Below are 72,089 nucleotides of genomic sequence, written 5' to 3'. Positions count from 1 at the left end.
GACGTGTGCCACAGCTTCACGCACTCGGCTGTTTTCAGATTAAAACAATGGCATTTTTCCTCACATCGTGAAAACACAGTCGATTGTAGGCTTTCGTGAAATCAGCAGCAGGGCCCATAATCCACCGTGATAACACTCAAATATTTGACAACTCAAAAAGCTTTCACCAGGATGAAATGAGAAAAAACGGGGCCTTGATATTCAACTACTGCAATGGAAACTAGGAGAGTGCATTCAGTCGAGTGCGGCTCTCCTCCAGGTGTGTCGGGGGGCATGTGGGTGGCAGTTGCTGATCACTTGTAGCCCCCAGCGCTCAGCACAAAGCAGCCAGCAGTCAATAAAAGAGGTTTTTCAGAAATTGTGGATCACGATAACCACAAGAGCTCCTTCAGCATCCAGTCATAAATGTGCAGGAAAAGTATTAGGGTGATGTGTTAGCTCTGGACGGATGCACATGCAACCACACTGCATGATCGATAATAATGGAACTAGAATACACATGAAGGATGGTGTTTTTCCTTTGGCAAATCATTCTGCAGTCAAATTCAAGTCAATCAGTGCAAAGAAGCACATCTCTTCAAACCACACATATAGCTAGCTTTGGATACTGTATCCAAACATGCTCGTACATTCATTCCCAGGACACCTGCTCGCCCAGGTCATCACCTCTGACGTCCCTGCCTGTTACACATGCAGGTCATTGTCTCCTCTGGTCAATGGGCCTAATGGTTCAAGCTGTCAAAGTCTGTTACATATTAATTTTACGTCTGTTTCTTCTGTCATGGATGTGTTTAGGTCACGTGACCTGCACTTCCAGGTTTTGGCCTTTGACAGAAATCATCAAACCCCTCTCTGAAGGCCTGCTTTAAACTCACTGACCCTCTTACTTTCTTAATATTGCTCTGCCCCTGTGGGACACAAGGCCACAACAAGCTGGATCCTATCCTTGGCAGCACGCTGAGCCTCGTCCCAACGCAGGTTTAACTTGGATAACTCACCTGTCGTTGCTGTGTAACAGGTCGTTTTCGGTCTTTCAGGCTGCCACATGCCTCCGTTCAGAACGCACGGCCCACCCATCGCAGTCGCAAAAGTGATCCTCACTTTACAGCTATTATTTTAGTCACAGGCTAATTCTTCTTACAACACATGCGTAATGTGTTTGCTGACAAATATTTTTAGGGAAGCCAGACTCATCTTTTTAAAGCTTTCTCTCCCTTTTTGTAACTAAATTTATTCCAACTACACAGAAACGTTATACTACAGCCTGGCTTGACTGTGAGAGACAGCCAAGTGACTTAAATAGGTAGATAACACTTAATTAACACAAATAATAACTTATTTTTCTACAGATGTTTGCAATAGCTGTTTACCCAAATAAAAATTCTCATTGCAGGGGCGCCCTAGTGTATTCTCCAGTCAGTTAGAGCCAACATTGGGCAAGTGCTGCATGCAAAACTAGATATCACACTGTATACATCCAGGATACACACACAGATCAGTTTCCTGGCAAAAATGCAGAAAATACACAATGCATGATTGATCCGCGTAATTCGTTGCAGTACATGTTGATGCACAACGTCTAAGAGGAGACAAGAAACCACATGAAGCTTTCCATCCTCTCTGTTTTGTGTGCATTATGAATGGGCAGGAACTATTTCAAAAACTCATCTGAAACCATTCTATACACAGAGGTCTTAGGATGGTTTATACATTCAAGAATAACCCAGAATGTGCTTTACTTCCCTGCAAGTAAACATGTTTGGGAGGGAGCGCAGTGGTCAGACTGTTGATATCTCATTTTGGAAAGCGAGCCGTCATTTCTATACAACCTAATTTTACACTCCCGCGTCCAACTGGTCCTCAAGCGACAGCACGAATAGCTCCTCTCAGGTCAATTCCCACACCTTCGTCTTTCTGAAAACCAGACAAGGAAATATATCTTCCCTCTGGCTCACCATCAAGCTGCCAGCGCTGCTTTCGATTCCGGCGAGATTTAACACGACCGCTCGCTGTAATCAACGAGGAAAACTCAAGCTGGGGAAGAGCGGGCAAAAATCCTCTCCTGATGAATACAATCATGAAGTGAAAGTAGATGTGTTAACTACAGTGGACGCGGCGGTGTTCGGCCGAGGGAGGTGTAAATGATGAGAGAGGGTTTCCTGAGATCAGATACCCCACAGAGTGATAAATTGAGGGGGAGAGGTGACCAGCTGTCTCTCCTGTCTCCTCCCGGACTCGTTTTAAACCTTCCTAACTTTCATTCTTCCGCCGGGCGTCCGGGGGGAAGAGGGAAGGCAGGAGTTGCCATCTGGGAGTCGGTCATCTCTCTTTCTCTGTCTCAGCTCGATCTCTTTCCTTCTCCTGGCTGCTTTTCTTCTCTTACTCTTCTCACATTTTTTCAGCTTTTACTCCTTTTTTTACCTTCCTCTTTCTTATTCTTTGTCCTCCACCTTTCTTTCCTGCTCAATGTCCTCATCCCTTTCTCTTATTTTCCTTCCTTTCTCATCTTGTCTGGTTTTCTCTTCCTTCTACTCTTCTCTTGTCATGTCCTTTTTTCCCCTTCTCTAACATCGTGACTCATTTTCTTGCCCGTCTTTCTGTCACTGTCCCATCTTCCTTTTCATTTTTTGTCTCTTCCTCCTCCTTCCTGCTCTTTTTTCCTCCTTTTCCTTCATTCTCCTTGATTTTTTTCTTCTTTTCTTTTTTCTCCCATCTTATTTTTTATTTTCTTGCACCATCCCTGCACACCGCTTGTACTTTATACTTGAGTTTTAAGGATTTTCCACTTTCAGCATTTATCACACTAACTGGTCTGTAATTGGTCCTGGTGTGAAACTCTCCGCTGTAAGATTTTATAAGTGAACACTCTCCCCTGATCGGCAGCCAAGAGAAATATTTCCAGAGTAGATTTTAATGCAGCTCCAGTTCCCGGATATAGGATCTAAGGCTTTGTTCAGAGTGTCACTCCTCATGAAATGAAGTAGGAGAACATTTATCACTGCTTTGGACTGAGACACTGTCCAGACCTGCAACAGGACTCCAGGAGCAAAGGTAGAAAACCGAGTACTCTATCTGTTCCTGTGAAGACTGAGGCTGGCACTGTATTCCATAACTAAAGCTGGACAGTTTTGCAAGCAAAAAGTCAGTGAGGTGTGTCTGCCACACCAAATTTTTCCTTTGTTTCTCATGTTTGTCTGTTTATTTCTGTAAAAAATAACTTAGCTGCCTGCATGATTTGTGGGAATCAACATGCTGAAGTGTGACTTTCAATTATTCTGTGAGAATCAAGCTCTCCTTTTGGAATAAACCTGCAAAACTGTGCAGCACAGATGAGTTCGTGACACAGAATCAAGTCAAGCTGTGGGTGCTGTCACTCTGCATTGCATTAATTTCAATTACCTTGTCATATGATTGAAGATATTTACTGAGACAGACGCTTAATGTTTATTGGCTCCTCCCAGCAGCTTTAAATTAAAACACACCAGTAAGCCGGGCTCATTAGAAACCTTCAGGAATGTTCCTCATTGTTTCCTAAGTGATCGAGAGTAGACCCGGCGCCGTCCTTGAGTTTAATCTGCTCACTAGCATTCAAAGAGCACTCCTTTATCAGCAATTAAGCCATCAGATAAACGAGGCATGAAAACCCCAGTCTTCATCATGATTCACTGCTAAATGGTCTGATACCGTCTAGAAAACATGCTCATGCATTCTTCCTAAAACTTCTCGGATGAAGCAGTTTTCCGCTGTGATCCACTGCCCCTGATTGGCAGAGGTATTGATTAGCAATACTGTCAGCCTGAAGAGGGATTGAAGTGAATTCTTACCATGGTCGTTTCTTGGATGGAGCCAAAACTGTTGATGAAAATGTTCACTCTGTCCTCCACAGGAATGCCTGGATATAGAGAGAGGAAGGACGAGATTGCAGCGTTGAGTCCACTGTGTTTAAGAGCCGCTTTGGAACTAGAATGATTGTAAAACCCTGCAAGGCTTCATTTATACATATTGTACCTGCTGATTGAATCGATTGTGTTACTGATCAGGATTTGTGAAAGACTTCATCAACACTGCAAAGTCATAAAAGTGCCCTCTTATCCCCTCTGCTAAGCTAACGCAGTAGAGACACATACTGGTAACTCTCTCCACTCAGCCGTTTGCATAAACTAATAAAATCCTTGATGAATGCCGCCTGCTCACTCTGCCTTGAATAAATGATTTCCTTTGAGGTGTTTACCGGAGGCTCAGGACTTTTACAGGATAAACTCTATCAAGCAATTCACAAAATTAATGTGCATACTATGGAGGTGGCGTATAGCTCACGCCATCATGCGTTAATGCAACCATGCAAACTAATTAATATTCATGAATCATTTCTGGTGTTGGCTTAAAATTCCCTATATGGCCTATAAAAGCAGCTCGTCCTTTTACAGGCCCGGGCAAAGTCTCGCATAAGGCACAGTTCAGGATGTTATTTGGGAGATTATGACATGGATGTTAATGGACGCTGATCTTTCAGCCCACCCTGAAATCAAGAGCAGATGTTTGGCCGTCGGACCAGTCGGAGAGAGAGCTGATTCTGCTCGCAACACATCAAACATCGAGTCCCGGATACAGGTCCAGCCGCCAAGTGCCAGAGGATGGAAACTAACTGAGGATCTACCTGAAGACCGGTAAGCCCATCAGTCACACGCAGAGGTCGCCAGTCACTGCTTTGTTATTTTTATGGCTTTTTCTGTGAGACTGAAGCCTGGTTCTCCCTACACTGACATTTGCACTTACTGTGAACACTAAAAAGATGGGTTGGTGGTGGCAGATTTTAGAGGCAGAGATTTACTTGTTTCTGCAGAATTGAATGGTTCTAATTAATATCAAGTATTAGGTTAACAGGATGTGAAATAACAGTGAACAGTTTCACCAAAAACTCATATATAGTACACAAGCTCACACTATATGTTGCTTCATTAAGATTTGACACTGTCTTTCATTCCCATAACAGCTCCTGTGTGTGTAATCATTAAAGTCAACCCCGGAGCGTCATCTTATTGTTATAGAACATGTTACACATGCAAGTATATGCATAACAGGAAATTCACTGTCATTAATGTCTCAAGGCCCATTTATGCAGAGGCCTGTTCCTGCACCACGTTTATTGAAGAAATGTGGAGGTGCATATTCATAGTGTGCTCGTTTCTTTAATTAGCATGACAGCACTTCAGCAAAAATGTAAATTAAAAATAGACAGAGACAGATGAAGAGGAATGGAGACTTGCCTTTGAAGTTGGGCCTTATTCTGGGATCGTAGCTGATCAGTAACCTGTTCAAGATGTTACTGGTTGAATTTGCAGGGACTCTGGCCAGATCCTCAGATGACAGCTGTCTGCAAACAAAGGAGACAAAGAGGGAACTGTAGGCACGATTACATTAGCAGGTCGAATTCCTGGCAGATGAATCGCTCAGATGCACAGCGCACCCACTTCTACTCTGTATACTCTCCACCAGTTATGGATTAAACTAGCATTTTAACATTTGGAATAAACGGGGCGAAGCTGACATGCTAACATGCTATCACTGACAGTGCTAGCATTCTGATATTTACTGTTTTCCATCTCACGCTAGCGTTTGCTAATTGGCACTAAATGCAGTACAGCTGGCGCCACACTTTGTCAGGATATCTGAAGATACCGGCGTCCAACGCTTGATACGACACAGATCAGTTTGTTCAGACAAGCTCACTGCAAAGCACAGCAAACAACTAAAAATGATTTTACCCCATTTTTCTAGATTTATTTTTAGCTGCTGTGAGAAAAGTCCCGTAAAGAACTGAGTCAATGAATCTGCCATGTGGATGTCAAAGAGTATAAATGACTTTTCGAGACAACAGTACATTTTTTGCAGGATACATCCACTTTTTATGGAGCCCAAAGTGAAAATTTCCCCTTGAACCATCCCGCAAAATAGCAAAAAAACATCTGTCTACTGAAAATTACCACTATAACGTAACGTGGGGACTTTCAAAGACGTTCAGCCAAACATCATTTGTTTTCTGAGGTTGACTGATGAAAAAACAATGGGACAAAGAGAGGGGAAGGGGAGAACGGGATCTGGCAGGAGAGGAAGGAGAAAAAGAAAGTCTCCTTGTGGGTGGCAATGAATTCTCCTGCCAAAGAGTTTCCCCTTCTCAAAGCACTTTACATATCATTATGTAAACCTTATCATGCACTGAGGATGAGTTAAAGTGCTCCGCAGGAATGCTGCGCAGTGTGTGTACGTTCTGCGGTTCCTCTGATCAAAGTGAAACACATAATTCCTATCCACTAAACCTCTTTTTTTTCCCCCTCTCTTTTAACAGACCCCTCTGACAACCTCAAGCACAACAGCTAAACTGGAACCAAGTGGTTCCCTTGATCCGCGAAGGCATCCGCAGCACTAAACACGAAATATGTCATACAGCTTACACTTGCCAATACTGGGACTACATCAAACGCTTTCCCCCTCCTTTCAGGAAGTTTCATTGTCGAGCCATTTGTTACCATTTAAGGAAGTGGAGGGTGCAGCTCTCCACTGCACAGAGGCAACGGACAGTCCAAAGGCACATTAATACAGATTGATGTTCATTCCCTGGTGAGACACACAGCATGCAGAATTCACCTTTTTAGTCTATCCATGACCTGACAACTTCTCCACTTATTTAAAGCTCCCTTACGCGGTTGCACATTTGCAGACAGCTGGCAAACTTGTGCAAGAAGCTGTGACATTTTTAAACATGTCACATTGCAAGTGGTCAGTTTATTTATCACCACATGCTTTTGGTGGATTTGGTGTTGATGTCCATTGTTCCTAACTGACTGTGTTGCTGAGATTTGGCCAAACATGATGGATAAAGCCTTGAAAGCAAGATCCACTGGGTGTAAAGTAGTTATGCTTTAACCGAATGCTTAACTGCCAACACTGGGGCACCTTGAAGGACGCTAAAGGGGAACTCCGCCGATTTCACACAAACATGTCAGTTTACTGCCACTGACTCAGCCAGTGAACAACAGAAAGTCTGCGTCACGAATCGGGGTCATGGAGTTTCAAAGTCATCGGTTCCAGCAAGGCGATTCTCATGAAAAGGCTTGAAATGTTGTCAGATCTGCTGCACAGATTTGCACTATGTTTTTTTAATCTGTTATGTGAGTTCCCAAACTTTACACAAGTGCAACACTAAATCCCTGAGCTGCCCTCATAAACAAGTTCAGTCATGCAATATTATGCAATTTTGAGAAATCTTCATATATATGTCAATGATTTAGAAATTCTTGTGAGCAGATAGTCACCTTGAAACTGCCTTATCATGCTGTCGTAACTGCTCTAAGCATTTGCCATAAAAGCAGCATGAAGTCCATATGTTATGTTGACTTTTGCACCATAAGACAGCACAAAGTGTTGCTGATTCCATACTCACGATGGACAGTAAACCTGCTTCCCTTTCTTCTTCCCCTTCTTTGTTCCTTTTTCTTTGGCCGATCCTCCCTCGAGACAAAGAGAGAGGACCAGGAGAAAGATAGCGAGCTTCTTAACACCCATTCTGGTGGCAGTTGAGCCTGCGGAGGACGAAAAAAAAACACAACGTTAAAATTAGTCAAGCTTAAAGGCATGAGAAGGACTTTTTGTGAAAATCGAGGTATACGCTCGTGAAAAAATAACACCTCTCAATAGTCACTTATGACCCGCTACTAGTGTGTGGCCGTGGCTGAGTCTGCAGAGACCGTCACACCTTTTTGCAGTGGGTGTGTAACCAACAAATCCTGCTCATTCTGCTTTGAGTGATGCACAATTCCATAACCCAAACTGAATTTTTCACATTCAAATCTCAGCGTTCATTAACACACGAGCACAGTAGCTACCGAAGCCCCTCCCTCAGTGGGCGTACGAAGCTTCAGAGTATTTCGTCTAGTTCTTGAACACTGTGACGTTGAACCTTGCTTTCCTGACATGATGCATCCCATTCACTCTGGATGCACGTCACATACAGTAAATGTCTAAAATGTAAATTAGTCAATCTGACATGGTTTAATCAAGTAGCGCAAGCTCAAGCATGAATCCAATCAGGAGAGTGAAGCTCCTGAATACCGATGGTCATTCAGGACACGTCAGGTGAACGTGACCTCTACAGGATGGCTGAAATAAATACTACCTGAAAGTCTCCTGCTTCAGTCGAGAATCTGCAGAAAAAAACGGTATTTTTTCTGCATGCAGCTGCAGATTATCTTTGTTATCGCCACAGTTGTTTATCTTATCTCTGTAAACTACATAATTTGGTTTGATCTATGATAGCTGTGGTGTTGCAGTTTAATCCTCTCTCACACCACAAATGCTAAAATGGATGAGATAATCAGGTGCGGTGTGTTTTCCATAAATCTATTTGTTAGAAAATCCAAAGCCAGGCCTCACGGTAACACAACTATACATATACAAATGTACACTTCTACGCAAAAAGCAGCGCGTTTCTGCATTTCCTGATAGCGGCCATTAATCAGCTAGCCGCCATAGTACCTGTATGATTCATTTCACATCTAGGGAAGCGGTGCCCTTTCATTGCACAGGGACACTGAGACTAACAGCAAAGCCAACAGTCTCATCCCCCCGCCCTGCCAGCAAGACTGTATATTAACTGAAGCAGTTTATTGTCTAGACAGAGACAGTCTCTCTCTTTCTCACTGCCTTGGCCCAGTAACTCCCTGACTGCTCCTCGCCTGCACATTGATCATCATCTTCTCCGCTGCAAATCGTTTCCAGCGCTCCGCTCACCGCCTTTTCGTCGCCATGCAAACACCTCGCCTCGCCCCAGAGCTAAGTCAACATTGTTTTATCAGTTTGGAAGATTCCTGCAAAACGGGAGGTTCAGTGTGGTGGAGAAAATGTCCGACATGCATCAGCGCTGACCCCCGCGTATCGGATGGCAGCAGCTGGAGTGATGTTTAACTTGGCAACAAAGCACTTTTCTTAGAAACCGTTTCTTGCGTGACCTCCAGTTCCTACAGTACATCCCATCGTCCTACTGGCATTTCTCTACATGTCATCTCCCACTGCTGACCATCCACTGCAGCCAGGAGGGTGAAAGAGCACAGGGCAGATATATAACTAGCATGAATGAGTTCTATTACAAAAAAAGACAAAATCTTAATTTTGCCATCCATAATATGACCTCTGGCATGAACACACAGCACATTATGGAAGCTTTTAATAGCTTTGTCAAAGGCCTCGTGTGTCTTTAACATGTGAGCGGATTAACCAAGGAAAACTTAAATAGTTTTAGTACTAAAGAGGTGAAACTCTTCCGTATTTCATGAGAAAAAAGTACTTAAAAAGTGACAAAAAACCCCAGTTTTGAGTAGACTGCCTTGGCTTGAAAATACTTTTAAAATCATCTCACAACTCTTAAAATTTGTCTTGTGATGCACGTTGTGCACGTTGTGTTTTTGGATTTTTCCATTTCAAGAGTTTCTTTGAGTCCTGAAGAGGTGAAAGTCAGTATTTCATGAGAAGAAAAATTATAGAAACGTCATAAAAATAAAGATAGTTTTGTGCAGCAGAAACGTGTCATGGGCTTGGTGCAGTTATGATAATATAAAAAACTGATTTTCCTTAAAAAAATATGAAAAGCTGGGTTCATATGACTTTAACACGAGGTGCATAACTCTCTCACAGCTCTGCTCCAATGCACGAGGCTTTATTACCCAAACTTTAAGATTGAATCAGTTATCAGAGGCTGCTTGCTGTTTTACGGGTGACATGTGCAGGGGTATACTGGAGCAGACGTGAATGACTTTTTAACTTTCTTGATCTTGAATTGACGCTCACACTCGTCCTCAGCTTGTCCTGTGTACATTCTCCAAATGACAGACCACCAGGACATTATGCACACCCATGCTACGATGATCCCCGCGCAGAGAAATGCGGGTTCAGCTGAGAACGAGCCCATAAACTGACCTTGGCGCCGCCTGAGTCAACTCTGTGCCACGCTGTAGAACGCTGCCCTTGCTGTGTTTTACTGCTGGCTATGTAAAAACTGCAGAGGCTTTGTCATACAGTGGCTGACAGTGACTCAAGAGGCCTTACATGGTCTGCCCCATGGGTCCAAGGTCAATAAGCAATTCTGCTCTGCACAGATAACTTCCTCAGCGGTGCATATTTTTGGATTCAGGACCGTGAAAATGCTGTTTAATGAAAAATAATTGCCATAAGAAGGTGAGAATATTTAGATAAATGAGTGATGTGTTAATGGTTAACACAATAAATCTGTGCAATTTGGTGTTAGGCCTAAATATATATGTAAAATTCAATATTTTGCTTTAATGCTAGGCTTAAGTGGAGCATCTGGGGTTCTTATCTAACTGCAAGATGCTTGAACCCACTAGGAAAGGCCTGTGCTATGCTTATCAAAATACTGAAATGCAACCAAAGCAAAACAACCAGCCGACCGGGGCACTCACAACCTGTGGCTGCACGTCGCATCGGTTCTGAAAAGTAAGTAACAGTGGCTGACACTTGCCCGAAGCCTGAGCATGAGAGGAGCAGAGGGGCTGGAGTGGGAACAACACAGCAAGCAGCGACCACCATGACGAGGTGGGGTGGGGGGGCGGGGGGCGGTGCAGGAGGAAGATGCCAGTACATATGGATCATGCGATTTCCCTTAACATGAGCGCGCGTTACGAACACAAATAACACCAAAGTCGTTCATCAGCAAACACGCCGCGCATTCCCACTTACCGTTCGGCTTTGGCACCTGTCAATTCCTTAGAAAACCTGACCCAGTGAAGCTGACTGTGCAAGTAGTCGTTAACAGAGGCTCCCAGACCACTCGCTGTCTTTCTTTTCCATTCTGCTCTCCGCTCTCCTCACTGAAGCAATTTGTTGAATGGGTTTCGGGGAAAAAAAAAAAGTTACATCTCGGCAAATTGCCAATTTTTTCTATTTCCGCGCCCGGTTTGTTGTTATTTTGGAGCCAGTGTGTATATGGCTGCTGCCCTTTCGCCTCAGCTCGGGATGCCCAAGATGGAGGCTTGCGTGTACCTGTCATGCAACATGCGCAGTAGCGGCTGCACGGAGCCGGAGAGCATCATCAGTCCTCCCATCAGCACCACGGACAGCCGCTCCCCGCCTCCACATGCACGGCCGCTGCTAAACGCTGGGACGTGACGTGACGTGACGGCTCGGAAAAGAAGCGCTCTGGTTCACGTGATGGGCGCGAACGTCTCACTGTTTGTGGCGGAGCGTCTGTGGTGTTCAGCGGCAGATGGTCGTGAACAGTGCGGCTGGAGTATAATAGACCATAAAACAGAGATTAAATCATGGATGCAATACAGTTCAGGCTCAGGGCGTCCATTGAATTTATTGTTGTGAATTGTGTAGTATTCAAACACCAGACTACGCTTTACACTCTCATTTCTATTAAATCTGATGGGCTTCGTTGTTTATGTCTAAATAATAATAATAATAAAAAAATAAAGGACCAATTTGTCATTTTTTGACCACATATTAAGATATATTTGCATGTATGATCATAACTGAAATTATACACGTTTTACTGACGTGTGTACAAACATCACTGATCTAAACACACTTTTACACATTTAATACCTAAAAAAATAATAATTTTCTATATATATATATATATACGTATATATACGTATATATATATATACAGTATATAAGTTATAGTTATATATACTTTCTTTTTATACACACACACACATACTTAATAATAAGAAACACTTGAATATTATATCAGCACAAGGTCCATTGATTTGCTTCTACAGGAGCTGTCGTGTTCTTCCACCAAGTTCTTCCAAGTTCTTCCACCACTCAGAAAGTAAAATCAGAGTTGTCAATCTACAATCCCATGACAGCTGGGCAGTGTGATGAAGACAATGTGATGTGACTGAAAGCTCCAGGACAGCTAACACTAAATGGACCTTCATGTTTTTGTCAGAGACTGTTTTCTCAGCCGCTGCTTTCAAGGCCACTCGCTCGGATTTAGCCGTTAGCTCTGCATGTTAAAATACATTTGCCTCAGTTAGGCCGGAATGTGTTTTTCATCATGCAGGTGGGGGATCCCTTTTGTTTACATGACTGACAAACAGATAACTGATGACGTGAGCGATGAATGCTTGAATATTAGCAGCCTGAAAAAATGTTTGGGATCAAACAGTTAGAAACCCATTGAATAGTATCACTTAATATGGTCACAACATTAATTTTACTTCCAGTCTATGAGTTAAAGGACTTTTATGCGGCACGTGATTGACGTTCCTCTTAAATACAAAGTTTTGTGCATGGAGCTGAGCAACATGTCAAGCCGTCTTCCTGCTCTAGAAATGTGAGGCTGACTAACACAAACAGCAGAACACTGCTCATCCCTGTCTCACAACATGTGTGTGTGCAGGAATGAGGGTGCATCAGGCTTAGATATAAGCTTAGACATAATGTCGTCAAATGCGATGCGAGGGAGTTTCCTGTCTGAGAACAGCCACATGCTGTAGTTGAAATCTTTAAAAAATGGTTTCGGTGGATTATCTTGCCCGCTACCGCGCCTAAAGGAATTAAATGTTCCACACAGAGGCTGTGTCGCAACATGATATAACAAAATTTAGGGGAATCAAATTATAAAGGAGAAGTACTGAAAACAATGAAAAGACTGTTATGAGCAGCTCCTTACTATCAGTATTTGTATTACTTGAAGCGTAGCTTTTCAGTTTTAACATGAACCAAATGGCTCATGTATAAATGTTATACTATAATAAAATCTGAGTCAGTCTTTCAACATTGGTCCCAAATGGAATTGATCATCTCGGTGATGATAGAAATTACTTTTAACGTCCTCTGCTTCACAAATGTAATTCCCTGAACAGATTTGGCGTCCATTACAACAAAGCCACCACAGTCGCCTGGATTCGGTTGCGGTTTGGGCTTTTCTGAAAACGTCAGGACTGTTTGTGTCATTTTTCATTCGCGTCCTGAGCTAAATTGAGACACATTAAAAGAGCTGAGCAGGAAGCCTGACCTTTTGTTCTTGCAGTGAAAATAAAAGCCATCGCAGGACGCCACCGGGCTGAGTTTTTCCCACAGTTCTGATCCATATCTCATTCATCACCTCGTGTCAAACAACTTGGGAGGCCTTTCCACATCGATCCCCGTGGTATAATTTTGACTGACAAGGCATTCCATTTGCATACACAAATTAATCAGCACCATATGCACGGAGATTAATGATTTATGTCACCGGGCATGGTTCTGGTGTTACAATCAAGAGGCTTGCAATCGAGCACAAGGATCCTTTTGTGTTTTCTGCAGAAATGTTCTCCGGCTGGTTGCGAGCCATATGTCTGATGGACAACCGTGTGCCACTCCAGGACTACGTCAGGCTGGACTGAACCAACTGAATCGACTGTGGTTGCACCTGGCATGCAGACCACGCTTCCACCACTACTAGCACAGAGGGGTTAAACGTGCTGTCACAGGCTGAGTCAATCGAAAATACAGATTTTGAGGGGAAAGTCGCACAACTGTCGCTGCTAACCGTGTTTTTCACGTTGTGCTGCTAAGTAACATGTTTGTTCTTCATTCAGAAGTGATGGGAGGTTCTTTAACTAAACCCAGAGAAGCTTCCCGGACGTGACTTTACTTCAGTGACAAGATAAGTAGCCTGGAAGAGGAAGAGGAGCCTGTCATATGAGCTGTCACAGTCAATGAGCCTTCATGAAGGATGACGGTAAAACAAAGGCCAACAGGAGTGATATTTTCAGCTTGCTTTTTAAGGGATTTTGGAGACTTTTTTCTTTTTTAGTAAACCTTAATTTAACCCGAGAAGTCCCCTTGAGATCACAAAATCTCTTTTTCAAGAGAGCCCCGGCCGAGACAGCAGCGCTACAGTGAATGGTAACATTATGCATTGTTGTGGGTAAAGAACTACAAATGAAAAACTAAATGGTGGGGGTGTGGGGCTGTATGATTGTTATTTGTGAATCGTACTGTAAACACTGTTCATGGGATCTACTCTTCGAGGGAAGTTACACAATAAACTTCTCGTCCTTGCCAGCACATCTGTTATGATAATTACAGATTTGTTTTTGTTTTGTTTTTTTCATGTTAATCTCTTAAGAAGCAACTTTTTTAGTGCATGTCTGAAAATGACAAACCAAAATAAAATGGTTGCTGTTCTCCAACTTTTTTGCTACAGTTCTGATTCTGGTCTCTTTCACGTTTGCTGCATTTACATCTTCAACTTTTCTTTTTAATTTACAATTTTTGCTTTGTTTTAACTCCTGTTACAAAATTAGAACTGTTCCAAGTTTCATGGGGGTAAAATGGTTTGCCCTGATACAGTTTGTGCTTTTATATGATGTATAATTTATCAGAATTGAGAGAGGATTGGATGACATCCAAACTACGGGGACAAACCCCTCTGCCAGCCAATATTTGGGCCACAGCTTGTTCAGAAATTTTGCTGTGATTCTTCTCTTTTTTTCTATTTTTAAAATGTGCAAATAAATGAAAAATAATTGGTGGGAAAGTCCTTTATTTTCTGCACCGTATGCTCTCATTACAGCACTATAGTAAACAGGTTTCACAGAACACTGACATGTTCAGGTATCGGCATCTTCCTGGTTGCTGAGTTGTCCTTTTAGTTATTGATCAAGGTCTCTCTGCTCTGCGTGAGGCTTCCTCTGTGTGACCTGTAAACAAAACATGTATGAACCTTTACATGCTAGAACTCAAGGACTTTAACACAAGACAGATTTGCAACATTATTCACCACATTGGCCAGTACATACTGTCCAAATTACGCATATTCAGCATGCATACCTGATAAATTCAATAAGAAAAGCAGACATATGCACAGATTTGCAGGCTTGCAGATGCTCAGTCTCATACCATTCATCACCGCACAGCGCTGGGCTCCAGTACAATACTGTATTGATGAAGTGTGGCAGCGCTGTGGATTTGACCCCTGGATGATCAAATAAGCAGATTGCCATAATGGAAACTGACTCTTCCCCGTCAGCAGACGTTTCGTGAGTGCAACACTAACGAAGATTATGATGGCGGCACCGAGCCAGAAAGCTGTTCAGCAGGAGAACTCCTTCCCAGTAATTCTGGACGTGAAGCATTACTCAGGCGTAAAGAGGGAAATCCTCAAGGAGCAGGAGGTTCTTTCCAAGATGAGATATCCAACATTTGTTAAATGTTCCGCTGAAAACCTCGCAGGTTTTTGTTGAAAGTTATCGTAAACTAACAGCGGTTTGCATGCAACACAATAGCTCCTCTGTTTATGTGATCAGATGGATTCCTGAGAAATGAACACCACTTGAGATTAAGTTTCCTTTCTTCGGTATTTATATAATTCCAATAATAAGGAAAAGCTCATGAGCTCGAACGAGGAATCTTGTATTCACGCCAGCTTGTACCATCACACCGCACACTGTTTCATCTTGAGAGCATCCAGAAGCAACAACAAATAGAACCAGACAGTCAATATCACAAAAGGAACAAGTGAATTTAAATTGAATTCACTTCAGGTTCTGCTGTGAAACACCGGCTGCAGACGGATGTAATGGATAAAAGCATCGGACAAGGATATCAGCGTTTGGTGCAATTATAGTAATGGGAAAACACAACACCGACATGCTGATCTGGGGCCAGATAGTGAATTGTTTCACAGTACCTGAGCTTTGTTAACAGCAAAGCGCCCAAAGTGCTTTTGCTGACAGACTCTACCACATGACACGTGTCTTATCTTTTATATAAATTATCTTACTTGTGAGAATAACTTTAATTGTATATTACAATGTAATATCATTGTAATTCCATACATTGCAGTAAATGATTCAAGTGACTTATTAAATAAACCATCTTAATTATCTGAACTGTACAGGGTGTGGACACAAGAAATTACTTCACATTTTAGACTGCTTTATGCTTCTATTCCAACGCATTTTCAGAGAAATGCTGTACATTCTGCTCCACTCTATTCATTTGACAGCTATATTTACTTTGCAGATTATGATTTTACATGCAAAACAAACGATCAGCTGAGAAAATATGATGCAATACCCTTGATTAAATATCCCAACAGTATATAAAGTACTTGCAATTGGCACCAGCTCAACCAGCTAAAACATAAAATGAATGCTTATATATTAATATATATGAAGAATGTACTTTTAATGCTGGCAATGTGCACATTGGACACTTTTACTTCTGCTGATAATGCCTTTTCTGTGAAAGCAGGCATTTTACTGAGTGTTTTTATATTGTGGCATCGCTGCTGTTATTTAAAAATGACGTGTTAATACTTTGTCCACCCAAGCAGGAAGAGTTGAATCATCAGAGTTGACCGCGAATGAAGACTCAGGTTTTCTTGCAAAACAGAGCCACTTACAGCTGAGTGCAACGATCTGAATTTCCAGCCAATAAGAAACACTTTAGGATAATCTTCTTAATGCAGATGAAGCCCTTGGTCTCCAGCCCCATTGGAGAAGCAGCAGGTTCTCATCATGGTGATCGTTTGGGGTTTCTGAGTCATCCAGTGTTTTTCTATGAAGGGAAGCTGCAAACCAGGCACTGAAAACAACGGTTTAACCTTCTCTCCTGCGCTAATGAAGGGTGTTTTAAGAGGTGGAAATCAAATATGCGTGAAAATGAAGGCTCCAGCCCCCCAGTGACCCTGAACAGGATAAGAAGATTAGAAAATATGTGGATGGATGATTCCATTAGAAGACAGCAGGCTAATGTCTTTCCCTAGAATATAAATGATTCGCATGATTCAAGACAGTCAAAACAAGTGCTGTTTTGTCCAGAACTGAGAAAATATTCACAACACTGACAGAGGTATCAACAAGTGTTCAAGGGGCAAAGACCTGACTGTAGCCCTGAGGGGCACCACTAGGGGGCTCTGGTTTCAAAGCCAAGTGCAGCCTGCAGGGGCAATTAATCACCCTGATGCCAAACTTTTCACATCTCAGACTTAAGCAGAAGACTTTAATATCCATTCAAGTTAAGGATCTCACTGATATGTAAAAGTATGTGCATATATTTAAGGACGGTGCACCCTTAGAGCAAGTATTATTACAACCTTGTATCAGTGTTTCCAAGGTAAGAACTCATCAGGTAGTATAGACAGGTAGTGTAGAGACTGTCGAGTCCTTTCTTTCTAAATTCCTCTGCTGGCACGTTTCCCACTCGCAGCGAAAACCACAGATGAGTCCTGGCCGGACCACACAGCAAAAGCTCCTGCGGCTGCTACGGGGGGGTTTTACCATACAAATGAAGTCATCTCACAGGCCTTTTGCCTTCAAGGTGCAATAATGAGCCACGATCTGGATTTAGCAAACATGTCCGCTCACTCGTGTTTCACTTCATTTCACCTGGAACAAAACTGGTGTTCCGCCGACAGTGTGACAGATGCGTTGTGTAATACAGACTGATTGGGAGAGGGCATTTGTTTGTTTGACAGAATGTGTCCCGAAAAGGCAAGCAAGTCTAATGGGATTTAGCCGGGAGCCGCCGACTGTGAATTCTCTCTTGTATACATTTCCATCTCCAGCCTGCTCGGCGGACACAAAGCCCTCCTTGCTGGCGTGTCTCTGTATGTTAGCCGTGACCCAAAAGCTCTGCCTTGTTTCTAATTTCCTCTGTTTATTATATTTCTTTGTATCAAAGCCTCCACGTTTCACAAGACCACCGTGGAAGCGGCAATCAAATGTGGACAACGAGACAAAATACCCAGCTTTTACAGACAAAACCTCAAGGGGTGAATGAGTGTGCATGTGTGTGTGTGTGTGTGTGTGTGTGTGCAAAAGAGAGAGGGATTCCACAATGTTGGAGTGCTGACATCTGCTGCAGGCCCTTGCAGGGCTGGAATGTGATACTCTCCTTTACACAAAGGGCCTTGGCCCTTGCAGCAGGCACAAGAAGACCTCTATATGCCCCTCTCCACGGGGGCAACACACGTATGAAATGACTGTATCAATGCCCCATGCCTTCCTTTCCCAGCCATTAACTTTGATTAAAACCACAAAACCTTCCTTCATACCTTGGTGCTGGCGAGATGGCTGCTCTGCGCTCTCTTTGAGGTGGTAGTTTCTGAGCTATGTGAGACTGGGGGTAAATTGCTTCAGCATTGCATCATGTGTCTGGCCCAATGGGTTCAATATGTCTCGAGCTCGGCTTTGATTGTTGTGTCTGTGCTGCAGCAGACTCGCCGTACAGTGGGGGGATGCGCTGGTGGACTTTGCCAACAATAGAATGGGAGGAACCACATAAAACACAGTTGATGAGGTACAACAGTGTGCCGGGGAGAAAGGAAATTGGGAACAGGAGGGAGTATTGTTCCAAGCGGTGTCTCTGCTTTGATATGACAAATTGAGAAGCCCTTAAACATTTCCTTGCACAGAAACATTTAGGCAGAATGCACAACAGCGTGTTGAAAACTCTTGTGTGGGTACACATTTATCTTTCATCTCCCTATGGGCAAAACAAATGGAGGCTTTAAACAATCACTTCATGGTCACAATGAGCTTAGTTTGGCATATTTTCTTATGGAAAGTTTCCTCTTGGATAATGAAGCTCCTCATGTGATGTGCACTGTGGACTTCATTGTTTAACTGTGGGTAAGTTATAAATTTGATGGACAATGATGCACGGGGCAAAAAATGCAAGTGGGGCCACAAGGATGCAGAAAGACGAGGAAGAGAAGGATACACACAGTAGCAAGTGAATTTTGTGATATTTAATTTTCTTTCCCCAAAAAGGCCAAATTGTTACAACAGAGCTTTCTGTTTCACTGACATTCGTCAAAACCACCCAGAAAAACTTCATTAAAAAAATCATAAGGGAATTGTTTGAATTTTATGAAATCATGTCTTGTAGTGTGTGAGATGATGTGCAGTGAAAGAGAAATCTTTTTATCTTAGTCTTTAAACTTTTCTTTGTTAGAGCGTGATCCTTCATCTCTCTCTAATTTTACTGGATTCAGCAGCTGTGAAAATGTTATTCTGAAATAAAGCAGAGTGAGACAGATACCTCACAAGTATCAGACTTGTAAAATGTTCAAGTCATTTGCACTGAAATGTCCACTCTGCTGTTCGACGTTATGTTTCTGTTGTTGAGGGTTGCAGTAAATTTAAGAATGTCCTCGTATCGAGACTCTTCTCATCAAAACTGACTCTGCTGAGCTGCTTTCCTCTTAGTCATCTCGAGACGCAGTTACTGAAAATTGCTGAAAACGTGTGCAACTGTTTGCAACAAGTGGGACTGTATTTGCCAATTCGAGACTAAAAGTGGGTGAAACCCCTCATTGGACCAGGCAGCAGCGGAATAGTTAACATGCCAGGGAGTTTCCTCGGCTGGGAAGTTGTACTTTATGTATAGCACCTGTTGTGCTGTCAGTTGGCAGTCTCCAAAAACCCAGCCCTCGCCGCGCAGCGATATTTTATCTCAGTCTCCACCAAGTTATGACTCAAGACCTCGCCAGACAACAGAACTCGTCTCGGTGTTGCGAATGGTTTCTGGGTACAGACTGTATCAGGTTGCCGGACTCTCTCGCTGTCTCTCTGTGAGCTTTTGCAGTAATGCGTAAAGATCTGCAGGGATTTATTCAGACTCAAGAACGCACCGTGGACGCGCGCTTTAGCCAAAATGCATCTGTGCCTCTCTAACGATCTCGTACCATAAATGATATGTCTACAAAAGGACGCTCTTACAACTAATTCCAGGATTATAATTACTTAAAGCCAAACTTGGTCCAACTCAGTATCCAACTTTCCACAGAACCAACAGGTGCGCACTTGCGTTGCGCAGAAGCGGCTGGTCTGGAGGCTTTGGAGGAGGATTTGACTTGATTTAGGGAGATATAAATTTCACTTTTTTCCAGAAGGACTGATGATTAAGATTATGTGGATTCTACTCTGCGTTTATCCTCTCCAAATGTGTCCAAAACAGCACCGCTGTCCTGTAATCGACGCATGTGTGTGGTGATACAAACCATCCCGTCAACAGCGTTTTGAGATCGCCAACCACCACTCATCCAAATGATCCTTCCATTATTCTTCCTTCTTGCATCGCTTCTCCAACATTATGGCTCGGAAGCTGAATCAAGTCATGTCAGCAAGTTTCACCCTCCAGGTGTAAAGGAGCAAAACGGTGAGTTTTCATTGCACTTTGTAACGTGTAGACAAGTTGTGGAGCGGAACACGGGCATCGCTCACACTCAGCATGTTTATTCTAACGGGGCTTGAAGCCATTCTTTGAAAATGCACATCTTGCTTCAGTTTAAACGGCGATGAATGAGCGTTTCATTCAGCTCAAACAGCATTATCCAGGATAGGAAGTGCAAAATTACCTTTTACCTTTAAAGTGTACCCGTGTATGTTTAAGGGGGAAAACCCTCTGAAATTCCAGGTCCCCCGGGAAACGTTTTCCCTGTGATCATAAAAAAAGGCTCCATTCATGCAGCAGTAGTGGCTCCGGGCGATGTAATTTGCTTACCCTCTGAAATGCGCTGAGCTGTGCTATCAAATAAAAAAAGTTTTCTCAGTGTTTTATATTGCGTCCACTCATAATGTATCTATATTGATTTGGATTAAGGACATAATTGCCCTCCAATGATTCCTTGCCATCATGGGCAATTTGGCAATCAAGCTCTTTGTTGTTAGTGTGTGTTGGCGCGCGCGTGTGTGGGTGCGAGCTTGTAATGGGGAGCGTCTGTCCATCTTTCAAACCTCTAAAGCAACTGTTTTTTTTTTGTTTGTTTGTTTGTTTGTTTTCCAATGATGCAGCTCATGACTTAGTTTGTCTTCTCTTCCTGTTGGGCTTCTGCTAAACCACAGATTCTTCACTTTTACCCACAAAACACTGACTTCGATACATTATTATACTCCAAAGCATTTCTTATTGGCTGCATGATATGAAGTGCATGCAAAACGGCAGTTAAGAACAATATCACCAACCCTAAATATATTGGCAGAAGAAATACAGGCTATAATGACAGTTTTGCCATAGTCCATCTTTAATTGGCCTTTGCACAATCCTGTGCATGCTGTACAAGCCTATAAGGCAGGAGCAGTAAAATCAAGTCTCACAACTCTTCTTGAGAGGGTAAGTATGTCAGATGGAGCCACCTGAGCTAATTAAAATGACGAAGTAAGTGTTGTGCAGGAGGAGGATTTTGTAAAACTCAAAAACAAAAAAAAAGTTGTCCTTAAAAATGTCTCACGCCTGATCTGTAAAGCTATAGTAAATCATTTCTTAATTATTAATAAAGTGCAATAAATAGACGAACATTTGCATTGGACTGAGGTGTTGACAGAGATTTACACAGCAGGACCTCACAGAGGACAGTTCAAAGTAACAGCATGTCTGTATCCTGCAGATGTTGCCCTGGTCAAACTTCATTCATTGCTCAGTCGTGTAGAGCCAGTGGGTTCGACTGGCCTTGTGTGAGGACACGCAGCGCTGACTTCACTACAGTAACAGTCAAGGCTGGGAAATCAGAGCCTCCCGCCGGGATCTCCAGGTTTAATCAGGAAGGCTGAGAAAGGAAAACAACAGGGAGGAGAGAAGGGAGGGAAAAGGATGGAGGAGGTGGATGATGAGGAGGGGAAACTGCGGGGCGGAGAGATGTTTAACTGTCAAAGAACTCTTTAAAACAGCGGTCACACGTTGGCTGAGCGCGAAGCTGGCCGGGCTGTCTGTAACCTTTGACTGGAGTGTCTGAGCGCTCACCGTTCTGGCGTGCTTGATTGCTGATGCTCTGTGAGACAATTTGGTATCGATCTGAGGGAGGGGAAAGAGCCGGACCTGTCTGGCATGTTTAGTAGTCGTTGCCTGGAGAGTTATGGTCAACAGTCGTATTAAACTTGGCAAGCAGCTGCTGATGACTCCGTAAGATATCAGAGGGGGCTCCCTCCCATTGAGGCCAGCGCTATGTGGTGTAACCATCTGTCACAATAACTAGAGAAAACTCTCAAAAAGGCTAGCAGAGTGGGCATGAACTCCGAAACGTGAATTTTATGTGTTGTGGTCATAAATAATGTGAACATTTCCTTCCTCCACCACTGAGGGTTACGTTGCAATAACATTTATAGCACATGCCATTTTCATGTGCTCGCCACATGGCTATAAGGTTTCATGGTTTTTAGGAAAAACCATTGCGAAAAAATGACGTCTGCAGTTGCACTATAAACTTATTTGTATGGTTTTAGTCATGAAATAGGCTTAAAAGCAAAAGCATGTGCACATTCAGTCCGACCACCAGCACAACCTCTGCTTGTGTCGACAAACTTTCATTTTTCTTATGAGAATTGTTTTTATTTAATGATTTTACAGAGCATCTTATTTGCATTTTAGGATCTCGGGCTCATTTTTCACAATGTTAGCAAGAGGAAAATGTAGTTTTCATTTACAGCAGTTTCCTAAAAATTGCACATATATATGTATACAACTCATTTACCCTAACAGATGTGTTTTGTTAGAAGCATAATGTCACCTGGAGGTTTTTTGTTATCAACATAACAAGAAAAAAACAAATGTCAATGTATTTGCGTTGTTTTATCTACAATATTTGCTACTGGAGATTAAAGCTGATTAAAAGTTTTCTGATTATGTTAAGCAACTCAGAGCTCTTGGTTTGGTCTGGTTAAATATTGGAAATGTCGATGGTGACCTGAATTGGCTTTTTCAATATTTAACTAAAACTAAAATCTTTCTTCTGAAGTGTTGCATGAACCACAAACAGCATTGTTGCTTCCAATAGGCTTTAAAAAAAAGCCTATTAGTACAATATAAATGTTTTTCTTAGGAGATATAATTGTTATTTTTCATAAAACTGCAGAATTTACAGTTTGCAAATTTAATAGAGTGGCATTTCCCCCTTTAAGCAAATAGATTCAGGTATATCACAATCGAGCTATAGCTGCATCTCGTCTTCAAGCATATTAAGTAATGGCCTCTATAAGCTTGTTTCATTACATGGAGATGGCCTTTGTTCATGCTCTAGTGTTTACAATGGCTTTTTCCATTAGGCTATGATTTGCTGGCAGAGCTGCCAGTTGTGTGCACATTCAGCTGAAGATGCATCTCAGCTTCTCAATCACACAGGTCATCTCAGGGGGCGCGTCATCATAGCACCGCTCTGAGTTAAGTGGTCTGGCTTCACTTTCCCGTAGAAGGCTGTGTTTTCACCCCCACTGAGCCCACCCATAAGCACAGGCCCAGGTCTTATTAGAAAAGAACGGCTGCAAATATTAGTAGGAGATGCAGATTACCTGCAGATACTCCCACATATCCCTCCAGAGCACCACTGGAGAAAGGTATGCAACGCGTTAGACCTGCCAATGATCACAGCGGCTGCTGTTCCGCTAAAGATTACGAGATTAGGGGGAGGATTGGGGTTATGAAGGTCACGGGCCCATGTGGAACATGTGCAGTTTTCCATGTATACATGCATACATGGAGGGTTGAAGATACAGAGGTGCATTGTGCATTCATTAGATTATGATGCGGACAAATAAGCAGTTTAGAGTGGGGACTTAAAAAGCAGGAAAGAGAGTGGGTGGCCCTGTTTGGAAGCGTGACTGTTTCAGGTGTAATGCAATGCGCACGTCACCCATTCATTCATAGATGGCCGAGAACAGTTGTTAATGGCACACTTAAGAAGTAGTGAAGTGGGAGGAGTTCTTTTGGTCATTCAGGGTTCAGCAAGTAGAAGTCCCATTCATTCCTTACACAGGCGATGTTAGTTGACTGGCAGTTGAAGCACTTCTCAGGCTTGTAAAGACACGAAACTCTCCAGTTTGAAAGATTGAAGATTAGCACATGCATTAAAAAGTGTTTGGTTCTTTTACAAAATGCCATAATTACAACCCTGTACATAAAAACAAAAGAAGCACTTCACAGGAACATGATAATGCATTCAGAAGTTTGAATTAAGACATTGAATTTGGGTTTTGGGGGTCAACTTTAAATGCATTCAGTAAATGTTGCAATGACAGAGCTTGCTTCTTCCCATTAGAAATGGAAACTGAAAGGTATTGCAGTAGGCTATCTATTTATATCTATATCTATATTGATATCTATTTCTATTTATAATTAAAATTCTGATGCCCATAACATAAACCTGTGCTATTTCTTCAATTAAGTTACTCGAGATTGAGGAAATTTTGGGAATGTACAAGTGGTTAAAAATAAAGTAGGTCTCACTTTTAGCTCTAAAGCTGTTTGAAACAAACATCTTGCACACAAAGTCAGACATCATTCTGTTGCTCCACTTTCTACATAGTGTGCATGCAAAGTTACGAACAATCATGATGTTTTTTCTCCTTCTCTGCCAGTTGTTACCAAATCTGTCCTGAGTAGACCAAACATAGTGATTTATGCGCTGTAGGTGTAAGCCTCTTCCACTGGCAGCTACAAGTGTGGCCAGCTGGCATTCAAGTTTCCACTATGTTATTTTAAGTGGTTTCCATAGTGCTTAACTCTGTGTTTTAATTTGAAATTATGATACGCCTCTTAAACCAGTGAAACAAAACTGGCCGGTCTTGGAATCTCCATTCATTCTTTAATACAGGTCAGATGTTTCCTGAGCCTGCGTCCCTGGGAAAGCTTGTTTCCAGTTAGGAGAGGCTGTACTTTGATGGATATGCTTGAATGAATGAATGCAGCACTCTGCAGTTAATCATTGTAGTGGGCAGTGCAATAGCAGCCGGTATGCTTGGCTGAATTAAAACCATCAAAGCAAATGGACGGCTTGAATGTTCAATGAACTCAGCAGGAAGCAAAGAGGGCAGCCACTACACTGAGTATATCACTATTGTCAGATGAAAAGCACACATAGAAAAAGATGTTTGTCAGGGTGGGTAATGTTTCTTGATTTCTCAATGAAGCCATTGGTTTTTACTTGGAAGAATGAGGTCCCTCCAACCTGAAAGTCCCCCAATCTGCAGTTATGTGATTTTTCCATGATAGCAGCAGAAGCAACCCCCGACCACCAAATACAGGCATGTCTATGTCTGCTGGCGGGAGGAGTTTTTCCCCTCAGCATCTCACTCCAGAGTCGGGGACCCTGGATAACAGTGTCTATGTTTTCCCTGTCAGCACTATTTGAACGTGAAGTGCTGTATTTGGCAAGGAAAGCATGCCACCGCCTGCCTGCTGTTTGTCATTTCAGGCAGCGGGAGCACCGTCTCCCCCACCTCCTCGAGCAGCCAAGGGAGTTTTCAAGGGATCCGGGTCACATGTTAAAGCTCTACTGGAGAAGAAATGTTCTCCAACGACACCAAGCCTGTCTGTGCCCAGCCGAGTCAACGTTGGTGCGTTTGTATTCGCTTACAGTCAGGGCTGTGGCCTGTGATGGTCCACTGAAGTCAAAAAAGCTGTAACACCATGGCGCAATAAGCGCTAAACTCAACCGTAAAAAAATTCATACGGCGAATGTGTCAGCAAACAATTACACATCCAACAGCAACGCTTACATTTATTTAGAGTTGTGTTTCTGACCACCTGGTGATTCAAAGCAAAAAATTCACTTTTCTTTTAGCTCTGTTTGGGGCTCCACCAGCTCCTGAGGGAAATATGTGTTCACCCAGCACGTCCTTATACCTAAACTACTGAACGATTGTTGGAGACAAGCACCAATGGGCATACTGGACCTTCATCATATCAGACCTTAATGTTGGTTTAGACACGAAAACTATTTAGTTAGGTTTGGGTAGGGATTACGGCTGGGATTAGCGTTACTGTTACGTACGTTATGTAATTTGTGTACGCTTCAGAAGTTAAAATGAGTAAACCGTGATCAACTCAACCTCTACTCAGTATGCAGGCTTTCTTGATCTCCATACTACGTCACCTGACTTCCTCCTGTGCTCTCGTCATAATTACTACAGCCACTAACAATAAACGCAGATATGGGTCACAATAACCTACGTGCACAGACAGTTTATATGGGTGTTTTTATAGTGAGGACAGGCTGATTTAGCAGCTAGTTACTAACCTTTTCTAGCACTGTTGATGCAGAGCAGGTAGTGTAAAGTGGATTTGTAAGTGCTTTTCCACTGAAACTGACCGGCTGAAAATTAGGTTGTGAAAGTGGTAGAATTTTAGCAAAACAGGGGAACTTTTGAAGCTGGAAAAGACTTGTCTGTGAGTTTTTCACTACAAATAACCACATTACACATTGAACTCACTCTTAAAATGAAAATGTTTATTGGGCCAGGTTGAAAGTGATACCCCAGTGGATGTGTCAAGAAACTGTCTAAAGCAACCACTCCTGCAACATCATACACTTATCCACTGCCCATCTGTCATACTTAATTAATCATGCAAAGTATGAATCTGCAACACTGACAGGTCAAAACACAGCCCTCTTAACCAGCTCGGTGATTGCAGTTAGACCAAGGGTACTGCAAGAAAACTGGATTAACAGCGCAGAGTAGCTGTAAAATGAGCTACACTGTCCCTCATTCACTTTTACCTCTTTTGGGCTCCACCAACCACTAGAGTCCACTAGAGCAAAAGTAAAAACAGTATAGTACATGACATCAACACTTAGCCAACAGTTAAATACAATGTTGTATTAGCAGCACATTAGCTTCAGATAGCTAATATAATGGCTACCTTGGTTAGCAATAAACTGATGGCTAAAAACTAGATGAGCAGATCACAAAGCAGCTAAAGTCACATGAATATCTGTGATTGGCCAGTATCAGAAGTTCAGTGGGTGTACTCGCAGCTCCTGGGTGTGTCTGAAACTGGGTCAGGGTGTTGGTGAGACAACGCATTCCTGCTCAGTAAACATTGCCTGGATAAATAATGTCTTTAAAATATATATTTGTTTGATGTGGCAGTGCGTTTCTTCTCTTTCAGTTTCTTATCGGTACATTTTAGCAGTTTGCAGATAAGGCTTCCACCATCAGCTTGGCAATATAACTTCAAATGTCTGGCTTTGTCACTTTTTCGGTGACAATGTTTGTTCTGAAAGCCACCACTTCATTTGCAGACACAAAGATTTCACTTTCCCCTGCAAGCAAAATAAATACAGATATCATTTCTATCATGCTTTTCCTTATCTAGCGGAAGGACTTGCTGAATATTATCAGCTGTTTCTGCACAAATGAGTCAAGTAGCTGCAGTCTCACCAGTTGGCACAGAGCAAAGCAACAGCACATGAAGCAGACTGAATCAAACAGAGCAAAAAAAATAGGAGTAATTGTGAGTCAAATGCATGCCTCTGAGACTCCCAGAGCAGAAAAATGTACAGATAATAAATGCAGACGTCCAAACAAGGCACTGTAAATAGTCCCAATGCTAACATTGATTATGACGAGCAGAAGGAAGTGTCTGCCTGGTGCAGTCTAAACATGAAGGGTGGAGCATGTCTGCCTTAAGTCAAGATTACTTGTCAGAGCAAATACCTGTCATTCACTGTGAGTTAGCATCGTTTCCTCAGCTCCTTTTGTTTTCTTACCGGCCCGATTGTTGTCCTGACCTGTGTTTTCCTGCTCACGCTGTCATATTGCTGTTCAGGGTCAACAACACATCTACAAAGGAAGGTGTGCTTACTTTTTGAGCAGCTCTGAAGGTCTCAAGGGTCATGAAACTTTACTCAAAGCATAACTGATGTGCTGTTCCCTTTAGAAAGTGAAAACTTGTAGAGTAGAGTCACCTAAACCTCAACCTTTATATACTTTAGCTTCATCTTCAGGTATCAGAATTTGAATAGCTAAAAGTCATAATTTATGTGCGTTTTACATTGAAAACCAAGCATGTCAAGGCAAGTAAATGTACTTATCTCCCAAGCTATGTAATATAAAAACTATGACAGTATGAAGAAAAATGTGTTTGATCTGCTGTCAATGCTGGAAAGAGTGATTATCATTCTTGTTGTTACAGAACAGATTCCCTCTAAAACAGGAGCTTTTAAAGCATTTGGATCAACTTGAGGCTGTGAAGGTGTGAAACTCTGCCAGCACGGCACTGTGTTTTCACAGACCTCAGTCGGCCTGTGAGTATTGGTTGTCTTATGTCAACTGGAATTCCACCGGACTAAACATCTCGCTTGATGAGTTGACCTTGGATACCGTCTCCCGAGGGCACGTCTGCATAGCTTGGCAGATGTCATCGCCTCCTATCAGAGAGGTATTTCAAAGTATCCTGTAATGACTCTGCTCTTAAACTCACTGGGCTACATGGGCATCGCCTTGCGGTTGACTGACAGGGAGCTTGACCTGGATCGAGTGCTGAAGAATCCCACAGCTGTGTCTTTTATGAGAATAGAAGTTTCTTGGTAGCACTCTACAATGTGGTAGTCAAAAAGGTTCCATCCACAGCTCCTCTTGTGTCCTTGGACAAGACACTGAACCCCAAATTGTTCCCGTTGGTATGTGTTTGATGAGAGGTAATTTGGACCAAAAAAAAAAAAAAAGACTTTTACAATGGTTTAAGATGCTGAAAAAGTCCCCAAGAGACATGTAAGAAACGTGTCAGGAAATAAATTCTAATTTATAAATAGCAATGAATGACTTGCACTGCTAGATACTATGTTAATGACCAGTGTCTAATGACCTACATACTGGCCACTTTCTTAATAAATCATCCCTGATTAGCTCCATATCAGGTTGGAAACCAAACTAAATCAATTACCATCCTTTTTTCTGTCCACCATTTGTGGAAAAATAACATTCGTTTGACTAGTAGAACACCATTTGGTCATGAACGACACCTCCAATAATCAAACAGTTTCTTAATTAATTGAAAAAAATCCATTATGATTCATTCTGAATTATTAAGACCCTAATTCATGCATAACAACTTCATAACTTACTATCAATAAGCAGTAATTACGAGGTTATTGAGGGAAAACTAAAACTAAGTTGTTAATGGCCTAGTAGTTGTAGAACATGGTCGTGTATAATAAGGCATTATAAGTGCTTTATAATGAGTAATTAAGAGCCAATATGCGACTAATATGAAAGCTAAAAAGAAGCTTGTTAAGGTGAATTTATGCAACTTAATATAAATTGCCACGACCATGATCATTATATGACCCAAACTTATTTTAGTCAATCCTTCTAGGACCTTATTTTCAAATGAAATCATGAGCTTATGTTGCATTTCTCCGTATTTTCATCAAAGAATTCCACAGAAACACTGCAGACAATGTCGCCACATTGCCTGATAGCAACACTTTCTCAGAGGTCACAGCATGCGAACCCATCACCGTGGCAGAAACAAACTTAAATGGTTTCACCTTACTGCTGTGTGCCTCCTTTCCTCCCCATCATGACATGAAGGGGTCCACATGTGTGAAACCGAGCTACTACATTCATCAGCTGCAGCAGAGACATTTCATGGTTATCAAGCACCGCCATTAATGATGCTAATTATAGAAGGCAGCAATGAGAGCCGCTGATGTGTGAGAGGCCTCATGCAGTTTAGAATACACCTCAGTGCAGAATGATATGAATGTCTGGTTTGAGCAGTTTGAAGGACAATAAAGTGAAGATGCAAGTATAATAATTATAGCATTTTACTGACTTCAAAACATAATTGTGCAATATTGTGCTGTACTTAGAGAATGTATTAGGGTAGATTGAATGGACCAGATAGTTATCTTGAACAACAACACAATGGAAGCTAAAAATATTTAACCCCTGTAGCAGATTTTACACTTGCAAACAAAGCGGGGAGCCCGTCAGAGTCACATTTGACAAGTAATAACTACAAAAATAGAAATATATGTGTTGTCTTTACAGTTACTGCTACTGCTGCTCGGCTTGGGCTCGATGAGATCTTCACAAGGAAAGACTTGCATGGTAGCGTGGCTCATTTCTCACTGCATATCTTGCAGAATATTGTTTTGAGATTTGAGTCACTGCATTCTTTATTGAAATCACACACCTCAAGTGTTTGAGGACAGGTTGCTATAGAATGAATCTCTAGTAAATGTCAGTAATGGTAACTCACAAGCTCGCCAGTACACCAATCCTTCCAGTTGATGACCTTGCAGTTACTGTACGTTATGTTTATAGCAACCTCTGACTGTTAATCTTTGTGCTTACATGTTGCCTCTTTCCACTGGCTACAGCAGGTTGTTTTGACCGTGTAGTTTCTGCAGTGCAGCCTCATGTACTTCAGGTTCGAAATGCTGGGACGCTGGGCTTGTTTGGCTCAAGCTCATTTGTGTGGAGTAAATGTAAATCCTAACAGAATCACCTTTTTTCTCCATGCGTTGCTCGTGCGACACGCGGTGCAGCCCGCGTCCTGCCGAAGTATATAGATGAAGACATTTTTCTTGCTTTCACTTCCCATTACCTAAAGTACATACAATACCAACCCATAAGTCATGCATGCCCACTGAAATCAAGCCACCACTGTGTCTTCTTTATGCGCCATCAGAGGAGAGTGAGAAAAGAACCAGGAGCTATTAAATGGAGATGTGAAATATCCCAGCTCTAATGCATTTAGGGGAGGAAATAAAAAACACACCTGTCCCAGTAATCATCGGCACAGCGCCGTCCCATGCTGGCTGGATTATGTCACCTAGCACATGGTGAGATGTGATATACGACGCTATGCCAGTGGCATACAGAGACGGTAACCCAATCACACATACTATTTTGAGAATGTATGGCTTTTCCCAAAGCACAAATGGTTTTCGGTGCAGACTGGCTGCGCTCTGCCACGGCATGCTTACACTTGGATCCTCATGGGAGGGTATCCATTTCTACGGCCCAAATGGAATGAAAATGCACATTAGCTGTTAGGTCTTATGACTGACTGGAATGATTTTGCCAACTGTGTGTGTGTGTGCGTGCGTGTGTTTGTGTGTCTGCGCTCTGAACGGGATCAGCAGCAATCTCCACTTAATAAAATAAGAGTGAAACGACCTCTTACTCGAGCCAGCTCCTCTGTGATGCAGGATTGTCTGTGGTCCTGGAAAATGTTTTGTCTTGGAGCTACAGCTTCATACCCCATCACTCTGGTAGCTTCTGGAGTTTTACTCTACTGTAACACTCACTAAAAAAGCACAGATGATAAACTTTAATACCCATTCACTGATTTTTCAAATGTATTTTTTTAAGAGCAGGGGCGCATTTAATTTAATATCCTGACACTTGGCTTTGCCTTTTCTACTTGACTCCCACTTGTTCATTGAGGAAACTGCTGTGGTGAATAGGATACATTGTCCAATCTGTGCCTTTGTTGCAGCGTGAGAAGCTCCTGTCCTTGTACAATGTAAGAAATAAGTTGGCAACACTGGTCGATTTACTGGAAGAGTGCACTTTATTCATTCAGCAGCCCTGTACTGTAACACGCCGACTCTTCCAGTAAGTCTGTTTAAGGTGCCCAGTTATTTTTCACATTTGGTTCTCTTGTTACTCAGATATCTAGTTGACTGCTGAAGTTGCGACATATTTTCTACAAGTCCTTGCCCTGAGTGCCAGTGCGGACAATGAGTGGCTGATTTGTCTCTGCACGCGCTCCTAAATGTATCGTACTTCATGAACAATCTGATTCTGGTTGTGGTTAGCCACTTCTCGCAGAGGTGTAAAGAAGAGAGGGCTCAAAGCCCAGATGTTACGTGGCTCAGTACCAGTTGAGGCACACAGCACATAGCAAATTCAGTCATGTGGTGAAAATGCAGGCAAGTTTTAAAAGGAATTGCACACTGGGACTAGATGCTGTAATCAGAGGATGCCAAATAATCTTAGAAGTGTAAGTAATGTGATATATTCCAATTGTTTTTTTTTTTTGCATGGCTGCACCAAAGCAGGAAGTATTATAGGAAGTATCGAGCATACTGTAATTTACTGCTAGTGGGATGCATTTTGATTACACTGAAACAAAATGAATGGAGGATCCTAATCATAGAGGGTTTGGCTCGCTATTAGGAACATCTCACAGCCGACATTTTGACTTGTCGCGGCAGGAAAAGCACAGGTGTAACTAATTACCTTAATTATGGCTCTACTCCATTTAGGTGTGCCAGTGAGCTGTGCCAATGGGCCAGAATTCAAAACAAAGGGATCCCAGAACCGTCACGACGACATGTCGCACAGCCTTTATTGATGTTTCTAGTTTAGTACCTGTGATGTGTGAAAATGTCAAATGTGAGAAAGGTCTGTTTAGTGTTGTTGATGACACAGCGTGCTGCAGACCAGCAAGTCGAAACCAGAGTGTCTGCAAATCCTGAAAGTAGTCTGAAAATGTCCAAAATGATGTTGTGTAAGTTCATGGCCTTTGATCTTGTGTTTCCGTCCAGGTGATGACATGACATGAACTGGGCGGATCCACACTCAAGTCAGTGATAGCATTAGGAAAAGAAAGACGTTATTCATTCATTCATTTCATTGTGTTTCCAGCTTCTTGCTGTAGCTTATGTTACATATGTGGCTGCTGTCTCATTTGTTCCGTCAGCAGTTTGGTGTTAAATCCACAGGAGCAATGTCATTTTTGATTCTTTCTCACATCAGAGTGATGTTTTTAAAAATGCTCTCCAGAGTGGATAAGTCTAAAATTGATGGTCTTGCATTGTTTTGTAGAAGCAAGTTATTTTCAGATTTATCTGCCTTAGTCGAGCCTAAATAATAGGCTAAACATTTGGGGCTGTAATAATACATCAGTGTACACGGTAAACGACTGCTGTTGATTTTTTCCAGTTGTGCGCAGGAACCTTACTGAGTGTCGTCTTAAATTAAGGGAAAAGACCTCATAGTACAATGTTTGCTGAACAGTTGATCTGGAAGGTTTTGCAGTGCAAACTTGAAACGACGTGCAATAACTGCTCAGATTAAATAAATAATATATCGAGATACGCAGGATCTTCTGCAGAATACCACTCTGAAACAGACTGACCAGAATGTTAAACGTTCGACTTTCTCTCTTCATATCTCGACAAGACTTTTCTCACTCCATTTTCCTCTTCGCAGGGATGATTGTGTGATAACAGCTTCAACGGACACCTTTTGAATGAGTAATGCTGAGAGAAAGACAGACTCTGCAAGGAGAGGATGACAGGTTACCAACCAGTTAGTAGAAAAGGTGTTAAGCCCTCTTTTCCTCCTCCTCTCCCCTCAGTATCACATCAACATCTGTTCAGCTGTCTCTAATTAGGGCTTTTACAGACAGCAGCATTAAAATGGCCCCGGAACCACGCCAACTAATGAGACGCCATTGACAAGGCAGATCTTTCATGCACAACTCCGTTTGTCAGAATCTATCTTTCATTTTCTGCCTTGACAGCCAACGTTTGTTCAACACTTTGTCTGCCTTCACACCTGTTGACAGGCCTTAACTGAGATTTAAAGCGGGTCACTGAGTTGGCCTGTTTTTTGGCGTAGTTTGCAGCATCGGATGCTCGCGGTGACGGATTTTCTCAGGCAGATCATCGACGTGTTTGCATGCATGCTGTCGACGTGAAGCATTTTTTCACCACTCTGTTGCTGCCAGCGTTTCTATTGTGCTGAATAGAGTCAATTCGTCACTCTGCTCTTAGAACGCGCTATTCGTTTCCAGATGCAGATGAGAACAGTCAAAACCTGCATTAGTTCCGTAGATACATATCATATATATGTCTACATGTCATTACACTTCAAAGAGAGCACTGAAGGACATGTGCACATTCCTAAACAAAAGCATTTTGTGACCAACTGTATTTTCTGAAAATACAAATTATAATAATGAGACCGTAAGTAAAACGTGGTCATTAAGAATGTAGATCACTGAATGCCCTCAGATATGATTGATAGTGAAAAGAATCAAACAAATGATGATTCACTGAGGACCACAATGTGATAAACATAATTTATAGGAGATACAGTTGCTTTGAGGGTGCATGAAGAGGGGGATTGTCCTCGTTCACTGTCAAATCTGGGTTATTATTAGCTGAGTGTGAGTGTTGTTATAGGAGGAGTGGTAATGCTCATGTATTCACAACACAAATGAGCTTTCTTTACTTAAACTGGCCCTTATGCAGCTATTAGATGATGACTGATCGGTTCTCATCAGGTCTGTTATTGTTAAATATTGTACTGAAAATCACATCTTGTCCTGTTAAATCCGGAGTAATGATTAAAGCACTAACATATGGTCACTGTAAACAAAGAAGCATAAATAACTGACAAAGTAATGATCAGCTAATTGTCAGCGGACCTTTTTTCACAGTCTGCTTGTCACAGCAGGAGAAGAGTGGTTTTAATTGATAGCATTAAAACTGGCAGCATCCCATTTGGGGAGCTAGTTTCAGGGTCCTGGTATTGTGCATGATGACTCAGTGTCATGGCTGAGTGGGACACTTGATGGAGCCATCATTAATGGCTGCCTCTCCTGCATTGACAACGCTACCAGACTCACTACAAAAAACAAGTGATTCCTGAATGCATCCTCACCTGTGACGCAACATCATGCACCTAATGCAACTGTGGGGGTCTTCCATCGCCATCTCCCCTCACCTCAAGCTTCTGTGCCGAGCTAACACTCCTGTGTGGTACCTTTTCCTGAGCGTTCACCGAACAACTCGCTAATAGCCTATATTTGTGATTTATTAAGCCATTTCTGCAGTCCCTCGCACGCTAATTACCGGTTGCCGCTCAGGCCACAGCTCGTGCTTGCTTCGTTTAGGAAATAATTTGTGCAGTTTTAGTGAGATGTATGTACCCAGATGTAGCTGCACATCCACTTTCTACAAGCACCAGAGAGAAAGGCATCTGTTTTGTCACCATTTATCTCATGAGGTAATTACACAGCTTGTTCTTTAAATGCAGCTTCATGAATATTCATCGTTTCCAAAGATAAAATAAAGCTTTTAATGGCTGGCTGTGTACTTCCATTACTTGTTTGTGTTTTTCTGGTAAGGATTGCATCAAACAGCAGGGTTATGTTTACAGGCAAATGGACACAGATGATTGAAATGCTTTTTTACAAGCAGCCAGAGAGAGTCAGGGAGGAACGCTGGGAGGCCTTTTGTCAAACGATGGACAGTCAGAGGCTTAATGACCTGTGCAGACTATTAAAAAGGCAAACTGGGTGCTAAGTGCTTAGCATCTCCATTTATTTGTCATTTCTCAAACCATTCTCCAAACAAGCACATTAAAACGAGACCCGCTTAGTTTGGTGGCATCACCGCGGTCCTCAGCAGGTGTTACTCATGGTGACATGTGTATGTGTTTGGATGCAAAGGTGATTGAAGGTCAATCAGAGGCTACTGTGCAGACAGAGATTAATGGTTTGATGAGTTACAATTACATCTACTGTAGAGAGCAACTGATTAACTAACAAACCTCAGGGTTTGCCAGATGTGATAAATCATAATCACTTCCCTTTTTCAATTACAGCTGCAGGTTTTAATTTAGTTTCTGGAGGTGTTTATATGGATCAGGCTTGTCTCAGATGAGAATTACTATTGTTTGCCTTAATAAGTTGCACAGAGTTAGCCTGCACAGACAGCCATTGATTGGATCAGTAGTCAAGCTAATGTTTTTTCCCCAACCCCAATCAGTAGGGAGTGACAAATCACATCACATCAACGTAATTTAAGTCACCATGAAAGCTGCAGAAGAGGTTTCAATGAGCAGTTAATGCAACGTTTTCCACACTGATAAAAATATGTCTGTCTGTGAACTTAACAGCAGCTTGCACAGCTGAGACGACCTTAAAGACGTGGATATATGTGGAAGACAACATATGACCGCTGGAGAGTATCGACCGTTGTGAAACAGTTTCTGTTTCCTTAAGCTAATGCACCAAAACTACTTGGTTAGATTTAGGAAAATATTCTGGTTTGGGTTAAAAAAGCATTACTGTTAGGTAAGTTGCATAATTTAAATACTTTACATAAGTTAAAATAAGTCAACTTTGAGCGCGGGGACACAAACAGCTTGTTTGCTTTTTTTCCTCAACACTATCTCATTTGAAGCTTTGCTCATTTTATTGCTCTGTGGCTTTTATCAAGAGTAACTTCAACAAGTGCAAAGAGTTTAAGCTCCTGTAAATAACCAACATTCAAAACAACCAACTATAAAAGTTGCAGGGGTCAAAGCCGTACTACTGAGGTAATATTTTATATTCCCATACTGTTTGCATTTGATAACACGGTAAGAAGCAGCGGGGAGAGCAAGATGAGGCATTTCATCAAAAGATTTCACAAAATGTGTATACACTCCAGTGTATTTCTTTTAACAGTGCTGCTATAGTGATTGAAAAACAAATCCTTTGGAAACCTTGGATGAATAGATCCACAGAGAGCTGCTCTGTGAGCAGCATTGCAATTATACAATAATTGTATTCCTCTCTTAAGGGAATTAACCTGCAGACACTAAGTCACTGCCCTCGCCTACAGACGTTTCCCCTCAGAAACATCAATTTTCCCATTTTCTAATCCTCAAATTGCTACTCATGTCAACTCTGAAGATCCAGGTACAAACTTGCTGGGTTTACTAAAGCCAGCCCTTTGGCAAGTTGTTGCTGGGATGTATGCACAGACATCGTTCCCTGGAGTGTGGAGGGCAAGCATTTGGTTTTGGCATTGATAGCAGAATTATTAGCAAAGCAAGCTTTTGACCGGGAGGTCGTCAGTTTGAATCCTGTGAGACTTTTTGGGCAGTGAACTAGCTCCTCACCTCTTTCAGCAACTGCCGTCACAGTGTTTTTGACCAAAGCAAGTAACCGTGGCCGCAGAGGGTATAGCAACAGGCCTGTATCTGTGTGAGCGAGAGCCGGATGTTACAGGAAAAGAGCAGTTGTGCTCAGCAAACCCTCCCTTGGTAAATAGAGGTTGAAAGGAATATACTTTCATTACCCTGGGCAGTGCACTGCAGCTCTTCTTCTCTAGACAGCTGGGCCAAAAGGTTATGAAGGCTTGGTGGGGTGGCGGTAATTAGAGATCCAGGGCAGCCCGTTTAAAGAAATCAATCTGTATCTGAAAGCAGAGCCAGAGACCAGAGATTTTTATTCTTAAACTGCCACAATTAAAATGTGCTTTCACTTGTCTCATTGTCTGCTGCTTTGGATTAAATCATCGAATTTGCCGCAGCTGAAAATCTCATCACGCATTTGAAGGCTTCACCCAGATTTGCCTGCATTGCTCGTAGCTTCTTAAAGGGTTGTTCAGAGTTTACGTTTGTTGTGTAAATTAAATGCAATTCTAGACAGCTGTTCTGGTTAAATTGCCGTCACTTAATGGTTACAATGCTCGACGTTTTTAAGAGTGAGGACATTTCCTACAGCAAGCTTTGGGAGGTCTGTGTTACTTGGATTTTCATGATTCAAGATAAGATTAAAGTAATGGGACAAGGGGAGGAAGATGTGTGAAGACAAACTGACTCAGCGTGTGAATTTGGCTGCCGTCCAAGTTGCAGCCTAAGCTTTACTGAGATTCCAGCGCAGATATGTGTGGTCCCAGATCAATTTAGAAATCATTAGTTGAAAACATTACTGCCCTCTTCCAAGCTGTTCATTGCAGACTTGAGTGTCTCTATCCTGGAGCCAGGGAGCTACAAAGTGGATTGTGATCAGCTATCAATCCTCTCAGCTACATGCATTGCAAAAAAAATGCACCTTTGATCAGTCTTAATCGCAGTGTCTGTATCTGCTACGGCAAAGCTGTCTTCCAATCTGGCTCGCCACAGATCAAACTGTAATTTTCCCCAAACATCCAGCTGCCCAGCTCACAGATGTGACTACAAAGCAGCCTGGAGCTGCCGTCCACAGCTGTGGAAAGAAGTCTAAAAAAGACGTGGTTCATCTGTCAACGCCTGGTTTCCAGCCAGAAGAGGAGGTTAAGCCCGTCTCCCAATGTTTGTGAGAAAAATCTCGCAGCCGTCTGACTTTCCTTTTTTGTGCTAATGCATCAGTCCATTTACTGAACAATAATTAACATCGATATTGATCCTGAGTTTGACAACTGTCAAGGAAATTGAGGTTGATTTGGGGCACCCTGCATTAACGAGGGTGCAGGCCTTGATCGCAGGTTGAAGAGAGGAACAGAGCGGCGTACAGGCCTGTGCGCTGTTGTAACTTGTTGTGTGGGCATGCAGTCAAAGAAAGATGAAATATATTTGTGCATATAAAATTCCTGCTCTTTATTGAAGGCTTTAGCAACTGTTTTGGTTCTCTGCTTTACACTCTTCCTTGTTTCCCAGGCTGTGGCAGTGTTTTTACACTGTTTCTCCTAGAGATGATTTGTTAATCATTGTCAGTGGTACGGTGACCATTTTACTCGAAACAGATCAATGTCGATAATTTTGCCTCCTAAATGAGGCACTTGAGAGAAACAAAGCATGTATTTGTTAAAGAAAGTCATCTTTTTAAGAGATTTTTTACTTCAGATAAGAAAGACTGCATTGGCTTTACTAGTAATTGATGGTGTATTTTATTTTAGAGGTGAAAAAGACATTTACTGAACTTGGATGGCTTCATTCTTCATTTTATGGCTGATTTTGGTGCTGATATCATATCTAAATCCGGGCTCAGGGGCTCAGACACAGAATACCAGAGGGTCAGCTGATAGACGTCTGTAGTGAAAAGACTGACACTCAATCTTCCTTTTTCTGGATGCCAAACAAGTGTGGGCACTAATTAGAGGCTCCGAGAAATCATTCAGGGGCGGGAAAGTGTTGTAACCTGAGGAGAGGCCGTTGTGTGGTGACGATTTTAAGTCGCTCTGTTGGACGGCCGAAGCCTGAGGGGCTGAAAGACTTCGGTTTTGCTTTGGTATGTCTGCTTTTCACACACCATCACATGTGCTTGTGCACTACTGTGCATTCACTATCATTAACAGCCTGCCGCTGTGTATTTATAAGACCGTATCACAATTTGTTTTCATTTCTCAGATGACACCTTGTGCGTTGCACTGAGGCGGCGTTGCATATAGCAGTTATGGAAGCTAAAGTCTTCATGGGCTTCTTGTGTTAATCAGTTGTGGCTGTTTTTATGGAGGAATTACCTGGATGTTGGCTTTTGTTTTAATTGTTGTGAGCTTAGTTATATTTGTGTTTTGACAGATTTTCACACCAAATATCAAGTTTTTTCTTTTTCTTTTATATCCTGGTACAGCTCATATTGTTTTAGCAGTTAATACACAAGTATTAATGTATTTAACCTTTTTTATTAATAGAAAAATGATACTGTTCAAGGCATGAACAGTATGCTGATGGACATCAACCAAACTACACATGTCTTTTGTGTTTGTGGAGCTGGAGCTGTTTTACTCTTCTGTTTTAGACCAATATGAACAAACAAACACATGCCCACCATGGACCCTCTGTGGGAAAATGGTAGATATAATTTGACTTACACATGCATGTGTACATACACACACAGAGAGTAGCGGTATCAGGTTGGGCCATCTGATATGATCTGCAGATGTTTTGCTTTGCCTCTGCAGCAGGTGCCAACAGATGTCCCTCCTGCCCACTTGGCCAGGTTGACCCCTTTGTTAGAGCGAGACCACCCTTCTGTCAGGCGACCTCTGAGTGCAGCAGCCCCGCTGGAAATGATCTGCTGAGGTGTTCCTGAGCGGGTCGTTACCACCCCTCCACGGTCGCCGGTCTGGCCTCTCTGTAGATGGAGGGGTGTGAAAGTGGAGCAGGGATCAATAAAGTATCACATTATTATGTTACGACACAGCAAACCCAAGGGGTTTGGTGCTGAGGCTGATTACGTTTCTTGCGACCTTTGACCCCTTGACTTAAAGGGCTTTCACGGGTCATAACTGTCCACCTGTTGATGGCGGGGGCTGAAGTTTAAGAGGCTTAGAAAGTGAAGTAGACAAGAGGAAGAGCTGTACTTTAGCCTGCAAATGCAGGATTTTTACTGTGATGTTTTGCTCTTTTTTCCCTCTTTATGTGTGGAAAAACATGAACAGCTCATCTGAGTGTCCTGCTACTGTTTGTCTTAATGGATCTTCACAAGTTTCACAACCCGTCTGACTCACTCTTATGTCCTCTATGTTTATCATGGGTTCCATGACATGCAGACACCAACAGGTTTGTATGATGGAGGAGGGCCTCCATCATACAAACCTGTTTTTTTCTCTTTTGACGTAAAGCAGGTTGAAAAGGCTGTTTCGTAATGCAGACCTTGAATGCTGAAAAGGGTTTGGTAACCCCCGCAAAAATGTGAATGTATTATTAAAAACCATAATTAAAATTAATCTAATGGGTGGTACTTACTCTGTGACTGCATTTTGAGTCATGGAGCCTTTGTGGTTTTGGTGCAGTTGTGGGTGACAGTATTGGTGAGCCCCCTACAGGTTAATGGCCCAACTGCATTTGCATACTCTGCATGTCTAACAGTTGTGTTACTGCAGATTTCATGGCACATCTGGCATGATACCAAACACAGAATATCATTTAAATAACAGATTAAGCATAACTTTAAAAGGGTCTTGGATATTTGCCTGGCAAGAATTGATGCACTGACACAGACACTTGGCTGATGACAGCGATGGGGCTTCTCTCCAAGCCAGCCAGTCATGACTGCTGATTATACGCTTTCACCATTAGCATCATTCTTTATTTCATTAGTGAGGAAAAAATGTCCAATTTTCTTTTCCAGTGAGACTTAAGAGCTTTATTTTTATTTATTTTTTGCTTAAGGGTTCTTCTGCAGGATTCACAGTTGTTGATGGACACACTGATCAATGTGAAATTTCTGTCATGACAATGTCCCTAATCACTGGGCCAGTCATGTGTGGAGATAATCTTGATCTTGCTGTCACTCAAGTTGTATTAGATTAAAAAATACATATATTTGAAATACTAAGTATTTGTAAAGATCCCACTCTGGATCACACTAAATACCTGTACTGAGTAAATGATCCTTCACAGGGGCTTAATATAGAGTGTAAATGAATATGTTAGTGTACTGTAATATACTTTATGCACTTCAACATTCATGCATTCAACAACCATGAAGCTGTTCACTAGCTCCTGCTATCTTTCCACCCTTATTTCAGCGACCTCTGCAGGCAATTTGGGTGTCAAACCTGTCAAAGCTGCTTCCTCTTCAGCCCAACACACAGGAGCATATGCCTGGCAGATTAAATCACTACACAAGGGTCCCACGCAGCCAAATTATTGTTTAATGGTATGAATGATTCCCATGGCGTGTTTCACCTCCTTTTTTTGCCCGGCTGACTGTAAACCCAAGAGCAATAAATATCCTAAGCAGGGTCGGGAATTTACTGCACCTGTAGTAACCACTGCACTGCTTAATAAGCAACAGATGTGGGAGTGATTTCATCGAGCCTGGAATTCATGCATTGAAAAAAGGGAATTCTTTGTTCTTTGGTACAGTTTCATCATCTGACCAAAGCTGCTTCAACTGTAGCTCAGGGCCTCACATTCATTTGGATCAGCAGGTAACATGGCTGAAATTAAAAACAACTTGGATTTAGTGTCACACCGACTCGCCTGTCGATTACCAGACAGGAAATAGCTGTCGTGAATGGTTATCCATGATGCATGAGGCTGCCGGGGGAACGCAGTGTAGTACTACAGTCTTTAGCCCATAATGTGCGAAAATGACAATTTAGCCAACTTACAGAACAAATACAACCCCCATAGCAGTGTAATCCATACTAATGTCATTTTTCCCTGGCGGTATGGGATGTTCATGTTTAATTTTAGCTAGGAAAGGATGAAATAGCAAAGGCTGTTCTTCTTTAAAACTATCTTATCTGACCTCACATTTGAGGCAGGCAGAAATATTTCTTGCTTTCTCAGGGCTAAACAGCAGTGTGGCCTAAATGTTCCTAGCGTTCCAGGAGAAAAGTTATGTCTACTATATCATGCAGTATGACCACCAGATAAACTCCAAAGCCAAGGGCTGATGTAGTGAGACATTGTAATGACATCATGTGAAGAAAGATGAATTTAGTGCGTCTAACAGAAGCCAGAATGAATGGCTTTCATTCCTCCCCTGCTTCTTTCCTAATAAGAAACATGCAGCAGTCTGGACAACGGGGATGCTCTCATTAGTTAATCTTTGCTTCAAGGCATCTGACGTTTATTCATCTCGGTATGCATGAACGTATGTCAGTGTGCTTCGTGTGTGCATGGGATTTGTGTGTGAGAGGGTGAAGGGTGATAATGTGCAGTGCTGTATCCACTGCATTGAATGGTTGTTGTGCAATCTTCTCAATATATTGATATGTATATTTCTCTTTTTTTTTTTTTGATTGACATCAGTAGTAGTAGTAGTATTAATAGTTGTTCAGTGCTCATGCAACTGTGTGCTCATGCCCCTGGTTCTCTGCATGCGCGCTCCAGTTTTGTTTTGGCAGGGGAAAGGTTAATGTGTAACAGCATGAATGGTTCACCCACTAACGTGTGAACAAAGCACAATGGCTGCACTGTATAGGCCCCTATTTATTCAGAGTCACTTCCTCCCTTAATAGTCGGCTCTACTTTCCTCACAGAGGAAAAAAGTAGGTCAAGGAAAAGTCATGTTTGAGGTAATTCACTCTAGGGGACCGCTTCTCTGATCATTAGATGACATTGGTTAACCCCGAGAGTGAGGTCACTTTCGAGTCAAAGTTACACCCAGAATCCGGCCCGGCTAGTAGCGTGTCTCTGCATTTTACAGCACACCGAGGGCAAATCGGAGAGGGAGGGCATCAATGGGAAGGTTGAAAAAGGAGAAGCATGAAAAGACAGTATTGTTTTTTTTTAAAGATAAAGAAAAGCTCCAGGAAAAAAAAAAGGAAGGAGGTTGGTTTGTGACCTTGTGGATTTTGCTTTAATCAAATACTGGTTGTCAGCTGATGCACATCGAAGGAGAACACTCTTAAGGAGTTTCTGCTTTGATGCAAGTGAACAAAAGATCCACAGCGAAGAGTCACTCGGATGGTTCATCTTGATCTTCATGCACAAAGACCTGAACCAAAGAGGAACGCAAACACGCTGTCCCCCCCACCTACTGCAATTACCTTGTGATGAGTATGTAAGGATTAAGCAGGATATTTGCAGACTTTTTGGATTAAGCATTATTTCATCCATGCAGATCTCTGGAATACCTTTTCATCAGGACCTAATGCTTTCATGTCAAGGCCCTTTTTCCCTTCTTTCCCCCTTTCTCTGCAAAAGCAAGCTCAGATTTTCTTTTCACATTCTCCCTTTAATTACAGACTTAATAAAGAAGCATTCCAGTCATTATTTAACAGATTTTCCCAAGGAAGAATGTACAGAGAGAGCCCTAAAAAGCAGACACCTATTCATAAATAGATGTAATAAAAGTGCATTTTTCTTCTATTAATACCTTATGTACACCCACTATCACACACACAGTACATCTGGACTCATATATTAAAGAATCGCGTTTTGTTTCACATTTATTATGTATTTTATGAGCCTGTATGTTGGAGCCCCCCGTAATGGGGATGTAATTAAAAACATGTCATTGTGATGGAGGGCCTAGCTTTAATAGCATGAAAGCTATCGGCTTGTTTCCTCCTGAGCCAGCAAATGAATACAAAAACAGTCAATCAAACCTAGTGTGTTGCCACTGCTTGCACCAGAGATTAAAGGGGCGATCAGCCATTTTTTTTTTTCAGTAGTTTCTGCAAAGAAATCAAACAAGTATTGACTGCACGGACAAAAAGATTAGGTAGATTTATTTGTATATGATCATACTGTTATTAATGGCTTGAATGGTTTAAGGGGCTTTTTTTAATCCAGTGCTAGATAAAATGCCTACTTTCTGTCCACGAGGAATTTGATTTGCTTGAAGAGGGTGGCCCTTCTTTTGGTGAGACAGTTTGTACTCGAGGCCAAACTCTTCACACAGTTATGAAAGAGCCTGTTCACTGCGGAGTCATGCCTGGGCCTTGTTTTTCTTTGCATCTGGCACACTGTCATTCAATCTGTTCCCACCTGGCTCGCCACCAAAGCCAAATGAAAACATCAAAGTGATATCTGCAATCTGAAGTAATTGTTTTTTTTCCAAAAGTGTCATTGTTGCTTCACTCTGTTTGACAGACTGCATCAGTCAGGATGCCAGGAGAGAAAGTCCGGATGTCATCAAGTTACATCTTGATAAAAACGTTGTGTGTTTTATGGGATCAGGGAAGGGTTGGACGCCTTTCTACCAACATCCAAAAAGTAAAATTAAAAGGAAATCCAAAATAGATGATACTGTATTATTCATTTACTAAACCCCTCCACTGATCATCTATTGCCCAATCATAACTCAGCAGCCGTAACGAGGCACAGCAGGCCTGTCAACCTCTGGATCTGAAGTGTTGTCCATGAGGCTGCAGAATGAGCAATATTTGGCACTTAAAGTGTTTAGAAAGTTGTGTCTTTTTTAATTGCTATTCCAAAAACACCCAAAACACATCAGTTGTAGCTCTGTCCTATCCTTTACTGAGAAACATAACCAACCAGCGGGGACATTATTCTTTATTTATTTATTCTTTAAAGGATCCGTGGCCGTGGGATTGTCATTAACACAACAACAAAAACTGCAAATTAAAATCACGCGGTGTCAGTAAAACCAAAAAATGCAGTTTAAGCTGAGCCATAAAGATCAGAAAACAAGTGAAATAACTCAACTCATTAAACAACAAACAAAAGGAACCCATCACAGAAAGGAAAACAAAATTGTCAAAAACACATGGCACCAAAAAAAGAAATAAAAAGGTACCAAAACAGCGATAAGAAGTGACTTCTTCAAATAAGATCTGGAAGGTGCTACAAGCCACCCGTGCTCACTTGTGTCCTAGATGACAAAATCCAGTAAATATAAGTCTTTTTAAGTTTATCCCAGATAGTCTTTTGAATTTCACACACATTAGCATGCAAAGAACAGTGAAGAGCTACGCTGGCATCTCTGTTCTGTACAGTTTGAAGGGGTTTTTTTTAGATATTTTTAAGCAGCACTTGACCAAATGACCGGGCAGCGCTTCAGGTGCGACATAGGAAATGACATGACAGAATATCCACAACATCTCTTTGAAGTAGCAATGCCCTCTCCCATCTTAGTGATCACTGTGGTCAGACAGCAAGTAATGTAATTTAACACCCAGTAATTTGGTTTTGGTGACCTGCTTAACTGATATCCCATCGATAGACAAACTGAGTGCAAGAACATTCCTACTAACAAATAAATTTAGTTTAGGCAAAGTTCAATTATGCAACACACTGGTTGGTCCTCATCCTAAAATCATTTTCTCCTGTAACATTAAAAATGAAAATATATATATACTACTTCAAAATATGAACAATAGAGCACCTCTTTCTTGCTTGACCAAGTATGTAAGCTAAGCAGGGTCATGCTAGAATGAAACCGTCATACTTTTGGACAAACTAGCATCACACTACATGGATTCTCAGCTGGTGAGGATGCTTTGTGTTCGAAGGGGTCATGCAGCTTTAGCCTTCCAGGACGAGGTCATGCGCATCATCGTCAGCTGCAAATTCAAGACCCCTTTTACAGGGCGCTTACTTTAAAAGGACACATTGTTTCAAAGCTTATTAAGAAACTCAAGTGGTAAATCTGCCACCGTTATTGTAAACCACATATGTGCCCTGTGAGAACGGGAAGCTTGACAGGCGTAGCAACAGGGGGGAGAACCGTAAAGTTTCTTTGAACTGTTACTAGCTTTAAATGATCAGAAAATGCTGAGAAGCAGACAGCACCCTGCAGAAGTGGGTTTCACTTCACCCTCACTTATTTCCAGTGACCACTCCTTCAGACAGGCTTGTTTTCCTTGGAACCATCCTGAGAAACTCGGTGTTGCTGTGGAACCGTTCTGTGGCATTAAACAGGGTGAGCGCATGGCACAAACCTAACCTGTCTGTGTTTTTGTTTCTGCTGCAAGCAAATAACCTCAGAATGAATCACCCTGCTGGGTTTGAATCACATCCTTAAATCAAATTTATGGCGAAACAGAGAATAATCAAGCTCAAAATGTGTTTCAAATATAAATTAGTCCATACAAGTTGCACTGGGGGAAATGGTTACTCATCCGTTTAATGCACTGACAAACTTCCAGCAGCACACTCGTTTTCCCGAGCACATTAAACCCCTGCTGGTTCCTCTGACGGCTCGACGTACTGGATTGGTTTATGAATACTGAATGATCATCAGCCGTGCAAAAATAAATACTGCTTAAACAAATTGAGGATAGGCTGGGGACGGGATAAATTTATCACGCTAATCTCTGAGAAAGAGTCATCAACATTTCATCACTGCATGTCGATAATAACGACAGGATGCTGAGCCACTGGTGAGGTATATTGTTGTCATGCCTCTGTGCTGCATTTCATTTCATGTCATTTTGTGCAGCTTTAGAGCACATTGTTCTTTCATGGAGCTACAGCAATACAGCAATTTGTGAACAATTATTTTGTTGTCCCAAGACTCATGTGAGAAGATCATCAATTTCAGGAGCACATTCAATAAATAGCTCCATGGCGGGTTTAGCCTAGCTTAGCACAAAGATGGCAGGCAGGGGGAAACAGCTTATCTATCTCTGTGAGTCGTAATTTCGCTATAGTTTCATGTGTTTTCAAGGCGCATTTTGTTTGATTTGTATGTTTATTCCTTTTTTTTTTCATGCAAATGTTAATGATACGTAGATTTGTAATACCCTAACGAAATGGACTTGGAGCCTGTCAGCTAACGTTATGCAAGGTAATCTGTAGTTTTCGATATGGTGACCAGGTGTTTGGTAGATTAGCAACAGCAGGGCTTTTTAACACGGCAGAGATGCTTTATTCATAATGAAGACACATTATTTTGTGATCAGGTTCATTGTTAAACATTAATAATCGTTCAGAAGGTTTCCAAACATTTTATTTGAATATGTGATATTCCCATAGCATGGGCTATTACTAGCCCTGTTAATTATTGTAAAACAGACTGGGGGTTTAAATAAAAGGCAGAGAGAGTAAAAGAAGAATACATATTTTGCTAACAATATTATTTTATCCTAAACTCAGTATTTTCAGGCGAGGCTTCACTTGTAACTTTTTTTTCATTTGCATTGGCGAGCATTTTAATTTGACTCACGACGAGACCCGTGAAGCATGCCTGTAATTAACTTGGATACTTTTTGGAGACGAACAGCAAATAAACACATGTGCACATTTGGAAAAATCAGTGTTCTTTCATTTGGTAGAGGAATGTCTTCATCAAAGCTCACACGATGCAGATAGTGTGCCTCAAATCTCCCATAGGCTTCAATAGAACTGGCACCAAGCAGAGCATTGGAGCGTTGTTATTATTATGTACTGACTCTGAATTATTAAACAGCTAGCCTAGCTTCACCAACTCGACAGCTGCCTTGAACATTCTGTATATGCGTTTAAAATAGAAAAAAGCCCCTAGAAAAAAAAAAAAACAATGTCTTCACCAACAGATGTTAAAAAGTCCTGCAAACGTCCTTACTGTGAATTAGATTTTTTTCATACGACTTTCACAAAACCCAACTGGTGGGTTGGTAGGCTGCTAGCTTACATGATACAAAATGTAGCTAAGTTGATGAAAAGCATAATTTTTCACTTATGGTGAAGACTAGCTGTTTCCTACTACATGAGGTGCCTGTGCTAAGCTAGGCTATACATTGTACTGAAAACAGTGTTTGTGTTATGTATCTGTACAGTACTTCAGACTGCTGCAGTGGTGATAAAGGTGATTGCCCATAATAATCATAGTAAGAGATATTTTGTGTTGATTTGCATTACTTAAAATGTGAAAATGATAATATCTGTCTAGTTACATTTGATCTACTATTTTGAACCTGCTGAACTGCAAACAGTCCTGTAATGAGCATGGCTGCAGGGTGCTGTCAGTGCAATGGTTGTGAGGCTCAGGTGGAAGTATCCTGGCAATCTCTCTCCTGAAGGTGACGGAGGCTGATGGAGGCCGGGGGGACTGAGTGACAAGCTTCGTCACTGTGATTAAACCCTGCAGCCACTGGTCCCTGTGGCCCGTGATGGTTTTATGAGAGGAGCTTGGTTAAACCCATCAGGCAGTGTTCCCTTGCAACTACTCTGCATTGAGCTAAAGATTTGTTGAGCTATAAAGACAACACTTAACCACAAAGCTGTATACATACAGGTCATAAGACAATGTAGAAGCTTATGATTGTGCAGTTTCTTCTGGAACATATGTTTTCAGGTTTATATTTCCGATGCTCTCAGCTGATTTTAAGGCATTCTCGCTTTTCAACTTTACCTGATGGATTTGTTGCTGTGAAACTATCCCTTTCCACCCTTCTTTAAGCCGTCCTTTCAGTCCTGCCCTTGCACACCTCATATCTACCCCTCAATATCTTGTGTTTATCAGAGCAAGACCCTGAGTGCGACTCAGCTGCAGGTCCGGGCTTCTTTTCATGGGCTGTGATGAGGTTTAAGACTGTCTTTGCCTCCTCAGCGATTTCTATCATGCAATCAATAAATATTGAAATTATATCAATAATGACAAATATCCTGAGCTTGTCCTTAAATTATTCCTCTGGAAATTGAAGCTTTATCTAATCTAACAGACACAGAGCCGTTGAAAGGTTTTTGCTATGCATGTGTATAATTTGCTTAAATATGTAAAGAACGTAAGGTTAAACAATAAAGGTGGCTAACAATTTTAATAATTTCCCTCTGTAATCATGTGTTTAATGCAACAAGTAGGTATTGGTAACATGTTTGAGCAGGATGTGTCAGGGGTTTCCAGACAGACTGTCTGACAACAAATAAAACATAAAGGGAGCGTCAATCTGGTGTCCCTTCTTTTAAGTCTTACCTTTTATATCGGACACTTGGTCAATATTTCAAAGTGCATCGTACCTCTTTGCAAGGTGCTTGACATGTTCATGTTTCAAAGCTCAGCATCTTCTCCAAACCAAGCCCTCTTCTCTCCCATGGCTACCGTATTTAATCTGAACCAATCAAACTGCTGCATTATATGCAAAGCACAAACCACGAAGCATTCTGTTCTCTGTTTTAGGAGTGCAGGATTCCCATCAGGAGAAGATCATAACAGTGACTGGAGAGGGAATGGTCCAGAGCCCAGACTTCCCGCACACGTATCCCAGGAGTACCATGCTGGTCTGGAGACTTGTGGCGACCAGCAACATGAGGATCCAGCTCACCTTTGATGAGAGGTTTGGTCTGGAGGACCCTGAGGATGGCATATGCAAGTAAGCACACAAAGTAGTGGGTTTCTATCTCAGTATAAATACAGGCAGATTCAAAAAAGGAAGAACACACTTTAATCTGGGTCTGCTGGACATCTTATCAGTGCTGCTCAATGCTATCAGTCGATGCTAACATCCTGATTGACAGCAGTAGACTTGTCAGTTTTTCTTTTTTTTACTTATATCTGGGAATTGGAAAAAATAAAGTTGACTTTACAGAGAGTCTGAGTATTGTGATTTATTATATTATTTTATAAGGTGATGTCTTTGTTCCTGTGCCGCGGCCAGGCTGGCTTGCTGTTTGCAACAAGGTTAGCATGCACCAAAAATACTGTTCCTGTCAGTGTCCTCCTCACAATATCAGTGTTTTCAAGGTTTGTCCCAATTGTATTTATTGCCTGCATGAAAATGTTAGCCATTGCACACGTTGGAAAGGATAACCTTGTTCAGCAGTTCTGCCTTTTGACTTTCCTCTGCCTGCTTGACCGGCTCTCATCAAATGGGGGCTTCCCCAGTTGGCATGCCGGAGACATGATGGCGTAAAGACATGTCTTGCCTATGTTGTGGTCCATCTTTAAAGATTTAGAGTCAGAGTGTGTGGCCATTTGTGAAATTGCCTTTGGTTTGCAGTGGCAGCTCGTGAATATTGAAAACCCAGCAGCAGAGTGATTTGTTTTCGCCCACGACTCCACGATGATGCTGTATTTTACTGGATGCAGTCGATATTTTTAGCTGCTCACGTGACTGTTCGAAAGAGACGCACCTCACCCTCTGACTGGCAACACATAAACACGAACGCACACGTATACATGCACATGCAGAGTACGTCCTCTGCTTTATAGAGGAGCCCACTTTCAATTACTCCCTGGGCTTGCCTCTGTCGCCATTCAATTTAAACGGGGATCCCGGGCCCCAGCGATCGATTTACCCTGTGTGCATTATGCTCAGTGCTCGGCTGTCAATATATCACAACTGACTGGTTAGCGTGGTGGAGCCCAATCACTGGAAGGTGGAGAGAAGCTGGGGGAGGGTGACCTCGCTCATCATTCCTGGAGAGCCCCCTAATGGATGACAAGGTGAATGACAGTCCTCCACACAGCCTACCAGGTTTAGATGTTGGACATGGCAGCGATAGATTTATTTTTTTTGAGAGATTAACAATGAGGAAATGAGAAAAAGACCTTCATTTAGTGTGATTTGTTCTAATTACAGTCAGCTTCATTGATCAGTAAGGTTTGTATTCTGTCTCAGACTTCCTGCAGTCTGGTTAAAGGCGGGTTTGCAGCTGATTTAATTGTCTAATGTGCTGCCAATCCGGGATTCATGCCTCTGTTGCACAGAACTTCCTGTATCCTGTCTTTGTTGGCTGAAAAAAAAAGCTGGAAAAAGGTAACCCAAGCCCCCCAGCACCCCTCCGCGGCAGGGTGAAGGCTGACGAATGAGGTTAGTGTTGCTGTTGAAGCCCCATGAGGGAAAGTTCCACTGTGGGGCAGGGTGCAGATTGACAGCTTTTGTGCCGTTCCCCCTGTACAAGACGCAACTAGTCAGCGTCCTCGGGGAGAGGGGCGAGAGACAATAACAACATCCTTTTCCAGGGTCGTGCAAGTCAACGCCACGTCTACCGCTGCAGCTCGCGCATTTTTCACTCCCCACGCCCCCCCCCAGGCCCAACAGGTTTTGATCAGATCCCAAGAAACACACTTGGCAGGGTTGGCAGACAGATGAATGTAGCATGCAATCACAAGCAGAAACAGACACACATTCACAAGTCTTTCTACATGTCGTTTCCCCTCACCCGCTCTCCTTTTTCTAACGCACACACACACACACATCAACACGCCTCTGGCCTTGTCTGCATAATCTACTTTATCTCTCGTGTGTGTTCGCAAATTTATTCACAAAATCTGCCCTTAGACCTTCATTCCGCCGCACAGCAAAAACAAAAAAAAAATCATGTACAGTGTTATTGATACTCTTACCCTCGTGTCGCTGCACAGTGTGATGCAAATAAACAGGAATGTAATCTCCTGTCCAGTGACTCACAGCAATGGCAGGGGATAAAACAAACAACAGTGGGAGATGTGTTCGGCTCTGGTAGCGAGCCTGGAGCGAGAAGTCTTCGCGAAAAGATGAGAGGGAGGCTGTGTAGTCGAGATGCTCATCTGCTATTCTGTTTGTCTGTGGCGCGATGAAAAGCATTCTTACCAAATCCACTGGAGGAGAGGCATATTGGAGAGGGATCGGTCTTGCTGCTGGTTGGCATGGCAGCAGAGTCGTGCTTGGCAGCTCACAGACAGGACTGTTCTCAGAGAGGCAGTTATGCTCTCTGTCTTTAGTGTGAAAGGAGAGGACTAAAAAAACAGTGTTCCTGTTGCTAATCTGCATCATTTCGAGCGGTAGATACTGTGTCTATTAATAATGCACAAGGAAAAAAGCAATGGAGGAGAAAGATTTGCAAATATTAAGCACAGTTTCCTTGCCGTGTGCAGGAAGGTAATCCTATCTGGCCCCACCGTATATAGGATTCCTTTGTTGTTCTGATCCTGTTCACTGTGACTGTACGTACAGTTTGGTATGTATGTCAGTGCATTTGTAAATCTGAGAAACCGCTGTTCGACATGGTGATTCTGAACACATGGCGATGTGTAATGATCAGGGCGTGCTGCATTATTGATGAGCCATCTGTCAAAGCTCTGGAGCTGTCTGAGGGCTGATTTTTAGAGAGGGAAGCTTCTCTCCTCACTGACCTCCATCGAGAAGGCAGAAAGAAGCTAAACTGATATTTTATCCTTTTTCGGAGCCATTTCACGCCCGTCTGGTTTGCACTTACTTTAATAAATGTTTTATGGCTCATGCAGCTGTCTAACATTTAAACTGCGAACGTACGGTTTCGCAAATGATCGGTTTCAGTTCCACCTTTCCCAATATCTTTATTTGTGCAGATTACAAACTTCCTGTTTGACTTTGCAAATCAAAGGCAGCAGAGTCAGTAAAAAAATCAAACCCCCTCCCCTTCAGTTTATTTAACATCACAGAAAATCCATTTTTAGTCTCGCTCATGTCCCTCCATGTTGTTTTATTGAAACCAGCTCGAACTGAATCTGTCAAGCCTGCGCAAAATGTAAACAATGTCCTAGAAATCCAAATATCCGAATTGGCAGCACTGAATGAGAGGTTAGCGTGCCTGTTGACGCAAATGGCAAAGTGATTAATTCCAGACTGTGAAGAGTCAGTGAAACAAGGCTGTATTGAACGCAGTGCAGCCACTGGTTACACATACAGGTATAAATAATAAAGACTGAACTCCTGAACTGCGCTTCTTAAGTGCTGAGGTTGGTTGATGTTAGCCTTGGCACACCAAATGAGTCAGGAGCAAGGCCATATGCCTCTGCACTTCATGATGTTTACTGGTATTATGGGTTGGCAGGGTGGCCAGCAGAGAGAGAGACTGTCATGTAATTACAGAGTCGCAAGGTTTGATCCCCACAACAAGCAAAATGATGCTTTTATTTATACTTTCCTCAACTGAAATTTATACTATCATTTTGTTCAGTACAAGTCGTGACACCAAATCCCTGAAATCTGTTAAACCCATCATGTTGAGACCAAATATTATTTCAGAAATGCATGGGACTTTTTTCAGATACAGAGATTTGATTTTCAGCCACCAACAGCTTCTGCAGATTTCAGTGATTGTAATGTTTATAGCCAGAGAAATCTGTGTAATTTGAACTCTGTTGCAGTCCAATTACGCGGGTTATTTCTGTGGGTATCGAAGAGGAGTTGCTGACAGTGGAAAAGGAAATATGATTCTGAATCATTTATATAATAAAGGTAAAGAGATAAAAACGCCTACTTTATTTTTTGCTCATGTTGATATCCAGACTTATTGAGCACAAAATAGCAAACACATATATTTAATCATTTGCAAAGTGAGTTTTCAAACAACTGAGAAGTTGGAGTCCAAGTCGAGGCCTGCAGCTCACCCGTAGTCAACATACACCACACCACAGTGTAAAGAGCTCAAGGTTTAATTAAAAACTCATATTTCGATATAGCAACTGGTGGCATCAGTGTAATGGGCATGTCAAAAGGCTGCATCAGCAGCAGCCATAACCGCTAAATAGTAAGAACAGCTGCTTATGCTGCAGTGTCGACCAACCTGAGATTTGTCCTCAATGCACTGGCAATATCCCGTTCATTTTAATTTATTAGGCAGTTAATATCAGACACATCTCACCTGTCACTGCTGAGATACTGAACCTGCTGTTCAAGATATTTCTTTCCTTTTTTTAATGAGGTTAAACCTTTATTTCCCCGGGCAGCTTTAACAATCTCACCTTCAGAAGGGCAAGGCCGAGCTGAGAGGACAGCAGCATGACACCACATTAAAGATGCTGACAAGCTTACAACAAGGAAATATGCAAGCTTCACTAACTTGCATGTGCGGAAGCCTGAATCTACCATATGAAAGGTCGAACAGAGCCGGTAGTAGCTAAAAGTTGTGGGAGAAAGACGATTTCACGATATTGGAACAGATAACTTAAAGAATATATTTCTTCTTTCTTCCTCTGTCTCACTCTACCAGGTACGACTTTGTGGAGGTAGAGGATCTGACTGAGAAGACCATCCTGGGTCGCTGGTGTGGGTCACAGTCGGCACCGGCTAGTCACACCTCCAAAGGCAGCCAGGTCAGGATCCGTTTCATCTCTGACGAGTACTTCCCCTCTGAGCCGGGATTCTGCATCCGCTACTCCCTTCTTCCTGAGGTGCGTACATTATCGTGGTCAGGAGGTGAAAAGTGCACGTTGGAAATCATTGAGCGCTTAGCTGTTATAGCATTTATCTGCCTCTCTCTCCAGCTTTAGGGAGTCCACACGGCGGTAAGCAATGCCTCTCCATGCAAGCGCAATTAAAATAATTTGCTTGTTGCGTAACATGGTGGCTTAATTTGCAATCACCCATTTATTATATGTGTACCCGAGGTTTTAAGCATCGTTGGGGAGAAATTATGTTGCAACACTTTGGAACATCTGGCACCTGCGCTATCATTTATTTTAGTTACGAAGATACGCACAAGCCAGAACGGCTCATGCACTTACACACAAACAAAACACAGGCTCTGCAGTGATGTTGGTGAGCACGGCCGAGGTGCCAACCTGAACGTTCGGTCAGCAAAACTACTGCAACACCTCCAATGATTCTGTAATGGACTCTGGAATAGTTCTATAGTGATATACAGCACACGACAAATCAAAATATATCCACTTAAAATGGTCTCAGAGTGTAGTTTTCTCATTTTCTCGGGCTGGTAGTGTTTCCATTTATAAATAATCAAGCTGTTATGCTCTATATTACTCTTCTATATAAAACCATCGACCCTCTGACCCTGTACAGCATCTATAGCTCCAGTCAGATGACAGAAGAGGCGTCTCAGTGTCGCTGATGATGTTGCTTGAGACCGAGATGGGGAAAATAAGTGGTTTCACATTCACAAAAAGTCCTCTGACCCTCGCAGGGACTCATTCAAGCCCTTGAAATGAAAGTAGGAATTAAGAGCTGGAAGTGCTTTTTGTGTGGAAAATTGTCGCTGTTCTGTCTGCCTGTTTCACTTTCTGTTCGCGTTTTATCATCACATGCAGTCGTTCAAAAGTAACATCCCCTTTCATGTGTTTTTACAGTCCTGCACTTCACAAAGGAAGCCATGTCATTTTACTCTACACTCAACACTCAAATATATTTCTGGCAACATAACACAACCTTTTTTTTTTGCTCTTTTCTGTTATTTCTCCCTTTCGCTTGTCTTTGCGTGTAACATAGACTATAATCACTGCTTCCATCCCTCGCTAATCTTCGTTTCCATTCACCTTTTGGCAGATGCTTATCCAATAAAATTGTGTGGGCACAGCATAAGCTTTAACTCGTTCAGCACAACACCAGCTTTGCTGAAGACCAGCGAGGAGCACGAAGCTAAAGCAGCATAGCAGCAGGTTGTGATCATGTGTGATAAGCCAAAACATATGAGCTAAATATTAATGGTGGAGCCAAAGCACCAGTATTTTGACATGCTGTCAATCACACCTCGTGACCTCTTCCACGTCAGTCAGAGAAGAGCTTGTTTTTTGTCTTGTTTTGGAGGAATTTGTTCTGTGTTGCCATGTTGGCAATCAGCTGTGACGCGACATTAGTTGAGCTGCAGTAGCGCTTTCTGACAGCAGTTATCTTTACATAATACAAACGCAGCGTGCCGTTTCAAAAGCTGTTATTTCTGCGAGTCAGTTTACACCGACGTGTGCAGCGGCATCAATCACATTCATACTCGCTGCCATGTTTGTGGCCAGTCTGTCGCTGTGTCTCATTGATATAGCTGCTAACTCTGCAGGAATAGGACGCCCCCCATGCTTATTCCTACTTACAAAAGCTATGATTGGTCAGTTGCTTTTACAAACAAGGGAAAAATCTAGGAAGTCTAAGATGAATTGCTGAACAATCTGAAAATGTGGGGCAGTGATCCAGCAGCCTTGTCGCCAGAATAAATGTCGGCATTGTATGTTTGTGCAAACCACAGAAATGTTGAAACTTCATGTTTCTTTCCACTATTTACGTTCAAACTTGACATTTCTTTATGCTTCGATTTTCAGTTTTATGTTGTGAAAGACTATGGTTTAGGTCTGGTTAGTTTTTGGCACAGATCTAGTTTTGTCTTAAAATATCTGATTTTGTTCCCACAAAAAATGGCTGGAAAAAGTCCGGACATCTCATTAAAAATGGTAAATACGGGCCAAGCTGTCTTGCCACCATCCTCTCCTCCTCCTGATGAGGACAACTCAGCTCATACATATGAACCAATAATCTGAACCACATCACTTTGATACCTAATGTACAAACACTGATGTGATATTTAATGGATCCGTGGTTTGCAGAAACGTGGAATGGTCCACTGGGCTGGATCCAGAGGTCCAGAATCAGATAAGCTAGCTGCATATGAGCTTACATGAACACCCAAAGTTCTCAATGTTTGTATGATTATAGTGAAAATGCTAGAAAGATGAATGTGCCTGCGGACAGGTACCTGTAGCCATCTTTGTCTCGCGCCATCCTCTTCCCATTCCTTCTTTTTAACTTGCTTTTTTCTGTCCTTTAGACCACACACACACACAGACAATCCCTTCCTCCCTGATCCCCTCACTGACAAAAGCCCGGAGATAAACTGAAGAGACAACTGCCATGTTTTAACCTGTCATGTTTTAGTTCTGTTCACTTGCTTTAAGTAAACAGCTCTACTCCTCATTAATCCCTATCGGCCTGCAGCACTGAACTCTTTCAGGCACAAATAGGCGACTGAGGTCACTGACGGCGCTTTGTATTCGCTCTCTAACTCTTTCTTTCTGCTTCAAAAGGCTGTTTGTTCTTTTATTCCTCCTTCGCGTTATTACTGCATTCTTCCTTCACCCCTAAAAGCCAAAACAACATTGATAGTACCACCTGACGCAGGAGTCACTGCCATGCTGAAAACTGAGTGTCAAAGCTGCATTTCTCAAAATAAAGACATGCTCAAGGTGGGTCAGTCATTAGATGCACAAGCTCCTGGTGGTAGAATCAACAGGCTACATTTTGTTGAATTATTGCAAGTTATCACAATGAAGGTCGCTCAGTCAATCGCCAGTAATGTATATTTACCATCAATAGACAGCAAGGCCTTAATGGAGATGGATTAATCCAGTAAGACACTATTACAATGAGTGACTCAATTCTGAAATCCCTGAAGACGAGTGAAGTGTCATGTAATGACAGCAGTTTGCTCTAGTAAAATGTTCAAAGGGTCCTTGATGTGGTTTTGTGGACATTTTACACATTAATCACTTTATTTACAAGGGATGGATCGAGTCAATTCCAGCACATGATCAAAAATTGCTAATTTGTCTCAAAGGGCTTTATAACTTGTACAATATAACAGACTGTCTATCCTTAGACCCTTGATAACCAAACGTTTCACTTAAAAAAACCCTTTTAAAATGAGGAAAAATAAGATAAGATGAAACTTTGTTGATCCCACACCGGGGAAATTTTATTTTGAAAAAGGACACAGAATAAAAACAGTTATATATATATATATGTATACATGTACATGTACAAACAAAAGGAGCTTAAAAATAATATTGCCTTGAGAAGAATGGCTCAGTTTCACAATAGAAGATTCTGAATTGCACATGAGTAAGATATGGATAATAACCACAGTGTTTTTGTACGATTGCACAGTAGAACAATCATTAAGACTGCACCCGATAAGTCCCACAGATGTAATGATTTTAGCATGTGTTGACATAAAAAGTTTGTGATAATGTGCTACATTAACAGGAAAAATTAAGAATGAAGGAGCCTCAAGAGGACCGACAGAGGCCAGACATGCAGTGGATTTCATAGACAGACTAGAATAACATATTGCAAACACACTGTATCTGAAGAATGTGTATCCAGGTGCCGGATGATACCAAAACAATGCTTTTCGGATAAGCTGGTAAATTTGTTTTTCTGCAAAACACTTCAGAAAAAGTAGTCTAAGTGAAGCAGCCATGTAAAAACTTAAACGTAACTTAAATGCCTAAATTAAATAGTGTAAAATTGGCAAAATTGTCATCTAAATCAGAAACAATCTGATCAAAGAGTAAGTAAAACAAACTTCCATCTGTTGTATGGAGGTTTGATATCCATCACATTTATCCAGCTTATACAATGTTATATAACTTTATGCTGCATGTTAAAGCTTTCGGAAATATTACACCTTCAGAAACATTTTAAAAGTTAAACATCACATAAAACTGTGGATGTTTTGGATTTAAAAATGAATGAACTCCTGTGACCACTGTGGTGTTCAGATGTCCACCACTAACTATATGATGGAACGAGAGGCCAGGTTTGTCTTTCATATTCCAACTGTGGAAGGTGCGGAAACCGTGCGGCGGGAGGGGGCGGGGGTTAAAGGAAGCTTTGGCCTCTGCACGTTCAGTCTGGCTTCACTTTGAACTTTTCCTCTGACAGAGGAGGAGCACGCTAGAACAGCAGCACTCTGTTTCCTCTGTGGTCAACCAGCAGCTACTGGAACCTCGTGCCACGCAGGGGCCGGCACTTTAGTTTATATTTAAACAAGCAATAATTCCTCTCCACCACTTCCATGGAATTGGAAGGGGGGGAAAAAATAAGACTCGGCCTGTAATTCACAGGAAGGGACTTTCGGAAAAGTGAAAGGGCCGAGGGAAGGAGGTTGTTAAAACATCGTAGAGAAGGAGTCCGTTGAATGGAGCGTGAGGAGTGTCGAGTGGTGGGTTAAAGGAGCAAACAAAACATACATCATTGTCTCTGTGAGGTCCTAACCCAGAATTTAACCCCACTGCTGCTGAGGCGTGAAGATCTTTCCACCAGCTTTGTTTATTTTAACCGATTGAGGAGATTTTTGCGCACTCAGACCTGAATAGAGCGAGATTGGATCCTAGTTAAAGCAGATGGTAATGACTGGCAGAGCCACGCAGGAGGCTTTCCCGTTGGCATGATGAAAGTGAGGTCTGTTTTTACACCAACCTCAATTGCAGTGTGTGGCGCATAGTGAGAGAAAAAAGCACTTTATTCACGCACAACAGGCCTTGTTGCTTTCTCAAAGCTCTCTTGTGCAAGGAAGTGGTTTGCAACTCCATGTAAAAGAGAAGATATTGTTTTCCAGAGCTCTCCCAAGATGCTATTTCAGAATTTTCATCTCAACATAGTTAGCCGAACCTGCCATTTTAGTTACCAGAAATAAGACCGTGTGGTTGTGCTGTGTAAGAGCAAAGAGAGCTGGAAATGAGGTAATCACAGCTTGGAAACAAGGTTATTTCTCGAGGGGCCGGGGGGCTCAGGCAGTTTGGCAGTGATAAGAGATACGTTACAAGCTTTCACACGTTGATTCTGTCTAAGGTCACCGAGAAAAATAAAAACACATTTGGCCTTTTACCATTTAAAACGCAAGTGCGCTTTTCAAAACACAGCTGTACACAGCTGTACACAGTACTCTTGTTCCAGCTGCCTGTGTACATTACATATCTGCTTATACTGCTACGTATATATTTTGGATCATTGTTTCAAACATTCCCTCCACTGAGTCTCTAATTTCTACTTTCAGGTATTTTTTCATAAAAAAGATTGACATGAACTGCAACTGACAGGAAACTAAACATCCTAATAGTACCAGTTGGGGCTTTAGTTTAATGCCTTGAATCTAACTTCCCAACAGCAAGTTGTTTGTACGCTTAAAGAATTAGCATCTCATTCAATAACATAATTAGTTTGAGTTATGTGCAGAACTATGCAAGAAAATATACTGATTTAGAGATGATCAGAAGCCTGAATCTCTAAATGTACGTACGCAGCTGTTACATACTGCAGACTTCTTACACAGCAAACGCCGGATTCTGAACCGCACAGTGTTGCCCATTGTAACGCTGCTGCACCGCCATGGCCTTTATTTATGTATGGGCCCAGTGGATCCAGGGCATTCTTTGCACTGCGTGCCTGTCTTGTCAGGGTCAGCGTTTAGGAAACGAGCAGCGTTGCACAAGCTTATGACTTGGGTAAATAACTGTCAGACACTGAGACACAAAGAAAATACCTGCACCAGGACGTGGTGCCTCAGTGGCCAAGGTCCATCTGTCATTTAATCAGCATCCTGTCTAATCTAAAGCTATTTTACCCACTCTGCTCTTATCATTCCTATTTCTATGCTCTTTAGACTCTTATCAACACAGAGTTTTTGTGTTGTTGATTAAAAACAGCGTCTGTCTGTTTACTAGTTAAATCATTTAGAGGCCATGACTTTACTGAGCCTAATTCAAAAGTCTTGTTTGCTTATGGATTTCTTGTCAACCGCTGCATGTGCTCATGCATGAAGTCTTGACACACGGACACTGCTCTGAGTTCATGCCAGCTTCAAGTTGGTGGTCCATTTAAGAACTTTGTTGGCGATTTTTTTTTCCCTTTAAATGCGAGCTCTCATCTGCTACTTATAGCTTTATTCACGCTGTCTTGATGCGTCTCTGAAGAGTCGCTTGGCTTCTCCATCTGAAGCTGAGCTCGCAGAGCGCCGCTAATTGGGGGAGTGTTGCACCGTCGGCATTCACAAGCTGTTAATGGCTTCCAGTCCACGCTGTCGGCCACTGCCAAGGCTCAGCTAATAAGACTCACAGCTCTCCTCTGTTGTCTGCAAATACAGGACTGTTCAATTCACTCTTACTTCAGTTTCTATGACACTATCCGACGGGTCCTTCCTCCACAGATATTCCTTTCACATTTGAGTCTGTTTTTCTCGCCAAATAAGCCAAAAGTATGTTCAGTGGTTATGGAGGCAGCTTCATTAGAATGAGTCAAATCTGTGGCATGAGCACAGCTGTGCATCAGCTGTATTTTTGTAGCCTGTGGTGCAGCCATGTCAAACCGCTGGCATCTCATTTTAAAGTCAACACCAAAAGGGACTTGGAGTGTATTGCATCAACTTGTGCAGTCAATAAATCTTGAGGGTATTTCCTATGTTACACCTATTTTTCAGTGTAAAATGCCAGACACATGCTGCTCTGTTTTACTAATTAATGGCTTGTCCCTTGTGTGTAGTCGAGCTGAAAAATGGCTGTGTCCATCTTAAATGTCTCTGCTGTCTCTACTGGCGGCTGATATCTGTACTAATGTGAAATAACCACTTTGAAATAAAATAAAAGCCCCATTGATGGATAGCTTTTGTCCAGGTGGTTTTACAGGCCATGAATACTAACGTTTTTCGCACAAGCAGTAAATAAGAATCAAATCATAAATCCATGCAGCGTCAGTGCCATGGCCTCTGACGAAAGGAAACCTCTCCCTCTTCCAACGCCCATTTCTCACTGGATTCCTTTCTAATTCACCCCTATAAGTCACCAAAAAGAAGATTCCTGGAATCATTTTTTTTCTTTTCAAACATTTCTGCCTCTCCAAAAGCTTAAAGACCCAGCTGCCAACAGCTGATGTTTTCAATGCTCCACAAGCTGCTTTTTTTTTTTTTTTTTTGTAAGTGTCACAATGTTGCCTTCTACCTGTCAGTCACAGAAGATTAGAGAGGCCGGCGAGCTGACATGTTGGACAAACGCAGCATCACAGGACTGAAAGGTTTAACAGATTAGCCTCTTCTCTCGTGGGACGACCAGCACCCCAGGTATCAATCTTCTCTGTGACTGCACGCCGTAGCCTGGAGGCCTGGGAGTTTGGAACAAATAATGCCGCTGCCTACGGGAGCTGAGGGGACAAATGCTGTTATGCAAAGTGGGCAGGGGAGGCGACAGAGATGTGATCACATTTGACAACTTAAAAAATGATGCCATTCAATCTTATTTGCCTCTTAACTTCAGTCCATGGAGCAATTTCGGAGACAGTGAATATCATAATGTACCTTGCTGCTGCAGCTCTGATGCCGACAATGCTGGCGATGACCTTGCTATTTCTTTCACCCTGTTATTATAAGTGGAGTCCCATTATTATATTCAAGATAACAGACGTTAGCTGAGGCAGGTACCCACCCAGCATTCCCACAGAGCTGGCAGCAGTTACAAACAGGCGGCGGTGGCTCAGTCTTGTGCAGACTTGGCCTGAGAACCAGAGGTTGGCCGAATCAAGTCCAGCACGGACCACAGTAAGGAGTGCTGTGGTCGGAGTGGCTGGTAGCTGGAGAGGCTCTGGTTCACCTCCTGAGCCCTGCCGAGGTGTCAAGGCACCGAACCCATAACTGCTTGGACCTCCGACTATGTGGCGGCCCGCCACTCTGACCTATGTCTATAGGTCCTCTGTGTGTGTGTGTGCATGTGTGCATGTGTGTGTGTTTCAGGCATATGTATGCAATGAATAACAACAACACAGTGCAAAAAATGCGTTTCTCCAACACAGGATTAATAAAGCAGTTAAAAAGCTGAGCTACCAGGTAGGATATTTAAGATATGACTTTGTCTTACATAGAGGATTGACGATTAATCGAAAGACTTGAATTAAAGATATAAAAGAGGAATGGGAAAAGAATCTTAATGCTGAAATTTCAGATAATGATTGGCCAAACTTGATGGTCATCGCTCATGTACTTTTTGCAAATGTCGGTGTTTTGGGAGATGTTGTGTCAAATCCTTCAACAAGTACTGGGAGAAAAGGTCCCTACAAGTTGTGTGGTACCTTTTCTCTGAAGAACATGTAGTGGGAAGCAGCTAGTTGTTTAAAACACTGTTAATAAAAAAAGTTTTTAAGAGGAACTGGGGAAAGGCGCCGCCACCGACAAAGAAGCAGTGTCTAATAATCGCCGAAGAAATCTTCTAAATGGAATATCTGACACATAACTTGGAACTACAGAGAGCACAACTGGAAGAAAAGTGGGAAAAAATGCACATTATACATGACTCACAAGATCAGAACAGAGCTGAAAAAAAATCCATTAGCAGGACTGTATGAATGATGGCACACATGTGAAATAAATTCCCCACAGCATCGTAGTGTCATTGTTTCATGTGGCAAATCATTTGCCAGTGAAGATTTAAGTGTTTTTTTAGGTTTTCATCTAACCTTCATTTGAGCAGGCAAGAAATTATGAACAATTTCTTATCAGGTGGCAAAGCGTTAATCCAGTGCATTGGCTAGTGTGGGAGTACTGAGCGAATAATCAGTCTGTAATGATTCAGTCTCAACTCTTCCACACATTACCAGGTCTAACACACACAGTTAAACTGGGCCCCAGTTGGTCTGGACCATCATTTCTGTTTAACTCAAGTCCAAACCACTGTAGCATTTAATGAGCCTGGACCCAATTTAAACCCAATTTCTTACTGTGACATAAAATGTGCCGTCGCAAAGTCAAACTCCCCTTCTTTTTATGCCATAACAGTGTTTCACTCTGTAGAAATAAAACACATCTTGTCAGTGCTGACAAAGTTGTTCCTTTTCTGCAACTGTCTTGTTTCAGTTTTCCTAACCTAGAGCAAGCTCTGAAAGTGTCACAGAGAGTATCTGGTCTGTAAGTATCCTGAGGCCTCTGGTGCAATGTGTCACTTTTGGACATGGGAGATGCAGTATGTGTCTATCACACAAGCACTAGATGGCTCCGACAGGAGGAAAACTTTTCAGTGTACAAGTCCTACAAAAGTCGAGAAGCAGGACACTAATACGTTTTCCTGTTGTAACTCTGTAAAAACTGTACTCACTGAATAAATGACCTTTCTTCTCTGTCTCTCTCTGTCTCATCATGCTGGTTTTCCTGCAGAGTGTATCAGAGCCAGAAGTCCCTGCGGTTCTCCCCCCATCCCTGCAGGGTATTGAGGAGTTGTCAGAGGCTGTGGCAGGGCTGAGCACCGTGGAGGAGGTCATGAAGTACCTGGAGCCGGAGCGATGGCAGGTGGATATGGAAGAGTTGTACAAACCCACATGGCACGTGCTGGGGAAATCCTTCATCCATAATAAGAAAGCCAGAGGTAGGACATTTTCAATTTGGACATAACAATTAAATTAAATGCAAAAGTGATGGTTGCAGAAGAGCCATGCATAGATTTAAAGATGTAATTCTAGAATATTAAATATAACAGGAACTACTCGCGTTATACAAATGTGAGACTTGCAAAGTTTGTTCCACCAGGACGTGATTCTGATCGAGTCTTCTCTGTGTCTTTGAGGAGGAGCTGATCTCAATCTCCTGAGGGAGGAAGTTCGACTGTACAGCTGCACCCCGCGCAACTTCTCCGTGTCCCTGCGGGAGGAGCTGAAGAGGACGGATGCCATTTTCTGGCCAAGCTGCCTCCTGGTGAAGCGCTGCGGTGGAAACTGCGCCTGCTGCTCTCACCGCTGCTACGACTGCCAGTGTGTTCCCGCCAGGGTCACCAAGAAATACCATGAGGTAAATGTCAGCTGGATCCTGAAGTACAAGAAACATGGAGGCTGTAAATAATCCTGAGACATTTACCTGAAGTCTTGGTAATTTTAGAGTTGAAATTATGGATTAATAATTTTACTACACTATATTTCCAACTGGCAGAAGCTCTGAGACTAATGTTTTGAATATCCACCTCTGGGTAGGTCTTTTACGAGATTAAAGAAGCATTCAGTCAGTAGCCTTAACAGTTTTTTTGTTTTTTGCAATAATAAGGAACCTACGTAGCCTCCTATCTGCTCTGAGAAAACGGTGGAAGGTGATGCCCAGAGTAAACCGACGAGAAAACCAATAGCAAAATATACAAGGGTATTAACATCATACCAGCATTAGCTGAGGTGTTAGATTACAAACAGATCTTGCTTGTTGCAGCTTACTATGTTTAAAGGAGTCCAGGAGCTTTTTCTCAACTAGCAGCAAAGACTCTGATTGATCTCTCTTAGAGCTCTTAGACGAAGTTATCATCTGTATATATAAGACACAAGGAAACATTGAATCTGCTGTGCATATCCTGTGGTCCTGTGGCCTTTCCTAGTTCCACCCTTTAACCAAAATGTCCTTGTTCCAGCATCATGTAACAGACTGGGAATCTGTTGAGCTTCATACTTGTATTCGATTCCATTTTTACCCCAGGCCCTGCTGTTGTTAAGTTTTAGGTAATCAGTTGGGACTCAGACTCAGAGACCATGTAAAAGTTCATCCAAAAGCAATTTATTATGAGATTAGGTGGTGGTGGAAATCCGGAGCGATGGTGCTGGGCTGGCTGGATTGTGCATTGTGAATCAGAGAGGCAGGAAGAACACTGCAGGCTGACGAGGATCAGGGCGTAGCAGGAAAATCAGGAATGCAGCAGACAATGGACCTAAAAGAGATGTAAAAGAGGATTAGGCATGTTCAAAGACAGCAAGCAGAGAACTAAGAGTCGGCCGAACGTAGTACGACTATGACACACAGGAGGATCTGGCAAAGATAGAGTGAAGGGCACAGATGAAGTTGATGAGTTGATCGGCAGCAGGTGTGCAGGTGAGTAGGCGGGAGGAGGAAACTAGGTCACCGTGCCCTGAATGAAGCAGGCACACCCATACACACCGACAGAGAGAGACAAACAGCTCACACCAGGGAGGAATCCTGGACCCTAACAACTGTTGCAGCAAGGTTCCAAGAAAAGCAGTTCTGACATTACAGTGCAGAGTGCTATAGTCATGTTATTTCATGTCAGTTGCATACTTTGTGTGAAATGTAATGCCAGTCACCTGTATGACATTGAAACGGAGATTTGAAAGCCAGAAATGGAAGCATGTGAAGAGATTAAGACCCTGGTATTATCAGCAAATGATCAAATTATCTTAAGACTTGTGCAATTTATCATATTTAAAAGCTTGAAATGTGTTAAAATCCAATTGTCTGTGTTCAGAAATGCAGAGGCACATTTGTACATACCCTACCCATTGAACATGCCCTACAATCTGTACAGCATACCACACCCTCTGTCCTTAGATTCTCTCTGAGATTTAAAAGAATTTACCAAAAATCCCCTTTAATTAAAAAAAAATGGGCGACAGAGGATGATCCCTCTCAAAGAATGGACAGACATGCAATAGATGCCATCTGTCCATAGTGGATGTATATAAATATACAAAAGGTGTGTTCAATGTCTATCTGTTAACTAAAGCGTCCTCCGTTCTGACAGGTTCTACTGTTGAAGCACCGGAGTGGCGGCCGAGGCCTGCAGAAGTCCATGACTGATGTGCCCTTGGAGCACCATGAGGAGTGCGCCTGTGTGTGCAAAGACGACTGGGACTGACCTCCAACATGTGTAACAGCTGCCAATGGAATCACGCAGGATGCTCGAAATGAACCTCCGCTGCCGTTGCGATGCTCTGTATCTCATTCACTTCCACTGGAAGCTAACAAGATTCTCCCTTTATCCTGTTGTCCTTTCGCTAATTGGATTAAGCAGAACAGACTGGAATCTAATAAATCTCCTGAATGGATTCGACTGCTGTGGAATGCCAATAGTGTGCTCAGAGTGCATTTTAGAGAGACAAAAAGACACTGGAGCAGATCTGGACTGTTACCTATGTGCTCTGAAGACTATATTCTTCTGCTCCTCAGAGATAAGAACATTGAGGCATTTTTGCCTCTTCTTCTTGAGGTCTTTTTTTTTTTAAGTTCAGCCAGCGTGGGCCGATACTGTCACGGCAAATGGGAGCTTCTTTGTTCATGTACTTTTTATGTCTATAAGTGAGCTGGCTCCAGCTGCCCCTCTATTATTACCATCAAGGCAAAGAAAGGTGCTTTTTTAAGAGCAGTTTTCCTTTCCTCCTCTCCTCTTCCAACACAGATTTAATCTGTGGTGAAACGCAGCTGCAGCATCTCTGAAATGCCCTGCTAATAAGACTGTATTATGTGTAAATATGCCATTTACATTTCTTTTCTGTACTATCATGCCTTTTCTACCAAAGATTCTCAGAGAGAGGATAAAAGTTGCACATGTGGAATCGGTTGGGTCTTCTCATCATTTGACCCATCTCAGCAATGTCAAATCTGCTTGCTTCAGGAATGCCGAGCGTAAAGAAAATTCTTGCTACATTTGAGATTGTTCATATTAAATATTTATTTGATTAATGAAAGGGAAATTTAGGTCCAAAATGTCTCTTTTTTTGCTACACATGTCACTGTACAGAAGCATTAGCCAGCAGTTTTCATTCTCAGCAAATTTACTTTGCCATCGTGTCTTGGATGTTTGTCATTTTCTGTATGCTAAAGTTATTTATCTCTACTTTTGCAGTAATTGTTTGTGTATTTCATTGTACTGAACATCAAAAATAAATTCTTCCATTTCGAAGTGGAGCTACTGTACTTTCAGTGAACACGCTCAACACAGAAGACGATCTTAAACAACAACAAAGAACAGCAAAACCGATTCCAAGTGGCTGCATAAACCAGGATCCTAAAGCAAAAACGCCTGTTCAGAGACGTCACTGGCCACAGAACTGATGGTAATATTTGGAAATGATATGATATGTAGTTACATATTCCTCTCAGCAGAATACAGTAAAGTCATTAGGTTTAAATGAAGTGCTGGTGGGGGGATAAGAAGGCCTTTTGCTTGTGGTACGTTGCCTTAAATTATAAATCAGATTTTCTTTCAACACAAAACAGAGGCTTTCATAGCAGTAAGTCATTTTCTCTTTATAGCATGCCTCTAAATGCAGTTTACAGAAAATCCACAACTAAGACTTAAAGGAAACTTAAATGAACACAATAAATACATTGTAAAAATCCAAGTGGAAATAAAATGACAGGACAGTAACAACCTTCTTTAAGATTTGTTCATGTTTGATGTGTTTCCAGCTGTTAAAAGCAAATGAGGCACACCAAATGATTCTCTGCAGTAGAGTTTGGCCCTGAGTTGTGATTTTAACATGGCATCGTCTGCATAGAAATGTGACAAAAATGAAGCATGCTACCAGTTTGATTACCCATTTAATTATCCAGGTTTGTCCTGATGAGGCTCTTTAATGCTTCCATTTGGTATTAAAATCACACCAAAGGAGCTGGTGAGTTTTCCCTGTTTGTGCGACCCTGTAAGACAAAAATTAACCTCTATCCTAAATGCCACTCTTGAACCACATGATTTTTGCCTAATTGGTACGCAAACAAACAAACCTTCATCTCATTCATCACAGTGGGTAACTATACCAATCAGAAAGAATCAGGAAACCTTCAGTGTCTCTTCTCAGTGTGTTGGTGAGGTTGAATCTGGGCTCACAGAGTTATCTGCTGCTTTTGTGCATGAATGAGTGAGCTTATGAATTATAGTGAGTCTAAGTATGTGAGTGAGAGAGGGAGAGCAGCAGAGAATGAACATCACATGTCATATTTTTAACCAAGAGGATTTTAGGATTTTGTGCTTGTGAGTTACTGTAATTTTCTCCCACATAACATTACAAGCATTAACTTAAAGCCTAGATTCTAAGCACTTCTCCCTTAAGCCCAAACTATTTTTTTCTTTATTTCACAAGATCCTTATCAGACACTGAGCAGTGTTGTTCACTCTCCCCCTTGGCCATCAGGTCACCCAGGAGGAGGTTCTCATTTGTCCATCTCACGCTGCTGTCCTGGCCAATTATTCTGATCTAATGTGCGCCCTAGCAGGCATCTGCGGTGACGCCAGATGCTACTGCATAAACCCGCCGACTCCCGGTGTGGTTTTTATAATGTTAAGCAGACTGCCTTCCATAGTCGTTGCAGTGTTTCTTTGCAGAGGAAACCTCGCTGCACTGGCATACGATGTGACACGGCATGGGCAGTTGGTCTGGCTCTTAGTGTGTTTGCATGTGTGTGTGTGTGTGTGTGGATGTGTGTAACTACAATCCAGCACTTGATGCTGCCACCCTTCACCCACATGCCCCTCTGCCCATTGCCTCCTTCGCTGTGAAACCAAAGCCTCAGTGAGGCTCGACCGCAGCATCGTGGTGCAGTTTAAGTGTCTCTACTTAACTAAAGTAACAAAATTTTAGTCCATTTTGTCTCTGAGGAAAAGCAAACTCTTAACCCGCCACCGACTCGCATGTTCTGCTTGAAAAAATAAAAACCTGAGTAATTAGCGTGAGCGCTAACAGCCACTGTGGGCTGAACAGACATAGACAAGTGCCGTGTGAATAGAAACTCACTCTGAAGTACGTTTCACAAGGTAGTGCAGACACTTCTCCAGAGGTTGCTAAGCACCACAGGTTTCGCCAAATAACAAAATGCACAGAATCTCACTCGGTGACGTCTTTTCATGCTTTTGAGTTTGACACTGGCTCTGATCAAAGGCTGAGGCACAATGACAGTCTCTTTCTGCCTCCTCTACGCATGAATCATCTGCACAACGGGCACAAACACACTCAGCTCCTACAAAGGCAAGTTTAATGAAATCACAGCACTAACCTCCAATAATTTACAGGTTTGACCTTTCCTCTTCATGTCCAAACAGCTGCAAAGATGGAGCCTCCTACACCTCTAAACACAATATTTGAGAAAATAATAAAGCCAAACTCACGGATGTCAGAGTTGTCCTTGACATTTTTCTGTCAATGGAAGATGTGGAGGCTGCATCGTTTTTGTCTTCTGACTCCCTTACTGCTCATACAAATGCATTTGAATTCATCAGTCACGATGAAATACATGCTTTAAACTGAATTACAACATTTCTGTGCATATTGGGAATGGATAATTCTGGATAAGCAACATTAAGACAAAGGAGTGCAACTTCAGTCATGCAAGTGCGACAGAAGTGCAAAGCAGGCCACGTACTGTGTGGGTGGACCAGCTACTCCAATTCATGTATGTGCCGCAGTGGAAAGTGCAAAAGAGCTGGGTGAAGGTGAATGTAAATCAGGTGTTTTGATTAACAGGCCCGCTGTCAGCCAGTCACATCACTGGTGTTTCAAAGCATCACTTGCTTTGAAACAGCTGCGCCAATCACACGGAGGCATGACAGCAGTAGCTCAGCATGTGTGGACGGTGCAGAGCAGCACAATGTGAACACACAGCACCACAAATCTGCACGCACAGGATTAATGAGCCCCGGTAATCCGGCATCTCCCACATACTTTAACAGGCAGAATACCAAGTCGTAACAGGGGCGTGTGTTTATTCTGCTCTAGCCAGGTGTCATTTGCATGTGATTTAAGCACAGTGGACGGCTGTATGTAACGGCACTGCGTGTAAATCTACAACATGTCTGCATATTTGTCCTGCTGCCTTCAGATTTCTACAAGGATGCAATGAAGGAAGGAGAGGTTTTTCACACAGCATACTGCAGCAGTGGATAACAGTGTTCAAATCACTGATATTAAGTTAAGAAGTTAGTTGATAAATTTCCACCAATATACCAGCATCTTGCCTTGCACTGCCTCATTTGAATGAACCTCCCACATGTTTGCCCCTCTGTGCACCGTGTGCTCAGCGCCGAGCAGCAAAACACCAAACAGACGGGCAAAGAGTATTTCAAGGTCAGGAAAAACTGTGCTCAAACAGCGCCCAAAATGATAATGGTTTGTTCTGCCCCCACAATCTGTTATTATCACGCAACACTGGGTGATCCTAATGATCTTTACTAAAGTTGGCTATTTTGTTGTGTTGTTTCAAGAAACCTTTTGACATTTGGGAAAGAAGATTCTTCACTTTCGTGCAGAGAGTGAGATAAAAAGTTGAATACCACCCTCATATCTGTCTGTTTTAAACGAGAATAACAGCAGCAGCCTAAAACAGGAAGAAACACTTGGCCCAAATCCATCCCAAGGTAACAAAATCGCCTACTAGCACCTCCACAGCTCACTAATTAACAACCAATTAACTTCTTCAAGTCTCTGCGGGTTTGTGAAGGCAAGACTCGAGGAAGTCATTGTGGAAGGATAAGAAATAGTCCCACAAATAACCCCTTGTAAAAACCAGATAATTGCTCATTTAATCATGTCTAAACATCTGTTTTTGTACAGATTAAACAAATGTGACATGGCATGTTAATTAGTGCATGTTTATGGGCAAGTTTTGCCATCTTTTGACCCCTGTTTCCAATCTTTATGTTCAGCGAAGTTATCAGTGTACAGAGAGGGAAGTGTGTTCCCCAAAAGGTCCATTATTCCTTTAAGTCCTCCATTCATTCTGTCTACATGCTGTCTACAACTGGCAAATGGACATCGGCCCTACAGATTTAAGTTTGGATGCTTGCCCACCCGCTTTCTTTCTGCTGGTTTTGCAGAATATTGAGAATAATCCATCTGCCACACTCGTCCGTTCCCAAGGGTTTACAAACCCTCTGGCCATGTCTCAAATCTCAACCACCAGCACTTTAGCCGACAGCGGTACCAACCGTGCTCTTGAAGCTTCCACCTATCTCTGTCATTTCCCATCTCTTCAAACTATTCCTAGACTGCACCGTTGCAAAGTGCAGATACACCACCTTCAAACATGTGAATCTCAGCTCACCTTCAAAGTAGAGCTGACATTTTAATTCCAGCTCCCCCAACAATCATGGGATATTGTGACATTTTTATGTTGTTGTATCTGTTCTCCAAGTGGTTTCCCTGAAGTGAATGCAAGTTCTGTTAGCATGCCCCCAATAAAATCATGGGTCACACCTCACTGCAAGCCCATAGTTAGCTATGCTTGCACGTAGAATGCTAATGACAGTGGAACTGTGCAAGGGTATAATGCTAATGGGACAGTGCACAATGCATGTATTGCACCAGATATAGCTAAACAGTAATTTTCTGCATCCTTTGTGTACCTCTATTGTTTTATAAGTATTATAATTTAGTTTTTATTGTTTTATATGAATTGTCATTTTTAGATGTGATGGTATCAGGGCGTCATTTCAAAAGGCCTTCCCTGGTTAAAAAAAGGTAATTTTTAGTGATGCCAACAAGCCATTTTAGGAACAATGGAGATACAGATATAGAAACTTTTGTGACAGACGTCTGGTGAGAAAATGAACAGCCGCATTTGAAAATGTCAAAGTAATCCTGCAAACAAACTCAGAAAAACATATTCAGTCTAAAACTTCTTCATCTGTGCTGCAGAAGAAAAGCAGATGTGATCCAGAAAAGGAAGTGTTCCAGTCCTGTCCTATTTTACCATCTACAAGAGGAAGTCTTGGAAGATTCACTACAGCCTTTGCAGAGCGCTCGCATTTGCAACCCTCCATCCCCTATAACTGGCAACTGACTATAAATTTCGACGTGCAGCCTGGGAATCGATCGCAAGTTGAGGTCGTTTATATCCGCGCTGGGTCTTTGAGCACTGACTGATGGGGAAAATATGGCAGCCCCATCCAGATGACATCTCCAGCATCCCTAATTGGTTCACGGTATATGGATGGAAAGGCCAAATTGACGGGTGCATGTTATGTTTTGATAATTATAGGGTGCTGCAGTAGCGGTTTTCAGAGGAACGGCTGTTGTTGCTGGGAATGTAAGG

At 42.2% G+C, this 72,089-nt stretch overlaps 2 protein-coding genes across 3 annotated transcripts in view; one reads left to right on the top strand and one right to left on the bottom strand.

The window, feature by feature from the left end:
• glrbb (glycine receptor, beta b) overlaps window positions 1-10,767 on the bottom strand; it is a 25,737-nt gene extending 14,970 nt beyond the window's left edge. Inside the window, exons 1-4 of the mRNA XM_041944421.1 lie at window positions 10,750-10,767; window positions 7,442-7,580; window positions 5,268-5,374; window positions 3,825-3,892 (exon numbers count right to left, since the gene is read on the bottom strand). Of these exons, the coding sequence (XP_041800355.1) occupies window positions 3,825-3,892; window positions 5,268-5,374; window positions 7,442-7,563 (297 nt within the window). The 5' untranslated portion in view covers window positions 7,564-7,580; window positions 10,750-10,767. The remainder of the gene's footprint in view (window positions 1-3,824; window positions 3,893-5,267; window positions 5,375-7,441; window positions 7,581-10,749) is intronic.
• An 8,853-nt stretch (window positions 10,768-19,620) lies between these two features.
• pdgfc (platelet derived growth factor c) lies at window positions 19,621-66,214 on the top strand. 2 transcript variants are annotated; one of them, XM_041944545.1, is made up of 6 exons: window positions 19,621-20,181; window positions 48,982-49,174; window positions 53,760-53,940; window positions 63,459-63,666; window positions 63,868-64,085; window positions 65,809-66,214. In XM_041944545.1, the coding sequence occupies exons 1-6, from the start codon at window positions 20,070-20,072 to the stop codon at window positions 65,920-65,922; spliced, it is 1,026 nt and encodes a 341-aa protein (XP_041800479.1). In that variant the 5' UTR covers window positions 19,621-20,069; the 3' UTR covers window positions 65,923-66,214. The 2 variants fall into 2 exon arrangements, with proteins under 2 accessions (XP_041800479.1, XP_041800478.1); XM_041944544.1 differs by having other exon boundaries at window positions 63,865-64,085.
• Window positions 66,215-72,089: the final 5,875 nt, after the last annotated feature.

This window comes from Chelmon rostratus, chromosome 9 (assembly GCF_017976325.1).
Source record: "Chelmon rostratus isolate fCheRos1 chromosome 9, fCheRos1.pri, whole genome shotgun sequence".
NCBI classification, from domain to species: Eukaryota; Metazoa; Chordata; class Actinopteri; order Chaetodontiformes; family Chaetodontidae; genus Chelmon; species Chelmon rostratus.
Note: the sequence above shows the minus strand (reverse complement) of the source record. Positions and strands in the feature narration are given on the sequence as shown.

Excerpts from the sequence above, each read along its gene's own strand:
- pdgfc (XM_041944544.1), top strand. The coding sequence starts at position 20,070 with ATGATCCTTCCATTATTCTTCCTTCTTGCATCGCTTCTCCAACATTAT. Across the intron at positions 20,182-48,981 it reads AGGTGTAAAGGAGCAAAACG|GAGTGCAGGATTCCCATCAG; the intron begins GTGAGTTTTCAT and ends TCTCTGTTTTAG. Across the intron at positions 53,941-63,458 it reads GCTACTCCCTTCTTCCTGAG|AGTGTATCAGAGCCAGAAGT; the intron begins GTGCGTACATTA and ends GTTTTCCTGCAG.